Here is a 72,089-nt window from a genome sequence, read left to right on the forward strand (position 1 = left end):
TTTCTCACTAGAATAAATAAAGGTGACTTGACTAGACAGGAGAGCACATGGCACAAGAAAACGTCTCAGGTTACGCATATAACCATGGTTCCTTGAAAATAGGGCAGAAGACGCTGCATACCCTAGTGCAGGGAACGACAACTGGCGGCCCGCGGGCCAAAACTGGCCCGCCAGCGATATTTTCTGGCCTGCCGGAACATTTTGGAAGTCCTAAATGCTGCACAAAACTCTTCCACTACTTGAGAAAAGCCGCAGTCGCGCGGCGATTTCACCAGCCGCATACTGTGTGAAACGCCCATAGGGAATAATGCGGCGCGGGATTACATTTTAAAGTATACCACCGGACGCGAATAGCGCGTCAAATTCGCGCCTGCCGAGTCTAGTTATACGCTTTACCACTTTGTGTTCATTCGCGCGTCAAAAGACGGTAGCGGTCAGAACTCTGGTGTACTTTGGACGGAGCGGGCGGTCTGACTAACAATAGCCAACTCCCGACATATTTTGACAGCGTATCCACACTTCATTCTGACCGCCTGTAGGCTACACCTAGCTCTGATGGTTCTGATAGTTTGGTACTGAAACCATTGTCCGTCAACAACATTCTTTTTTTGCAAGGATGTTTGAAATAGTTCGACAGAAAATAGCCTACTTCATTTGTCAGTAGGGCAATATGATTTTCGTTTATGTTGCTTAGAAATTTGAGTGATAGGCTTTGTCCTATTTAATTTGTTATTTATATTTCAAAAAAAAATTCTGTGGCATTTTTTTTTCTCTGCTGACAGTACAATGTTAAAATAGCCTAATATTTATATTGACACGAACACAATTTAAGCATATAATTATTATAGGCTACTTAATCTCCTTCTTTCCGAGACTTTCTTTTAGAGACATTTGAATGTGAGATTATGGAAACGAGATCTAAATTTTGCGGACCCGTCAGGTCGGGAAATAAAGCGGGTGAACATCGAGTGTATTTTAAGCGGTTGCTGAATAGAACCTTGTGGGAGCGGGACGAAAAAAAAAAAAAAAAAACAGTCCCGCACAAACCTCCTTAAGCCATAGGTGTGTATGTGTGTGTCCCGAATAAATAATAATAATAAAAAAGGAATAAAGTTCAAAAGTCGGACTTTATTAAAATGGCTGTAATCTGTTACCACAATAGTAGCCTACTTGATCTGTTTAAAATGTGTTAAATTAAAAATTAAGAATCAAAAATTAAATCAAAATTAAAATTTGTCTAATCCAGTAATAATTTTTTTCTATTTTTGATCTGAGCACAATCAGAAAATCAGAAAACCCGTCATTATTCGTTTTTTCATTTTAGTTCAGGAATGGAAAAACAATTCGTTTTTCATCTTTTTATTTTTGGTTTTAATTTGAAAAAACGATTGAACGAATGATCCACGGACTGTGACGACCCATCATATTCCGCGATCATAGGCCTATATAAGAGTATTTAATTTGTATCCATAGGCCTACTCTGTGTAGCTGGCCCGCCATCTACTGGCTAAAAAAAATATTGGCCCGCGGCCAAAGTTACTTGCCGACCCCGGCCCTAGGGGCTGCTATTGGGAATGCCTCCGGCATGACAGGTGTCTGAAGCATGAGTCTAAACACGACAATGAACTTGACATTGGCAGGCGGCAGCCTATAATGTCACTAGAGGTAAGACAGAGTGTATAAAAGGGCACCTGTGCAAAATTCATCTACTTCTTTTCTGAAGGAGACGTGTGCAAGAATGCAGAAAGCATGACAAAGGGATGCAGCATCTCGTTCCCTATTCTCAGGGAACCATGGTTACATGCTGATCACTTACAAAGCACTAAATGGTTTAGCTCCCCAGTATCTGAGCGAGCTCTTAACGCATTATAGTCCTTCACGTCTATTGCAATCTCAAAATTCCGGCCAGTTGACAATATCAAAATCGACTGCTGGAGGTAGATCCTTTTCCTATTTAGCACCAAAACTTTGGAACAATCTTCCTAGCATTGTCCGGGAAGCAGACACACTCTGTCAGTTCAAACCTAGACTAAAAACACATCTCTTTGGCCTTGCATACACATAACACATTATAGACTTCTATAATTCAATGTTAGGCTGCATAGTTTAGGTCAGCCGGAACCGGGAACACTCCCCATAAATGCTGATGTACTTGTTACATCATAAGAAGGATGGCGTCTACGCTAATATTAGTCTCTCTGTTTATCCGAGGTTTACCACAGTCCACCGGATCCAGGCCGGATCCAGATCTGATGATGGACCTGTGCCTGGACACGATGACAACGCAGTCCTGAAGTGTCAACCAATCCCTCCCCTGTTTACTGAAGTCAGCCGGATCCTGGCCGTATCAAGATTAGAAGGTGGACCTGCAGCTGGACCCATCCATTACGCATCCCTGAAGTGCCAGCCTCATCAGCCCTGTGAAGGCCTCATCGACACGACAGCCATCAGCACTGATCCACAACAAACTCTTCTCCATACTGGCGTGATGTCTCCGACTTCCAACCAGATGGAACTGGATAAATATTCTGATGTTCTGATCCAGTCTGACTTCTGACCTGTAATGCTGCCTGGATCATAATCATACACTGTTCACTCTTTGGCCAGAGGAGAACTGGCCCCCGACTGAGCCTGGGTTCTACCAAGGTTTTTTTTCTCCATTCTGTCACCTGATGGAATTTTGGTTCCTTGCCACTGTTGCCTTGGCTTTTGGCCTTCTTAGTTGGGGACTTTTAATATTCAACAATATTATTGATCTGCCTTACTTAAGGTGGACAATGACAATTTTCTTCTAGAAACAAACTTTGTTGTATTATTATTAATGTTATCACTGTGAAGCTGCTTTGATGCAATCTGTTTTGTAAAAAGCGCTATATAAATAAAGGTGACTTGAGTTGACTTGGCTAGCAACGCTCTTACCAAAGAGCAGTAGAAAGCTCAGAAGAGCTAAATAACTCATTCTAACTGGCCCGTGATGCACCGCAGAGTAGAGGCCTCAGTATAACGACTCTCACAATGAAAGGAGGCCTAGCAACACTCCACACTAGAGTCAGTAGCCAAGGAGGCTTGAGAGAGCCTTCAAAGTAGCATACTACCCTTCCGCCTAGCCGAGCTCTAGGAGCGGAGGCCTCAGCACGACGACTCTCTAAAACGAGAGGAGACCTAACAACCCCCCACACTCTGGATATCTTGTAAGGAGGCTCAAAGAGAGCCTATAACTCACAAATTGCTATCCTATCTGAGCTCTGGGGAGCAGAGGCCTCAATAAGCTAATTCTCTCAGCGAGAGGTGGTTTAAAATGCTTGCAGTAGCCAAGGAGGCTCACAGAGAGCATACAACTTAGCAAAGTGCCTAGCCGAGCTTGTAAGGAGGCCTCAGCATGATGACTTTCTAAATCGAGAGGAGATCTAATAATGCCCCACTCATGACATATTGCAAGGAGGCTCATAGAGAGCATACAACTCGCAATCGCTATCCTAGTGAAGCCTAGCTGCCTGGTCGATCTCTGAGGACTCAATGTGAGAGGAGGCCTAACTACGTCCAACACCAAAGACAGCTTACAAAGGAGGCTCACAGAGAGCATAGCTACACAATATTGCTATCCAGGCAGAGCTCTGAGGAGTGGAGGCCTCTAAAAGCACCTCTCTATAGCTAGAGGAGGCCTAACAACAATCCATAGTTCTTTTTCAGTCTAAGGAGTCTCACCTGGAGTCTTGCTATTTAGAACTGCTATCCTGGCAGAGCTATTTAAGTGCAGTGACCAAGGAGGCTCACAGAGAGCTTAACAACATGACTGCCTGAGCTCACAGGATGGAGGCTTCAGCCACTCTGCCCTACTCAGTGCTTCATTCAACGCCTGTCAAGGAGGCTGAAAACATGCCTGGCACTTGACATCCGTAAGCGGGCGGAGCTCAGGGGAGCATAGGCCTACAGGAAGGCTCTAAGGGGAGCAGATCCTGACAACACTAACATTCCAGAAGCACAGAGGAGGTCCAAGAGGGGCTGCTACTCCGTTACTACTGGTTTCCGAGCTCTAAGAATGGAAGCCTTAGATGTTAGTTAGCCTCTGAAGCCCTAGAACGCTGCTGAGCACACTTGTTCTGGACCACTTTCCTGATGTTACCATGCCTCCTTCTAGACTCACGCCTCCTCCACGCTCTACCCCCCGAAGTATGGGGATTGCTAGTTGTGAGCGCTCATCCTGTCCGAACACCACGCTCCACACACAAGACAACTCACGCAGACAGAAGAGCTCACACAAGACAAGACGATAGCAGCGTTTGGAGCTCTGTCACCAACCCAAGAAAAAAACAGACCAAATTGACAGAACCCTGATAACACTAAAAACGGGAGTGATGGCTGCTGTTTCAGTTTTCAAATTTCAGCTTTGCCATCACAGGAATACATTTAGCCTACTTTTTTTCTTTACATTTTTAAATAGAATTTTTTTTTAAAGTTGTAATAATCTTTCACAAATTGTAATATTATTATTACCATTTTGACTATTGTTGATACTGTGTTCTTGGTGAATATAATAGACTTCTTTTAAAAACGTACACATTTAGTAGTAGCGTACTGTATATTATCACTTTACAGTTTAGCAGCTCATGGTAGGTTTGAAAGATTTATACGTTGTCAAATGAATGGGATTCTTTCTTGTAGAACCCAGCTGTGGCTCTCGATTGGCTGAAATAACGACTGTTCGTGAGCATTCATATTTCATATTTCATATACTCTATATTTTGCAGACAAATTGTGAACTGAGGCCATCTTGATATCAATAAAACCATTGTACCTGAGTGTGTTTTGGTAGGCTGAGGGGCATTACAGGAAATTACTGTTATCTTCCTGTGATAGCATGACAAAAAAGATGACAAAAAATGGTTTGACCAGTATCATCCTAAAGATGTAATTTCACATTATCCACCATCTTATGTCAGCTTTTCAGCCATTTGTCATGAGCAAATGCACAGGATGCACTCCAACTGTTCTCCATGAGCCATCATTCACATACTGCATGTCTTTACTGTCACTTTTGTTTCTCTTTAATACATCCTTGCTAAAAAAAAAAAACAAAAAAAAAAACTGTGCAGTTGTTACCTAACCTAACCTAAAAGGATATATTGTTTAAAAAGAAAAGAAAAAAATATATTATTCACTCACCCTCATGTCATTTCAAACCTGTATGATTTAATTCTGTGGAACAAATGATGATCAATAATCCTGTTGCAGTGGTTAGCAGCCCACTGGAGTGGAAGATTATCAATGAACAATGATTTAATGAATATTAAATTATTCCTCATAAGACATTTTTTTCTGATCTGAGTCAGGTTCGTTTTGTCACATTAAATAATATTTTTGACTATTAATTTTTTCATTCGTTAAAACACATTTTTATATTATTTTTTATGATATTCTTATACATTGTATTAATTATTACGGTTTGACGTGATGTGATAAGCGATCGTTAATGTAATGAATCAGGGCTGAGACTGATCCATATGCAACAGATTTATTAAACAGAAAAGTCAGACAAAAGGTAACTCAGGATAATAGTAATAGGAGGCAGGCGGATACGTGAGTAGAACCGGGCAGGGGGTCGTGGGCTGGCAGCGAGCATACAGAATCCAGGGACAGGCGTTGGGTCTAGGCAGGCGGCAGAGAATCAGAATCCGGGACGGGCTGGAGGTCGAGAGGCAGGCTGCAGGCAATCAGACAAGGTTATTTCAGCGTGGGTCAGAGATAACAGGTAGACTGAGAAGTAGGAGGAACGCTCGGACATGCACACATAGAGAGGCAATACTTCGCATAGAACGCTCTGTGAATGAGGCAGATAAAGGCTGGGCAATGAGATGTGATTCAGAACAGGTGAAAGTAATCAGAGCGGCAATGATGCATGCTAAGGGGAAAGTATGCAATTCACTAGAACTCAGGAGAGGGCGCTCGTGGCTGAGAAATGATGGAACCAGGGAGACTGGACGCCGTAACAGTTAGATTTAATAAGCGTGATTTACTGCAACGCTTTTTTCCCCCTTAGTTGGTCAGAACAAAAGTGGATGTTACTTACTTGTTCAGATGACATTTTCTGGTGAAAATTCTTATGCTGGTCATACTGTACTTACAAAAAGTAGAATCTGTGATTCCGAATGACAGTATCCACACCGGCGCGGTGACTGACAGCCGCACATTCTCCTCAAAACATTGGATTCATCCGCGCTGTGCCGTGCCGAGGCACAACCCACGTAAAGTTGATAATTCCGCGAATAACTGCAATTGCAGATTTCAAACTGAGATGGCGACAAAGAGGAAAAACTAAGGACTAATATATTATATAAATCAAAATAGCTATTCATAGTAGCAAGCTGAAAAGACTGTGTCTTTCTCTTTAAGAACACGCACTTAGGTGAAAAAAAAAGAAATAAAAAAGAAATAAAAATAGCCCATAGCTCTCCTTCTCTTAACACTACAAAGACAGTTCACCTATCGAAATAAACCACATAACATCTAGAATAAAGGTATATCAATGCGCATTTCGCGCCAGTCCTGTGCAAAATACAACGGCACGCAAGTTTGTTTATTTATTTATTTATTTATTTATTTATTTATCCAACGTTATCGTGAGATGCGGAGCGTAGCACAAGAGAACAACGGAGTCTGAAGTAGCTGCTCACTTAAAAGATCTTGATCGCCTCTCAATCGTCCAATTTCAAAACGGTTTTAACAGGATGAATTTTGAGTTTGTAAGCTTTCGATGATAGCGAATGATAACCTACGATGATTACTAAAATATGAGATATTTAAAAAAGGCAATAAAAAAAGAGCGCCAATCGTTCCGCTAGCAGGATGTGACAATTAATTAAACCTGTTTTTCTCAAAATTCCATTCCTGAAAATCATAGCGGTCAGCCGACTTCAGATAACCATAACTTTACCGACAAATGATTAAAAAAATAAAAACAGATCTGGAAAGGGCTTGAAATCAGCTTTAATATGGTATCAAAATGGAATAGGTAAAATTTCACCATGTGATTGTTTTTCCCAGATCGCATCACATATGTGCTCAGGAGACAGTTTCTCAGAATTTAAACTTGTCACCTAGATGGCTGCTTTTAATCTAGAAAGGTCTAAATGGCAATCGTTGACATCTGGGGAATCACCTGTTGTAAAACCAAGAAATCTCAAACTGCGGAGAGCATGCAATCAAAAAAAAAAGGAAAGCAACAAAACCTGTGCTGAAATGAGAGTAAACATCGCCATGGCGTTTGAGAGGTGGTGACAACTCTGAGATCTAAAGGGATTGAAGACTGATGCAGAGATGTCTTTTTTTTTCTTCTGCTGAACAGATAAGACATTTCAGTGGCTCACTAGGTAGCTAGCTATTGCAATGTGTGATCTGATCTGACTAAGCAATCATTAGAGCAGATATGTTACTTACTTGTACAGATTACCTTTTTTCAAACTATATGATTAGTAGGATGTCTTTAGGATGTTTTTATTGTCATGCCGATGTACAATGTCAAATATGCTCTGATGTGGTGTTTACAGATTTAACTGCGGTGAGGAGCAATGTCGAAGCACAACCCACATAAAAAAATATGGAAGTTACTTGCAATTTTGGCGATAGAGAGGCAAAAGCTTTAAATAATATTGAACTGTATTTAAAGGCAGGGTAGGTAGGATTTTTCTAAAAAAAAATACATTCCAAATTTGTTTAAACTGTCTTTATATACCAATACATAATTAAAATGTAAGTACTCTGAAAAAGAGAGTATAAAAATCGAGTGTCTGTAGACCTCTCACGACTGTTGTAAACACAGCTAATTATTTCCATTCACTCCACCCCCTCCCTTCTGGGCTCCTTCCAAAGCCACGCCCCCAAAACACATGAACGCACGACGCCAAACGCTCAGGCTCAGCTGGAAGACGCATTTATTTACCTGAGACGAGTGGAGAGGAAGGAGCGCAGTGCATGCAGTGACGTCATGTCAGAACCACATGTAATAAAATACCTAACTTTATCACTATAAATATAAACAAATAAGATGGCTTTTTGTAGGCTACTCACTCAAGCTAGCATATCGATACTGGTAAAGTTTAAAATATATTTTGTTTGATTCGGTAACGAGCTATATTTAGGTTATAGGTAACGAGCTATATTTATAAGGCAAAGCTAAAAACAGGTTGCATTGATACACGTTTTCCCATTACCATCAGTTACACTGTGATGAAGGTGAATTTCGTGTAAGATTCATAACATATACGGTGTTTTGCATGTAAGAGTTTCCATGATGAAAACATTGTTGACTCTAATCCACTAAGTACCGCATCGTCGGTTCGAGGACAGGTCCGGGATCGAGGGCGAAGCAGAGGAGGTCTTTCAAGAGTGCGGGCAACCAGGGTCCGAGGAAGTAGTTTTTGCCTTGTTTGCCTTCGCTGACTGCATATGCAGGTGCTTTGAATTTTGAATGCTCTTTCTCTGCCATAATTTTACTCTTCGTAGGTTCCGCGCCTCTCTTGCACTCCTCAAATCAAACGGGTGCGCGCGCATATGGGCAGATCTTGTAGCAACAGTGTTGGTAGCCATGGTTGCGAGAGTGAGTGACAGTCACCCAAACCAATCAATTGTTTTGTCCCGAATGGAAATAATGAGCTGTGTTTATTGCAGATTAAAAGGTCTACAGTCACTCGATTTTTATACTCTCTTTTTCAGAGCACTTACATTTTAATTATGTATTGGTATATAAAGACAGTTTAAACAAATTGGAAAAAAGTTTTTTATAAAAATCCTACCTACCTTACCTTTAATATAAATTCAGCATTGCATGCTCAGACAAGCCAAGAGCTGTGACTGCGTAACGTAAGGCTTGTGTCATAAGATTCATTGCGAGTCAGTGAACAGAGGCCATCCTGAAGCGTAAAATCTGACCCTGAGCTATCTCAGCTCCCTCTTGCCCCCTTTCACCCAGATATGAACATCTGATGAAATTATACAGCACGAAAAACAAATACAACAAAGCATCCAGACCTTGTGTCCCTAGAACCCAAAGGTCATGCTTGAGTGACAGGTGGGTTGTTTACCAGGACCTGTGGGATGAGTGCACAGCTCTGAACTCCTTGTTTTACTCCCTCTCTTTAACATTCGTCCCACTCCTTAACATCATCAGCTGTCTCTGAGAGTCAAACTGAAAGCATTATGATTTCATTAAGAATTCAGCACGGCTTATAGCATGGAAGTGTAAGGTTTCTATAGTTCACCAAAGCCCAAATAGCTCTTGATGTCACCTTAGAATCAGCACTAGATTTGGTTTCCAAGGTGCTCAGCTTTAAGAATGAGACAGCTTTACAAAATGGCTTGCATCAGTGACCTCGCTAGATTGATCATCCAGACTTGCATCTCACATGAGAAGCTGTCAGAGAGAGAGCGAGAGAGAAAAATCGTGTGTGGTTTGTGAAATGAAAGTGAGCATAGGATTTAGGAAGACAATTTGATGTGCACCTACATCTGTGACAGACAAAACAATCTTGCAGGAGGAAAGAGTACATTTAGCAGGTATTGCCCTCACAAAATTGATGTTGCTGTTTTTAAAACATATATTTGTAATGTCATACATTGAAAACCTGTATACATTACCAATCAAATAACTGGAATAATTAAGCATAAAAAAGCATAAAAGGGTGATTGTGAAATATTATTACAATTTGAAAAAACTTTCAGTTTGATTATATTTTACAATCTATTTTATTCATGTGATGGCAAAACTGAATTTTTAGCAGCCGTTACTTCATTTTTATGATCCTTCAGAAATTATTATAACATGCTGACTTGCTGCTCAATTATTATTAATAATGGTTCTTTTTATTATTAATTAGGAAAACGTTTTTTGCTCCTTATTATTTTTGTGGGAACCTTGGTATTTTCTTCAGGATTATTTGAAATGGAGCCTTGGTGAGCATAAGAGAATACTTTTAAAAAACATGCATTTTTATTATTTCAAACTTTTGACCGGTGTATATAATATTTTAAAGGGGCTACACTTTATTTTGATGATCCACTTTAGACATTCTACAATCTATGAGTAGCTTGTCAACTATACTTATCAACTAACTCTCATTAGAGTTTTAGGAGACTGTTAGGTTAGGGTTAGTGTAAGTAGAATAAGTTGACATGTAGTTGCACAATTACTTATAGTCAGTAGAATGTCTGTTGGAGGGACCATCAAAATAAACTATTTTTTTTAACTTATATACAGATATTAAGCAGACAGTGTACTAATACTCTAATTTTGGAACATCATATTCAGCTGTGATTCTATGGAATTTTTTTTGTGCCAATAATAATGAACGTAGCTTTTCAAGAAACTAATGAAAATATAAATTTAAACTAAATAAAATATCTTTGAAACTGAAAAAGAATAAATCGCAGGCAAATTTTTTGACTTCGTTTTTAATACACTGCATGTTTTGCTAACTATTTCTCATATTTCAATCGCTGATCTGAACTTACAAATGCGCTTCCAGAGTTTTCATTTACGCTTCTGAAGTTTTCGTTTACGCTGCCTGAGTTTTCGTTTGCCATTCTGACACATTTCTCTCGTGGGGGTGGGGCTAGTAGCAGTGTGTTCTCATTGGCTACTGAGTTTTTGAGTGACAGCTTCTTGACCTGGAAGTGAAGACGTCAGTGGTGTGTTTATGTGTGGATTTGAGCGCAGGTTTCCAGTTCTTTTTAGTGGTTTTAAGTCATGTTTTTTTTTTATCTTTATTTACTTGCTGCTACTAGTCGACAGAAGCTTTTAGAAGCACAAGAGATCTATTCAGTCTATTCAGGTGTAATTGTAGGCCTACATTAAAGTACATATAATACTTAAAATATTGTAGTGTCCAATGTTTTCGGAGAATATTTGTTTATTCATGATGATTCCTTTGCATCTTAGGCTCTGATTAGGTTGAGCTGTTACAATTTAAAGAGAATACTAGCAAACGTGTGTGATATATTCAGCCGTCAAGAATGTTTCACTTCAGGTAATCAAGGTTGGCAACCATGGCCATCGCACTACTCATTTTTAGCATAATATACATTTACACCATCAAAATTAATGATCACTTAAATAAGAGGAATTTAAACTATATGAAAATTACAATCGTGGCCTGCTGTCAGATGATACATACCTCTAAGGGCATTTCATTACATATGTCACATAAAGAATGTTCTTGTTGCCATTTTTTTTAATTGATAATTGTATTTAGTTATTTCATTTAATTAACACTATCTTCTAACATTTAAAATTGTAAATATATTTTAACAATCATCAACCATTTCAATTGTGAATTATACAACCAGTTAAATGAATGTAATTGAAAATATGAATTCAAATAAATTTACATTCTTTATTGTCACTAAAGCATATACACAAGTATCAGAGTGAAGGTCTTGGATGCAATTATGTTGTGACCGGAATGACCAGAATCCACAAAACATACACAACTGCATACTATACATGTAATGCACAGTATTCTCATGATATACATTGCCATACAAAATGCACAATTACAAATACAGAATACATATTTAAAATTCATATAAATTTTAAATGTTGCAATGATTCTGAGCAGTTCCTGTTGCAGTACAATTAACAAAGCACTGCAGTGACTGGATACAAGCAGTACAAGAATAGTCCACCCAAAACATGAGAATTCTCTCATCATTTACTCACCTTCATGCCATCCCAGATGTATATGACTTTCTTTTTCACATAAACATAGACAAAGATATTTAAGGAAATAATCCATCTCTGTGAGTCCATAATACAAGTGGATTGTAACCCATGTACGTAAGACAGTTGATTTTTAATGGTTAAAACAGTCATATTATTAGTATTTTTCTTATCTAGCCTATTGTTTGACTTCAGAAGGCATTGACTCAACCACTGAGGTCGCATGGATTACCGTCAATCTCACTGTGTGCGGTTTTTAAAGCGTCTTTAGGACTCGCAGAGATGGATTACTTTCCTTACAATCTTAATTCGTGTTTATCTGTAGAAAGAAAGTAAAATGCATCTGGGACAGCATGAGGGTGAGTAAAATAAGTGAGAATTTTATTTTTGGGTAAACTATCCCCTTGACATTCATATGCTGTTGGTATGCTAATCCAAGATCAGCATAGATTAATAAGAATAAAGTGCAACCTCTTGTGTACTTGTGAACTGTGTTTGTTTTAATCTAGAGGAAATTAAAATATTTGCTAGTTTATATTAAAATAAAATAAATCAGGTCTGAAGATCAATATCCCAGTCATTCAAAGGTGATGTGTCTGAACAAAGTAAGATTATTGTCTGACAGGGACAGTGGATCTCTAGTACTATCACTCCATCCTCTGTGTCAGCATCAGAATTTTGTTTATGGAAAAGTTGCTCCACTTCCTGGAAAATGGGGAGGAAATGTATTATAATCTAACAATACAAAATGCTTTGAACTCCCACATACAGTAACAAGTTGCAGACTTAAAATATTATATATATATATATATATATATATATATATATATTTAAGGTACTTTTACAGTACTATATTTTACCTCGGAGTCAAGCAGCATTTATCATCTGTAATATGGTTGTGTAACCAGTAGATGGCTGTATAGCCCTATATATAAACATATATCCATGGCTGTGTATTCCCTAAAGTTGCTGGATGTTTCAGTCATAATTACTTGCCTGTATTAAGTTTTTAATTTGGACATATATTTATTATTAAAGACTATTAAAGATTAAACATTTTTCTCAGAAATGTTCATTTGAAGTGCACTTTTTTTCATTATTATTAGTCAAATATGGACACAGAAAAAGCATTTTGTTACTCATACTAGCTACATATAATAGCTTTATCAGTCATCTTTATCACAAAGTAATCATAATAAATATTGCGACCAGGGCGATACTTCAAAATAATTGAGTGTTTACATGTTATGAACGTGTTCTGTGGTCAAGTCATGTCTCTCCTCTTTCAAAAACTCTGCATCGCAAATTAATCAGCAATTAAGAAATTCAGGTTTAAATAGCTTTATTGGCATGGTAAAAAAAGGCTTTACATTGCCAAAGTTGAATCAGGCAGTGATTGACAGCGCTCTGGTCCAATGGCATCGGTCATTGACTGATCCAGTACTTTTTGTACTGTAGGCTACAGTACATATACTGTACAGTACTCTAGCCCAATGTTGTTTGGGGTGGTTTTGGGGAAATATGATCTAATCGAAGCAAATATGATCTAATCGAAGACTGTAACCGAATGTAGATAAACAAGTCATGTAACGTTAGCGTAATGATTGGGCTAACAGTTAACGTTAAATCAAGACACAGCTGTATAATGTTATGGGCTCTCACTGAGCTCTAAAATGCCTCTTCACCTGAAAAAAGCCAGTCTTCTGTATTATAAATAGTAGCCTATTAGTATAGTATTAAATATAAACCTATTTCTAAAACAAATAATGTGTTTGCTTCATAAGCTTAGTGAATATAATTTTCTGACTTTCTGAAGACTGTGCATATTTGAAAAGACTTCAAAGTGTGTGATATTTGACTACTCACTTTCAGCTTTGACAGAGATCTATAATTACAAAGCAGGTCAGACTGGTTTTAATTAAGGGAGAGTTGATTTTCCCAGCTCATGTAATCCGTGTCTGATTAAGTCGTACGTGAGGGATAGTGAGGGAGTGAGATCCTCACTTGTTATTCGTGCTCAAATTTCTTGTCCTTTTACAAGCCATGACCCTGGAGCAAACGCAGTGGGAGCTTATTAAATGTTTTAAACCTCACCGCCTGGCTTCAGACCCCCACCAACAGACTCTCCCCAAACAAAGTCTTGATGCTCTAAGGATTTTGTTCACATCTTTCAGTCTGGGTTAAGCTGAGCTAAGGTCCAGTTAACCTCAGACTGTGAAACAGTGTTTGCTGTGCTCTTAATGGCAATGTAACATTTCTGCACTATTCTGCCACCCTGACTGCGAGGGCAAGCAGGGTCTAAAGCTGGATAAGTGAATCATGTCCTTACTCTGAGCTCCAGCCATTTTCTTTCCTTCCTCCATATGCATTGTAATTGTACAGCTAGAGCATCTACTGTAGATGGATACTAAATTTGGAAAGCTCAGAGGTCACAAAGCAGGATTCCTTTAGCTGAAGAGTTGCACTCTTATTTTTATAGTAGCTGTTTTGTATGAATGCATGCAGAACTATGTGTGATATGCATAATGATCAAAATGCTGAGTAATTTTTTATCATAGTAAAGATATAAAACACTATTTTTGTGGGAAATTCAACGGAAAAACATGTTGTGTAGGGATGCACCAATATTTTAAATCACCATAAAATCTAAATGGACAATTTTTAAATTTGAATGGGAAATTGCAGAATTTATTATAAATCAACGTGCCCTCGTAATCTTAAATCAAAATAACTAACTCTCTGATGATGTGTTTACTGGCGCAATGGGGGGACAACCTGTCAATTACATTAGATCACAGCAATAGCAAACCTCAACCATCCAAACAATTCCCAATGGACAAAATCAAACCCCACCCTACATTTTTTCTTGTTTGAGAAGCTGTTTCACTCAGATATACGTGACAATAGGGAAGAAAAGACTATCATCTGTCCATCTGTTGTTGATTGGATAGAGTCAGATTGCAATGCAAGTTTGCGATAAATGCTCAAACAGTAGAGCATTGGCGCTTGCAATGCCAAGGTCATGGGTTCGATTCCCAGGGAAAGCAAGAACTGAGAACTGATAAGAATGTAAAAATGTGTACCTTGAAATGCAATTTAAGTTGCTTTGGATAAAAGTGTCTGCCAAATGCATAAATGTAAATATCAATCAACAAACATGCACATATTAATTATTCACAATAAGATCAATAACATATATTTAGTATATTGGCTGAATTTCCATTTCATGCCAAAATTAAATTCTGACTGTTACTGATAGGCTAATAATTATTTATGGCTGATAACCAGTATATGGGCAATATTAATATATTATTTTTATACCCTTATTATAGCTATACAGTATATATATATATATATATATATATATATATATATATATATATATATATATATATATATATATATATATATATATATATATATATATATATAACTAATTACCAAATCAAACAATAATTACCATATACTTATTCATGCTGAGATACAAATAATTATTAAATGTATTATTTATTCATTTTCAATTTATTCATGTGTGCTACATTACAGCAGAGATAATGTAAATGTAAAAATAGAAATGAGCATGCCTAATTAAATATCCAATATTGACTGATACAAGAAAATGTAACTAACTATAATCAATATGGAACAAGCATTAAATATTTCATAACTAATGTATATAGTATTGTCTTTTTTTAAAGCAACACCAGGTAACTTTTCAACTTTCATAATATATTTCCAAGACTCTTATGATGGTACATCGACTTACAATAGGTTGAATGACACGTCTGCCATAGCCTGACGGGGTCTGTATCGTTTTTAATCGTACTTTTAAACTTCAGGGTTCGGGTAGTAACCCGAGCACAAAAAGAACTACAAAATTCGACTGCTTTGAGGCATAGGCTACCTCACTTCCCCCGACACGTCCTCACATGCTGTTGGACTTGTAAGTATATTGCTTATATTGTATATCACTCGGACAAGCTTTCGCTCGTTGGTGTGAGCTAAAAAGCACCTGGCGTTCTTGTTGATGGATTAGTAACTTAGACATATTTGGAGGCTAGCTGTGCTTGTTCGATGTCCGACGATTGTAACGCGTTGTGTTTATTCCCCAATCGAACTCGTGTAACTGTCTGTCACACGTTCTACCGTCCACAGCATTACTTGATAGACAAAAATAGGACAAGAATGAACATCAAACAGAAACAACCCGCTTACACTTACACCCCGTTCAAGGCGCACATACAATACAGACTGCCGACAGTTAAACAGGGCGCGCGCAGCTCTTAAAGGGGACACACCTTATTTCCACTCGTTACAGCTTCCATCCGACTGAACAGGGACCGGTATACAGGGGGGAGGGGATCAGGCCGTGAGTGAAGAGACTGCTCTGCGTGAGTGGTATTTACGACAGTAACGTTAAATACAAGTAGTCCACAGCGACTCTAGGGGTCGTTGTTTGACCAAAACGGAATTCCTGCCTAGTGGGGCTTTAAAGAGCTTTTTGTTGTGAATGTCTTTTTAATCATTACATATCTTGGCAACCATAAACAGTGTACAGTAACACAGTGTTTATACTAGAGGTCACAGGGGAGTGTGGCAACTCATAAAGTTGGATAGTTCCCATTATAATCATCAAAGCTGTCTACATTCATTTACCACAGAGTTTACAGAGATTGTAGTTTCCTGCTTTTTTTTAAGCTCTCCGCAGATAGCAGTAGTATGGAGCCCCAAACATGACATGACATGAAACAGAAAATTGTGCACATGATTTAGTAAATCGAGGGAATGAATTAGTAAATTGTGCGCAAGATTTAGCCTACTATTTGTTTTCCTGCATGTCATGTGCGGGACTCCGTACAATAGAATTATCACACAGCCCAAAAAATGTGAGTGGTATCATTGGTCTTGGTGAAAGCCCCAGAAATATATTGAAAAAGAACAGGTATGGGTCATTTCTACAGAACTATCCTCCAAAATGTCTGTTTAAGTATCTCAAGTATATTAGCAATCAAGGCTTGATATCACCTGCTTGATTTTGAGTGAATCTTGATCTTCTGAATGATTGTTTTGACAAGGCTGCTGAGGAGAATCAGTAAGGCACATGAGTTAGTGAAGGTGGTTAAGAGGGGAAGTGGAGTGGTCATGCTGTGGAAACAGATCAAGTATAAACTGCACATCACCATCTGCCCCACCGCATCTTGAGACTTCTGAAAACCAAAGAAATGCTGCTGGGGATTCTTCTGCCTGCTGCTATCTGATAATACAAGGCCTGTTTCTGCTCCTCCTCCTCCTGCTTTGCTACCTACAACTTAGTACACTCTCAGCATGTTTTTTCCTTGCCCATTTATTTATCCTAGGCCTGATATTTCCGGAGCTTTGCTTCAGATCTACTCTTGTTCCTTTATCCTGCACAACCCAAATGTCGCTCTGGTGTTTTATCTTCTTCATCATCATTCATTTCAGAGGATTCCAAACATTTAGGTTTAAAACGAATGCATAAAACTATCTGCCAAATGCATAAAAAAATAAAAATAAAATAAAAAAATGTATATGACAAATCTATCTACATTTACTCTCCCATTACATTTACTCTGCCATTCTAAACCCATAAGATTTTTTTTTTGTCTTATCCTGTTCTTCATCTTTTTTTAGATGAATGTCTAAGACTTTAATTTGATGAATAGATGAATGTCTAAGACGGTTAATTTTTCACCGTGAACACTGTTTTTTACTGTGAGGCTCCATTATTGACCAAATAATTTAAAGTAGGCTACACTAAAATAGCTATTTTTTTACATCTCATTTACATGATGTTCTGTCTCAACATGTATTGCACCAGGCTTGTAATGTGAAAAGCCATTGGCTTTTTGTCTTGTGCACAATTACAATAAGGTTTAATGTATATTTTTGAATAAGATTTTAGATATTCAGTTTTTTTTTTTATCTTTGGCTGTGTCCGAAACTGCATACTTCCCTACTATATAGTAGGGAAAAAGCAGTATGCGAGCGAATAAGTACAGTATGTCTGAATCCTTAGTATCCATTAAAGAGTAGGCGAGAATTACCTCGGTGACGTACTAATTCTCCTGAGATTCGGACGAGTGTATACTAATAGTGCATCCGAATAATCCTACTTTCTATATAGTAGGAGAAAACGGTACGTGAAAGGAGTATTATGTCTGAAACCTCAGTACTCATAAAAGAGTAGGCGAGAAGTTCCCGGATGGCTTGCTGCTTCTGCCCAGATTCTGAAGAGCTTGTGGATCGATACTTTTCTATCCCAGGAGGAGAGGATACATCATTATCAAACATCGCGGAGATCAGCGACGCGGGTGTTTTCAAATGTGTTAAAATCACATGTGTTGAGCTACTGTAACATGTTGAACTGTTAAAGGTTCATTTACAGCATAGTATAGTTAGCATAGACAGCATCGTATAGTTGTGATTTTGCTGTAAAAACACGTTTTATTATGTATAGCTAACAGGGGAGCTCCAGTAAGTACACGTACGTCTCTAAATTGGATTTACATAAACCATATACAGTACATCTTAAAGAAGCTTATTTTAAATTATGTTTTATTAACAAAGTTCGGGAGGAGCATGTTCAAATAATTGATCCAATTATCACATCATTCCAGCCAGCTGTCAACAATCAGTAATCAACATGTCTATCCAATCAGCATGAGTGGAGACCTATATATACTCATTTGACTCACCAATGTTCCTCGACAGTTTTTCAGCATCCCTCCACCCACCCCGTCTCCTCACACTCGCCGGTTACTTCCTAACCAGCAAAACGGGGGGAGTACTCTGGCTTCGGGCTCAATATCCGAGCTCGGAGCCCTCTCCCCGGACAGCACACCAAATATGCATACCATTTATTCTATCTAACTTATTTGTAAGTGTGAACTTGTGAAATGTCTATTAACATCTGACAGGAAAATCGTAGATAAGTATCGCAGATGAGCATATCACAACATGAAATAGACATCTGAGTGAGTGATGTGTCCTATTGTGTAGGAGATTTACTGTTCTCAACACTGCTTATATTACATGATAAACAAATCTTCATAAAAAACTAAACATACGTTATCTATTTTATTGTCCATTGGTTTTGTGAATACATTGAGGAACATTTATGTTGCATAAAAAGTGAGTTAACACATCAGCATCAACCTCAACACGTAGGCCTAAATGTTTATTGAGCAAATAAATCAGAGGTAACGTGAATCTTGTCTGGATGTTACAGGAACAGATGAACACGTGTGTTTATCTGGTGGAGAGTGGATCATGAAGGCTTTAAATAAGCGTATGAATAAAAAAATCTATTTAAATCTTAAGTTGTAGTTTATTTTAATTATTGTAATTTCACACAGTTATTACTGCACTTTTCTGATTCTTAATTTCTGTGCATTTGCTGCAGAGCTTTTGTGGTGGAGCAGAGGATGCAAGGCAGGGGGAAGGAAAACCTAAAATAAAAATAAAAAGTGAGATCATTTTGTTACTTGTAATACAGAAATCAGATGACATTGTGCTGTTAACATGTCTGTTTTTTATTATGTTTTGTACATATTTGTAGGATTCTGAAATTTCTGCAGAGCTGGTGGAAATGGTGCCATTGATGAGACCCTCCATCACTCCATTGGCCCTTATTGCCTCAGATTGTGAAGCACAGCGCAGCAAGCAACAACAGGCACAAAGGCATTGCTCACCTCTGGCCAAGAAGAAAATAGAGCACCAGCTTGTTTTCAGCATGTTAAATGCTCGCTCTACTATGCTTCGCTCACAGGAGTGTTTGCTGTTAAGTCGAGTCTCACAGGTTCAGTACAGGCGCTCTGTATGAGGTGATGAGGGAGACTGTGCACTCAGGCAAATATAGCCTCGATGTCCCTTTCCCATCCGTGATCAGAGTCTGACTGCAGCAATGAGGGACATGATGGACGGCAGAGACAGGTGGGAATGGTGGTGGTCAGCTGATTCATCAGAATAAAGCTGCAGAATAAGAACCGCTGTGTTGAGATGGCAGTATGTAGGGGTCACCGCCTGTAAATATGTGATTGTTAGAACAATAAGTACAGTATGAATAAAGCTTTGTTTCATGTCATGTTGACATGTGTATATACTGTATATACACACTTTGTACTTTTACTCATTTATTCATGTTTCTTATTGTTGTCAGTAAATAAAATATGTGACCCTGGATCACAAAACCAGTCACAAGTCGCACGGGTATATTTCTGGCAATAGCCAACAATACATTAGTCAAAATTATCGATTTTTCTTTTATTTTAAAAATCATTAGGATATTTATTAAAGATCATGTCCCATGAAGATATTTTGTAAGTTTCCTACCTTAAATATATAAAACTTTTATTTTTGTGAGTGAATGCAGCACAATCGCCAAAATAAATGGACAACTTTAAAGGCGATTTTCTCAATGTTTAGATTTTTTTGCACCCTCAGATTCCAGATTTCCAAATAGTTGTATATCGGCCAAATATTGTCCTATCCTAACAAATCATACATCAATGAAACGTTTATTTATTCAGCTTTCAGATGGTGTATACATCTCAATTTCAGAAAATTGACCCATGTGACTGGTGTTGTGGTCCAGGGTCACATATAATTATTTTTTAATTAAAAAAAAAGATTTTTAATTAAATGTAATTAATAATGCATTAATTAATTGCTTGACTGAAAATTGAGATGTGTTCACTGCAATTATCTAGTGTAGTCATGCATAGCTATGTCATATGACAAAACAAATTACATTTTGCTTGTTTAACTAAAATATATAATTTTCAGTAAAAAATAAAAAAATAAAAAAAAAATAATAATAATATTAAGTATTGGTCAGAATTTATCATTATTATTGTCCATCATTGTTGGGGTGGGCTAGCAATGCAATTCATTTTGGGGTGCTTACATTTTCCCAGAATAAAATCAACAGTTTTCTCCAAAGGCGAGATCTTCGCGCAGCTGCCGTCTCCTTTATACAGACACTACAAACGATGAAGAAAACCATTACATAGGGCTGTCAAGTTACTGATGTTAGTGCACCTGTCACTCATATCATTTTGTTATGGCAGAACTTATAGTTATATAAAGATCAGGGAAAGAGACCATGGTTGTATATTTCAACAATGAACAATCATAATGACAACAACAACAAAAAAAAAAAAAAACAGAAATATCAGGTTTGCGTACATCATAATATAAGAATACACAGGGGAAAAAAAGCACAATTACAAGGTTAAATATCTTTGAATAATTCATCATAATACACAAAGAAAATGCATTTTTTGTTTACTATTTATAAGCCTGAGGAATAAAACAAGAGTTAAATTCAACAAGAAAAAGAGGAAAACAATGGAGATTTAAGCGACTTTTGCTTGTGGGCGAACATTTTTGCATATAAAATGAAGAAATTTGACAACATATTCAAGAGATGACGATTTGGGGGGTTTCTTAATAAAAAATGATATATTTAAGGATAAAACTCTTGGTTAAAAATAGCACTTAAATCAATCAATTTATTGGTTATACTACAAAATAAGTGGGCAGCTGTTTCTTCAACAAGACCACAAAATTAGCAAGTTTCGTCAATATCAAGATATTTACAGATAGATTAATTAAACCTGTCGCTTGCATTTGTGATAACGTCGTATGTCACATGATAACGTCAACATGGCAGATGATGTATGGCTCATACTTAACGAGATCTGGCTATAAAGTACCTCTTTTAGCGCTTGTTAAGTAAGTACTTATTGAAATTAAACCGGTCACATGAACCTTCAGAAATCATTAAATGCTGATTTGGTATTTACTTTTAATAGAGAGCTTTCCTGTTTAACAGCTGAAAATGTCATAATTCAGAGGCGGAAGCAATATGCAAGTAAACTCTTTTATTGAAGGTCAGAAGACACAGCAATAACACACGGGTGGGCTGGTGGCGCAGGGACTTGATGGTCAGCGTGGAGGTGAAGACAGGTGACGGTGAATCCAGTGAAGTGAACATCCAACACGACGAACACCATGAAAACACCAAACAGGACACGAACTGGAACAGGAACTGGAACCGGAAGAGCAGACGACGACAACAACACACTGAGGACACCAAAACCAACGATCTGACAGGGAAAGGAGAGTGCGATGAGTTTATATAGCAGAGATGATTGATGGTAGCTGATGAGGGGAATGAGATCAGGTGGAGTGCTGATCAACTGAACGAGCAGCCACGCCCACTCACACACACTCACACACACAAAACAACAAATACACGAGACACGAAGAAACCAGTGAATTCATGAACCGTGACAGTACCCCCTCTCCTAGGAACGCCTCCTGGCGTCCCCAGACTCCCTTACCTGTCGATTGTAATCATCGATAAGAGAGTGATCCAGGATGTCTCTGGCAGGAACCCAACTCCTCTCCTCCGGACCATAACCCTCCCAGTCCACCAAGTACTGGAATCCGCGTCCCCTCCGCCTTGAGTCCAGAATGCGATTAACCGAATACGTAGGTTCCCCTTCTACGAGACGCGGCGGGGGGGGGGGAACCGGGACGGGCGGATTAAACTGAGAATGAAACACGGGCTTGATTTTGGAAATATGGAAGACGGAATGAATCCTCCTGTACACTGGAGGGAGTTTGAGGCGGACTGCCACCGGGCTAATGATCTTGGTGACAGTGAATGGGCCAATAAATTTGGGAGCTAGCTTATTAGAGACGGAGCGGAGAGGAATGTTCTTAGTAGAAAGCCACACTTTTTGACCAACGACGTATACGGGAGGCTTAGACCGGTGGCGATCGGCTTTAGCCTTGGTGCGCGCTCCCGCTTGGAGTAGAGTCTCGCGGGCTCTAGTCCAAGTGTGGCGACACCTCTGGACAAAGGCGTGAGCGGAGGGGACCGCGACTTCGGATTCCAGACTAGGAAAAATTGGTGGCTGGTAACCTAGACTACATTTAAACGGCGATAGGCCCGTAGATTATACTGGTAACGAATTGTGGGCGTACTCCACCATTGACAGTCGTTGGCTCCATGAGGAAGGATTCTTGGAAACCAAACATCGCAACGTTCTCTCCAAATCCTGGTTGGCTCTCTCAGTTTGGCCATTGCTCTGGGGATGAAACCCTGAGGACAGACTAACAGTCGCACCCAGTAATCTACAAAATTCTTGCCAAAATTTGGACACAAATTGGGGTCCTCTGTCGGAGACCACGTCTGTCGGGAGGCCATGTAGCCGAAAGACGTGGTCAACGACTGTTACCGCTGTCTCCTTGGCTGAGGGTAATTTGGGCAAGGGAATGAAATGGACCGCCTTCGAGAATCGGTCCACCACGGTCAAAACTACCGTGTTACCCTGAGAGGGTGGGAGGGCGGTGATAAAATCTAGAGCGATGTGGGACCAGGGTCTCGAAGGGATCGGCAGCGGTTGAAGGAGCCCATCTGGGGGTCGATTGGAAGTCTTACCAGTGGCACAAACTGAGCAAGCCAAAACAAAACTGTGAACGTCACGAGCCATACGTGGCCACCAAAATCGTTGCTTAACTAAAGACGTGGTACGACTGACTCCTGGATGACAAGCCACATTGGAACAATGACCCCACTGAATGACGTTGGACCGTAATTGCTCTGGCACAAATAACCGGTTCGGTGGACAACCGGGCGGAGGCGTTACCCCTTCTAAGGCCGTTCTGACCTTCGATTCGACCTCCCATGAGAGTGTGGAGATAATTAGGGACTCCGGAAAAATGCACTCGGGAGTAGACGGGCGATCGGAATGGTCAAAAATACGTGACAAAGAATCGGGCTTGATGTTTTTGGAGCCCGGGCGGTACGAGAGAGTAAAGTCAAAACGTCCGAAAAAAAGTGCCCACCGAGCCTGCCTAGAGTTCAATCTTTTAGCGGTTCTAATGTATTCCAGATTCTTATGATCGGTCCATACGATAAAAGGTACCCCCGACCCTTCTAACCAGTGACGCCACTCTTCCAATGCTAACTTGACTGCCAACAACTCTCTGTTACCAATATCATAATTACGTTCGGCAGGGGACAAACGATGAGACAAAAACGCGCACGGATGCATTCTGTCGTCTGTAGGAGAACGTTGGGATAACACTGCACCTACCCCCACCTCTGACGCGTCGACCTCCACCATGAACTGACGTGATGGATCAGGGGTAACTAGGATGGGGGCTGAAACAAAGCGGCCTTTCAGTTTGGCAAACGCAGCCTCGGCTGCGTCTGACCACCTGAACGTAGTTCTGGGGGAGGTCAAGGCGGTCAGAGGTGAGGCTAGTTGGCTGAAATTGCGAATGAACCGCCGGTAAAAATTGGCGAACCCCAGAAACCTCTGTAGGGCCTTACGGGAATCTGGACTTGGCCAATCCACCACAGCCTTAACCTTCTCAGGATCCATACGCATCCCCTCAGACGACACAATGTACCCTAAGAAAGGAACAGACTGTGCATGAAAAGCGCATTTCTCCGCCTTGACAAAAAGACCATTCTCTAACAACCTCTGAAGCACTCGTCTGACGTGCTGAACATGTTCCTGGAGAGACGAAGAAAAAATCAATATGTCATCCAGGTAGACATAAATGAACTGATCGACCATGTCTCTCAGCACGTCATTGACGAGTGCCTGGAAGACTGCTGGACTATTGGACAGCCCGAAAGGCATAACCAAATATTCAAAGTGCCCCCTGGGGGTGTTAAACGCAGTCTTCCATTCATCCCCCTTCCTGATGCGGACCAAATGATAAGCGTTACGTAAGTCCAGTTTTGTGAAGACCGACGCTCCCTGCAACCTCTCGAAGGCTGAAGACATCAACGGCAAAGGATAAGTATTCTTTACCGTGATGTTATTCAGCCCTCGGTAATCAATGCAAGGTCGCAGAGAACCGTCCTTCTTCCCCACAAAAAAGAACCCCGCCCCCGCAGGAGAAGAGGAAGGTCGGATGAATTTGGATGCCAGAGAATCAGAAATATATTTCTCCATGGCCTCCCTCTCGGGAATAGATAGAGAGTAAAGCTTGCCTTTAGGCGGAGACGTACCTGGCAGTAGATCTATTGCACAGTCATAGGGACGATGCGGAGGGAGAGAAGCAGCCCGAGACTTACTGAACACTTCCTTCAGGTCCAGATACTCCGTGGGCACGTTAGATAAATCCACTGCCTCCTCCTGAAAAGCAGAAACAATAACAGACGGACAGGCAGACGCAAGACAGGACTCATGACAAAAACTGCTCCACTCCAACACTGATCTCTGCTGCCAGTCAATTTTGGGGTTATGCTTGATTAGCCAGGGGTGACCGAGAACAACAGGTGCCAGGGGGGAGTCCAGGATGTAAAATGAGGTAGTCTCTGTGTGATTGCCGGATACAGTGAGTGTAATGGGTCCAGTGGTGAATGCGATGGTGGGAAGGGCTTGACCGTTGAGGGCGTGCACAGCAATGGAATGGGTGAGTGGTAACAGGGGAACGTGAATCTTGTGAGCGAATGTGTAGTCCATGAAGTTACCTTCTGCCCCGGAATCCAAAAGTGCAAGACAGTCGTGAGTGTTGGCTGACCATCTAAGTCTTACCGGAAGGAGAGTTGATGTTGATGAGGTCTTCTCAGCGGAGATCCCACCCGACAGTAGCCTCAGATTTACTGCCGGGCTTGCCCTTTTACCGGGCAGTTGTAAGCGAAGTGACCAGCAGTCCCACAGTACAGGCAAAGGCCCTAGGATCTCCGCCTTTCCTTCTCCTCCCGGGAAAGCCGAGCTCGCCCGACCTGCATGGGCTCGTGATCGTAGACGGGGCTGACCGCGTCCCCGCCGCTGGCTTGCGTGGTCTCCACGGTGGTTGAAGCCCGAACCGGTAACTTCATCCGTTCAACACGAGAGAGACGAGAATCCACGCGAAGCGCCAGGTCGATGAGTCCGTTGAGTGTAGCGGGTAAATCCAACGCGTAGATTTCTCTCAGGACGCGGTCAGCCAGCCCATGCAGGAACATGTCCCACTGCGCTTCCTCGTTCCATTGACACTCAGCCGCCAAGGTCCGGAACTCAATGGCATAATCTGATACGGATCTGCTTCCTTGCTTGAGATCCGCCAGGGTTCGTGCTGCTTCTCTTCCCGCGACCGCGCGGTCAAACACCATCTTCATCTCGGCGGCGAGTGTCTGGAACGAGGCACAACACGGATCTTGATTCTCCCACACCGCCGTCCCCCACAGAGCTGCCCTCCCAGTCAGTAGTGTGAGTACGAATGCCACTTTGCTTTGTTCTGTGGCAAATGTTCTGGGTTGCAGAGAGAAATGCATAGTACAGCGTGTTAGAAAAGCTCTGCAAAAATTCGGCTCACCACTGTAGGGTTCAGGGACCGGTAGACGGGGTTCTGACTGGGAGGCGCCTGATGGTGGAATTGGGGGAGTGGCCGGTGTGGGTGGTGGCGCAGTGGGAGCTCGTAGATGTTGAAGCTGCTGGGTGAGCTCGGACACCTGCGCCACGAGAGCTTGAATGGCCCGACCCGACTCCGTAGATGTCCTCTCTTGAGCCTCTATCCGAGAAATGGTTACTCTGATGAAGTCATCAAGCGAAGAGGATCCACTTGCTGCTCCCATCGTTTGGTCAGATCGTTCTGTCATAATTCAGAGGCGGAAGCAATATGCAAGTAAACTCTTTTATTGAAGGTCAGAAGACACAGCAATAACACACGGGTGGGCTGGTGGCGCAGGGACTTGATGGTCAGCGTGGAGGTGAAGACAGGTGACGGTGAATCCAGTGAAGTGAACATCCAACACGACGAACACCATGAAAACACCAAACAGGACACGAACTGGAACAGGAACTGGAACCGGAAGAGCAGACGACGACAACAACACACTGAGAACACCAAAACCAACGATCTGACAGGGAAAGGAGAGTGCGATGAGTTTATATAGCAGAGATGATTGATGGTAGCTGATGAGGGGAATGAGATCAGGTGGAGTGCTGATCAACTGAACGAGCAGCCACGCCCACTCACACACACTCACACACACAAAACAACAAATACACGAGACACGAAGAAACCAGTGAATTCATGAACCGTGACAGAAAATAGTTGTAGCCTACTGCTTAAAGAAACTGCGAAAACCAATACAGTCCCCCCCCCCCCCCCTAGAATTCTTTAACGAACAAAAAGTTAGAAGAGCAGCATTTATTTGAAACATTATAATTTAAAGCATCCTTGCTGAATTAAAGTCATTTTCTTAATAAAAAAATAAAAAAATAAAAAAAAAAAGTGTGAAGGAGTATATATTGCTGTTCAAGCCGCTTCCATATTTTGCACCAACACATGAACTGATGTGAACTTGTTACCAGTGCCCCATTTTGGTGGCACACGGATGAAAGTCTCTACAATGTTTTCCTTAAAAGACAGCCCTGGGAAATTTGGGTCAGCAGAACATAAGTGCATTCGTGGAATGTGTCACAGCACATGTTCTCCCTGTCACTTAATCATGATAAATGTGATATCTTATGCAACCCTAATTATAGCCATAGAGCAGCTATATTCTGCACTGCTCTTTACATTCAGTAAAGTTGCTATTGTTTGTTTAGAGTGCACTTGTGCATGGGATGATGTTGATTGTCATAGTCATTACCCTTAGGTTACACAGACCTTATGTGAACTAGGGTGTCACCAGAATGCAATCCTTTGCTTTTGAAAGAACAGGAGGTGCAGTGGGATTTGCCTCTAATTTAAGCACAATATATGGTACCTTTGATATGGACTTGGACTATGGCAGTGATGACTTGCTTTGTATATGCCAACATTAATTATTATAGTTTCCACGTCAGTTGTTTTTGCCACTGCTTTTTGATGCATAGATGCGAGAATGTGAGAGAAATTTGGAAATGAATTGGCATCGTTGGTTACATTTGATTTCGATATTCCACTTTAGACATTCTACTAATTAAGAATGTGCAGTCTCGTCTGCCCAGCTGTGTTGGTCTTCGGCTCCACCGCGGGGATCTTCAGTACCGTCTGCTCCACCATGGTGGTCTCTAGCTCTGCAAAAATGGTCTTCAGTTCCACCCTGGCCACTTGCACTGCCTGCACCTCTCTGGCCTCCTGCACTACCTCCATCTCCAGTCCTTTCTCCACTCCATGGACCTGGCCCTCCATCCTGCCCTCTGGGTCCATCTCCACTCCACGTCCCTCCTGGACTACTGTGACCCTTTTTAGAGCGTCTGGAATACAGCTCTCTAGTAGGCTACAACATTAAAGTTAAATAGCCTTTAAATAATGGTATGAACCTTCACTTTGCCCTTTTGTCAGGGAACAAATTATAGATTAATGAGACTAAAGATCTCCCGTTAGATATACACAAGACGAATTATATCTCATGTTTAACCACTGGACCAGAGACATCAGAGCCAGCAGCAAACATCGGAAGGACTAGCCGAGGAAAGGCTGTTCTCGGCAGGGTACATGAGCGCTGAAAGCCCAGTGATCGCCTGGATCTCACAACTCTGAAAACGTCAGATAAAATTTTCAAATAGTCTTTCTCTATCTTTATAAATAAACCAAAGATTTATGTTTTAAACAACTATTCTCGCCTGAAAAACTCTTAAAACTACATTTTGTGACACAATAACAGTAGTATTTTTAAATTACGCGGGTTTCTCCTCTGCTATTGACAGTTGCTGGTTAGTGCGACATGCATTCTGGGATACCTGGCTGTCTCAAGTCCACACAAGTCACCTCTCGATGCATCCTTTGTAAAAGGGGCAGATCAAAAACACATCCAGAGATTTGAACTGGACTTGGCTAGATGTGAACTTTGAATTGGAACAGTACTTGGGTAGCAACTGATGACGTTTCACAAGTCCACAAGAACAAACGAACATACGGATTCCACTAAATTGTAAAGCGCAACTTATGCGAGTCTATATTATGATCAATTAGGAGGTTAAGGCTTCAGTAATATCTGTCAAATGTTTTTTTGGTTTGGTCAAAGGAACTTATTAAATGGATTTGAAGGAAAATAATGGTTAATTTTTACACATACAAGAATGGAGTTTCTCGGACCTCAAAAGTAAAGTCACAGTACAGTCAATCTCAACAGAATATGAGGGTCAGTACAGAAAACAGCATGGTTGATAGACAAGTGTGAGTTGTCAGTAAGTGTGTATAACAAAATATGTTTTATAAACCCAGTAGCTTGGCAAAAGATCATTTGGGTCATGAAGCAATGTCACGTTTGTTCGGCCAATGACAATCAGTGCACTTCAGATTGCATCACCAGCATAGTTCAATATGTAATCAATCCCCAGGCTATATATTACCACACCGAATCGGGTTCATGTACCCTGTGAGGACACAACTACTGTACATAACAACAACCCCCTCTAAACATGGTAGAAGAAGGATAAGATGGAAAGAAAACACATTCAAGGCAATGTTTACAAAAATGTGTTCGGACGGGATAAACGGTATCCCTGGCAGTAGATTACAATGCCATTTCCCACGGCTAACTCACTCTATACCTGTTCCTCCCATTTCTACCAACAAACTAATTTACATTTATAAGAAAATATGGTCAGTATGTGTGTATAGGTCAGTGTTAGCAAGTCAGAGTGTTCACACATGTTGTGCATGTGTGTGAAGAGCTGTGTAATGTATGAAAAAAGGCACATATGCGTAACTTTGAGAAGTTAACAGGATTAATGTTTCCTCATTGTTAAATAAAGACAGATGCCTGGCTTTTTCTTTTTATGCTTCATGTTCATTTGGTTTATTGTACATGTCACTTGCCAAGGAACCAATGAACTAATTTATCAATGCCATTGATGAAGGGAATATGAAACCATTATGAAACTATGAACCAAACAGAATGAAGCAAAGCCAGGATGTATTTCTCACAGGAAAGACAAGATATTAGATACTAAGCACAACAAAACCTCAAATATTTACAACAGTGTAATTTTAAAGAAGTTTTATTATACTCTGTTTATATATATATATATATATATATATATATATATATATATATATATATATATATATATATATATATATATAAACAGAGTACATACTGTGTATATATATATGAGAAGCACTGCATTCACACTGTATTAGTGCTATAATATGGACAGTTTCAGTTTCAGATGTAGTCATTTGGTGGGATATGCAGCCTCTAAGTTGGATTTAGTGCAGTGTAACTTTAGACATCTGTTTTTCAAGATAAAAGTTTAATTAAATAAAATATGTACAATACTTAAATGGAAAGGTAAGTGCAGCCTCTGCTCACAGACATTGGCTAGGCTATAACAAAATTTAATTAGGCTTCATCGTTGATACTTTTGGCTTTTGAATAATTGAAGTCCCCATTAGTGCCTCATTTTATAATCTTGCTGAAAACCTCCCCTGTGGCACCAATAAGTTAAAAGAGGAAAGGGAGAAGCTGTATTTAGAACTTTTCAAATGCACAAAACTCCACATATTACATTTACTTCTTTTTTTTTGTAAAATCATAATTAAATAGTTACATTATTCAGGTTGAATAAAACATATCTGTTACTATTGTAACCTCTGTTCCCTGATGGAGGGGACAAGACATGAAGTAGATGACTGACACTAGGTGTTGCACTTGGGAGCCCCAAACACCTCTGATACATTGAGAAAAGGCCAATGAGAATTGGCGAGTGGAATTTTCATGCTACTCTCCCAGACAGACAGGTATAAAAGAGAGTAATGTGCTCCTAGACAGTGTCCTAGTCATTTCAGCGGGCAGTTCGGTGTTGTGGCAGAAGGTGGACAGATATCACATTGACAGATGGACAGATTGGTGGTGCAGATGTTGGCAAGCCCGGCGTGCCGGGTAACAAGCACACTCTCAACATTGTAACCCAATGCCTGCGTAAGCCGCGTAGTCCAATGTACCTCACGGGGACAGAGAGGACAGTAGTTATCATGGGAATAGGTTGCTTAAACTGGACTTTTGACCTTTTTTTATTTTTTTTTATTTTTTATAAAAGTTCACAGCTGTGCAAAACGTTAGCACTCTTTCTCCTAGATATCAAAAATTACACTACGGAGACCACATACTACCCTAAGGGAGGTTAGTATGTGGAGAATACCTCACATAGACTTACCACACTTGGAAAGAGGTCCCTATGCTAGGTCCTATCTGAAAAGGGAGGAACTACTGCAAATGCAGCGACTGGCAGCAGAGACAGAGCTCTGCCTAGGGGAAGACATGGGTTTACCATCAGGGAAACCGTATAGTGGACAATACATCATATGGGATTACCATCAGGGAATCACTATATATGGAGCACCAAGCCAAAGTGTACGGGCTGACCTGAAAAGCACCATGAGTCTCAGACTTGGCGTTGAATTCCTCTACCGAATTCAACTGTCAAGGATGCTGAGGGAAAACTCAAGTCCAGGGTTCACTGGTCCAGTGAACTAACATGGGAAATAAGCTCACGTATTCACCTCTGCTGTGTGCTAACGTGTCCGACCCGAGGAGATCCTCGGTCAGGGAATACCACAGCCGGCAATGGGTGGATTCCTGGGAAGCGAACAGGTCTTCACTAAAGCGACTCCAAATCAGCTGGATCGCCTTGGGATGGAGTCTCCACTCCCCCTGAAGTGTATTTTGCAAGAGTGTGTCTGCTGCGCGATTGAGGAAATGTGGGTGAGTTGCAACATGCATTGGGTTTGACTGTTCTGATGAGCCAGCGTGACAGGTTGGGAAGTGCTAACCAGGCCTCCAAACGGCGCATGAGTGGCACTAGAGGAACAATCGCTTTTACCTACGGTGGAGCAGCGAAGCAGAGCTTTTGCCACCTTGACGGGAAACATGAACATGGAAAGGTGGTAAGTCAGCGTCCATCATATCCGGGCTGCAAACTATGTGACCCAGAAAATGAGGAAGTTGCTTTTTCTTTGAACATTTGGATACTACTGCCACTTCGCCAAGATGCATAATAAAAAGAAAATGAAACCAAATATTCTCCACAAGACCCTCCATCAGGGGAAAGAGCAGCTCCTCTCACCTTTGGGTCGTCCATCTCAGGGACGCTTCAAAGCCTGGGGTTCTTAGCGCTCACCTGACGACCAGGTTGGATCGCCTTTCTGCATCAAACCCGGCTCAGAACTTCCCTTGTGCATTTCTTTTAGAGCTTTGGCCTGATAAACCTGCAGGATGCCCATGGCATGCAGTGTGGAAACGCCCTATCCAGCAGCACTATAAGCCTTTGCCGTTTGAGACAAAGGGAGGTGGCAGCTTTAATTCCCCAAAATTGCATGCTCCACCTGACCTGTGGAACATCCGGATACCCCCTGGCCATCCCACTGTTTAGAAAAGTGAGGCTGAAAGAGCTTGGGAAGCAGGACTGGTCTGTGAAAGGTGCCCTCAACGACTTCATCAGCTCTTCATGCACTTCAGAGAAGAAAGGCATTGGGGCCGGGCGTGGCTGTGAGTCTCGTTCTGAGCCCAGATACCAATCATCCCGTCGCAAATGCTCGGGACGGGGCGGAGGATTCCATTCCAGCCTGATGTTCACAGCGGCCCAGGCAAGCATGGCTGCCAACTCTTCATCAGACTCAGACTGAGCTACCACACCCGAGGGTGAGTCCTCAGCGTCACAAGGCATAAGCCTGCCCTCCGATGCTGCCATCAATAGTTTGTCCTCATCCGGAGCCCCGAATAAGAAACGAGGTGCGGCATGTTATACAGTCATCTGGGAAATCCACTGGGCACAATGTGCAAGATATTTAAATAAATATATTTAAAGCAATATATTGTATAAAGTGCTATAAAAATGAACATGGTGTGACTTGTTTGGAGTGCCAAACTGCAGAGCTGGTGCAAACATATCCACATCACTATGATCACATACTTTCTTAACTGCTGTTTTCTCACAACTATCATTTTTGCTGTGTGTTTATGTTGTTCTTGAGAGGAAAGCACGTAGCACATATTTACATGTCTAAATGTCGCTCCCAGCAGTGTGGGCGGCATCGCAAATTTTTTTTAACAGTATACCCGCTGCAGAGGTATTTTTATTTTTTATTTCAAACTATTTTTTACCCCTAAGCAAAAAACAAAAAAGAACTTTGCTTTGAGTATATCGGGGCTTTACTGCATACAGACATCACAAAACATTGGGCTGGTCTTAGAAATAGAGGTGAATAGCTGAGATCAAAGGAACTCTCAAAGGCCCAAGAAACACTGTTGTTGATGGTCTTTAAAACCATTCCAAGCAATCTGTATTCAATCATGCTGATCGTCCACAAATGGGGAGAGTTCGAAACTGCTCGCAATCTGCAGGTCAGGTCATCTCAGCAACTGTAGCCGAAGCGCTGACTGAAAGTAGCTGCAGGAAGTCTCCCCAGGATAATATCATGACATCAAAAGGATTTACATGCAATGGTTGCCTCTGTGTCATTGAACATGAATTAACAGTAAAGAAATAACTGCATAACTCTGCAATGCAATCAGAAGACGTATCCACTCTCAAAGATTTATTTCTACTTGATCTAAGCCACAAAAATACTTTTGTATTTAAGTTGTATATGGTTGATTTTTGTCAAATTACATTTTATGCTTTAAAATTCATGTTACCACATATGTTACCACATTAAGCACATCTTTTAGGTTACCTGACAAAAATAAACAGTCTAGATGCAAGTCAGCATGAAACGGAAGTTGCCTATTGTGATGAATATCCAAATGAAATGGCTCCTCGAACAAGAAAAATGTAGGGTGGGACTTGATTTTGTCCATCGGGAATTGATTGGATCGTTTTGTTTTGCAATTGCTGTTATCTCATGTGAGTGACAGGTTGTCCTGCCCTTGTGCCAGTAAACACATCATCACAGAAGAGAAGAGATAATGCTGCAGGAGGAAGGGAAAGTGATTTTGATTCAAGATTACGCACATGATAAATCATTTATATAATTGGCTCTTTTCCATAAAAAAAAAAAAAAGAATTGTCCATTTTGATTTCATGGTGACTTTAAGTTCTGGGCTATTGCTGATGTTAGTTTATAATCTTAGTCTTATTTAGGCTGTAATGCAATGCAAGAAATCATGTTAAAATATATGAAGTTTTCATACAAATCGTTATGGATTGTGCGAGCGTAATGATTTGGGTCTGTTTTTCTGCCTCAGGGTCTGCCCTGCCATCATGGAGTCAATCATGAATTTCACATTGTACCACTTGAGGAGAATGTGAGGCAGCTGAGGCTGAATTATAAGTGGATTCTTCAACAACACAGTGCCTGAAAACACTGAAGGACATAATAGGATGGATCAAAACATGCAATGAATCAATGTAGCAGGATAATAAACATTTGGTATACCAAGTCATTTCTGCCGAACAGCTGAAGCATCGGCTGGAATTATTTGTGTAAATTACAGACAGTTTTTATATCACTATTATAAATGATCTATAATTTTAAATGTGCATATATATTGTGACGGATTTACTGTCTCTCCCTAGTAATCAGCGCCACCCCATCCCTTAACTCGCCACCCTTCGCCAAGTTCCCGACTGGAGTGGGTGAGATTGGAGAGGAGGGGCGCTGAAGAGGAGAATTGGCGGCGTGTGATGAGGCACAGCTGACGAGAATGAAGCCTCATCACCGCCACGGCGTGTGATGAGGCACACCTGACGAGAATGAAGCCTCATCACCGCCACTGTTAAATGCTGAGCACGCCTCTCCGGTTGGTGAGTAGCCGGACCCGCAGTCAGGAATGGAGAAACATGCAAGACGCCGCTGACGGGCTAGGATGCCGGGCCCCAATTCCCCTCAGTTGTCGGGGCCTAGAGAGGACAAGCCGGGATGCCGAAGCCGCCACCCCCTCGCGCTTCAGACCAAACGGAGAGAGAAGCGCGTGCGACCGCTGGACACCGCCCCCTTACCTGGACCCATCCCATCTCTTCACTACCCATCCTTCACGATTCCCTAGCACGACGAGGGCACCAGATCCCCTTTTGTTTTAACACTTAATTTCCACCATTTTTGGACATTATGTTTATTTACTTAATAAATACCTCTCCGAGGCCTGACACCACTCCCTCTGTGCCTGTCGTATGATATATATTGCTGCCACAATATATACAGCCCGTTCTCATCCCAAGGCGTCATATACTGACGCTTTTGACATTTCGTCTACATCGAACGCACATGGCACCCTTTAGCGTCAATATGAGACCAGAGGGAGGGCGCCTCCTAGCGGTCTAACCCTAACCCTAACCCTAACCCTACCCCAGACCTAAACCTACCCATAACCGAACAAAGCTCTGTGCGTGTCATATTGACGCTAAAGGGTGCCATGTGCGTTCGATGTAGACGGAATGTCAAAAGCGTCAGTATATGACGCCCTAGGATGAGAATGCGTTGATATATATAGCCTAATACTATCTTTATCCATCAAAATTCATATAATAAATCTATATTATAAATTGTATGCATGAGAAAATAAAGTGTGCCAAAACACACCTTGTGCATTTATTTTCAAATCCCTTTATGTTAATGTTTGTTTCTTACAGTCAAATAAAACCTTTAAAGTGCTAGCTAAAGGAGGACAGTGTTCTCACATTAAAAGAGAAATGAGAAAATCATTGAAAAAGAAAAGTTTAGGGGCCTTGAACATAAAAAGGCTTCTGTTTCTTATTGTCCTTCTCGGGGCTCAGAGTAACTATCTTGTTTCTCACTTTCATGTTTCCCCCAGACAGCTCCAGGATTTTCTGTCTCCAATTAAAAACATCCAGAATAAATAATAGTGTGAACTTACCCAGCCTGATGTTCAAACATTAAAGCAGGAGTGAGGGAAAATTCTGTCAACGGCAGCACAATGGCAATGTAATTATGATTGAATAGTAATAGTAATTAAATTTCTTAGAGACTTTTGATGTTTTAATGAATTTGCGGAAGGAAGTGTCATGGGGAATTCGTATTTAATTTGATAAATAGGCAGAGGATTTCGAGGAGACTTCATTGTTAAAGGTGTGTGTGTGTATGTTTGTATGTATGCGTGTGTGTGTGTGTGTGTGTGTGTGTGTGTGTGTGTGTGTGTGTGTGTGTGTGTGTGTGTGTGTGTGTGTGTTGTATGTGCTTAAAACTTGCAGAAGACACTTTTTGACTAGACCTGGCAACTGCATTGTTGGAGTACTAGTATTTCTGTCTATTTCATATGGATGTATTACTATTGTGCATCATCATACCTATTAACATATTGACTGGATTTGAATAAGAACGTTTCCGTCAGAGCAGAAAATCCCCATACGCTGAGATTATATCTGCAGTGAAAACCACAGATACAGAATCAGTTTACAGTGCAGTGCTGTTCGGTCTAAAGTAATTAACAACAGCTGATGGATCTTGTATTGGGATCAGGCAGCAGATGCTGATGCAGCATGAACGAGGTTACTGGAAAAAACAGATAAATTTAATTGTGCTACATGCTCCCTTCATGGCCAGTGTCATCATGCTTTATATATTCATATTTTCATTTGTATTTCTTTTCTATTCTATTCTATTCTATTCTTTTCTATTCTATTCTATTAGTAGAAGCAGTAGTATTTATAACATCCTATATTTTTCTAAAAACCCTTTCCATCCGTCTGTCAGTCCGTCCATCCATCCATCTATCCTAACTGCTAAAGACTTACAAAAAGTTTATATTTAATAGTTATTTTTCTACTAATCTTCCATCTTCCTGCTTGTGCACTCCCATTAATCTCTTTGGGTAATTTTCCACTTTAGAGAGGTTTAATGCTTGATGGGTTCAGTGTCTTTTCTAAACATTTTCACCTGTGACTTTTACCTTGTTTGGTGTCGGTGCAGTGAAATGATCACTGTGAAATTTCCCTCCATCATGGTCAAAGTGTTTCTTTCCTCTGTGTTCATATGTTTAATTGCCAGCATTTAGGAGCGTGAGCTCTTGAGATTCTCTTGGTGATTTAATATGATCAATAGCGTCAAAGAGGATAAAGGGAAATCCAATGAAACAGTCATTACCTTTATCTCATTATTCATCCCTTCTCGGCCCATCGTTAGTCATTTAAGCTCATGCACAGAGGCGTCCTGACTTAATGAAAGCTGTGAATCTCTTCTTTCTTTTCCACAAGCAAAAAAAAACAAAAAAAAACAAAAAAAAAACATAGTGTTGGGGTTTATTTTCCCATCTGTGCATGTGCTTCATGTTGAAGAGTAATTTAAATGTATCCTTTAGGATATTTCTGTCATGAAGACATTATGTTTATAATACAAAATCAGTAACAGATGGCTGAATATACAATCTATGGAATGCTAATTATTTTTGGAGGGGTCTGTATAATTTGCTTATGGGTTTTTCTTCAACTACTGCTACTACTGTCTCAGGTGTTGGTTATATGTACAGTTGTGGTCAAAATTAATGGCACCCCTGGTAAATATGTTTAAAAATGGATGTAAAAAATAAATCTGCATTGTTAATCCTTTTGATCTTTCATTCAAAAAAAATGCAAAAATCTAACCTTTCATTGAAGTAAAATAATTGAATTTAATTAAAAGGCAGCATTTATTAACCCACTGGAGTTGTAATAATTACTTTTATGATGTATGGATGTGCTTTTTTGAGCTTTAAAAACAGGCACTATTCAGTCCCATTACAGCTGGGAAGAGCCAGGATATTACTTAATATAACATCTGTACATGATCTTATCATTAAACAGAAAGCACATATTCAATAGAAATGGTTCAATATGCCCATCGCAGAGGACCGCGTTGATACTATTCGATTCCTGTCCTCTTATGCTCTGCTGACACTGCTGCTCCTCACAGCACAGTCAATAGCTACCAATAATTTTGTCTAATAGGTACTGATTCGTGGCATCAGACAATCAGATGAGAGGTATCTAGAGCATCATTACATGATGAAATATTCTTTCTGAAGTGACATATGTCAAATGTATATCATACCAACCTGTCTGAGAAACTTTTAAAAACTTTTCCAAAAGTCCAAATGGTAAAGAGTGAAGGTAACTTTCAGATAAACAGTGTTTAAGTGTTTTGTAAGCTACTGTATTGAGTTTGACAAAAGTGCAAACAGTGCTTCTTCTTGTTTTGACAATGTGGTTTTATGTCATTTATGATGCTTTTATCCTACTTAGAAAGCATAAAACATCTATTATCATTTTTAATGCATGCTCTTTTGACGTTATGAGTCCAATTTTGAACGAGCTTCAAAATATTATATATAATTTATAAGCTAAAAACGCAGCCCCAGTAAAAACTCCTCGAACAGCTTGTCCACAGCTCCGTCCAAGCAATCATTCATCGCCTGGATCCATAGTGTCAGATGTTCACACATTGTCTTTCTGTTGCCCAGCACTGTCCTTCAAATCAATGCCTCGCTGACAGTTTAATGGCCCTCTAGCATGTATAGTCTCAGTGGTGTTCTAGTGTTTCAGAACGAGATTTGATTATGCTGACCACAAGTGTAAGCATTAATGCCTTCACCTTCTCATAAGTGCTGGTCACGAGCTGGCCATCCTTTCACCATCCATTAGAGCTTTTTCTGAGAAGACCAGCAGATGCCACGGTGACCGTGTTATTGCACGGTACTGAATAAAAGTCATTTGAAGGGAGCAGGGAATGATTTGTGGGAAATGCAGTACACTTTGCGCACTAATGTGAGTAATTCAGAAGCAGGAATTGATCTGCAATGACAATGCAAATTACTGTGCTTTTTCTTCCCCCCACAGCAGAAGACTTTATCAAAAGGACATCCATCTCAAGCTTTGAAAGTCGGAAAGCATTGTAAAAATTGTGTTAACCTTTACTCAGACAAGCTCTGAATTTTTCAGCATCTGTGTTCAGTTTGAACTGATAAATTTCACGTGAATGTTATTTGAAGTACGGGTTAGGTGAAGAGAATCGCAACTGCATAGCAAACTACTCTGAGAAGAGAAAGAAAAGCAGACTGTAATACTCACGCAGCGATTGGGGGATACTATGCCCCGTGGCTCTGTTTCTATTTCTCAGAAACATTTCTGTGCCTAGAAAGATCTCATTGCTCTGTTTTTCACAACAGAATCGAGACCAGAGATTACTTTTAATGATGGAATTATTCAGCACACTGACAGAATATAAATGATGTTCTGGGATGTTTCGTTTCACCACCCATAAAGAAGAGAGAAAATTAATATACCATCAAAAGACCTGCTGCTAATTCTTTTAGGTTTATCCGTGCTGGAAAATCCAGTTTAAGCTTAACATAGTTCAATTGAGCAACCATTGAAAGCTGTGGGCACTTTTGGCCCTGTGGACTTTCAGAAAATAAACTACCTTAAAACATACTTCACACTCTCAATGGTTTATTTAACTTTTCCACTAGAACCCACTATGCAGATATACATGAATCACTGAAAACATTTTTTTTTTTTCTGAACACATGTCATTCCCACCAGAAATGTGGTAGAAATGACAATGTTACCTTTTGGGTTCCTAGATTCCTGTATCTTGCTAAAGCTATTTTCACAGCTAACTTCTTATGTATTCCAAATAAACCCATTTAAATAATATTTTCACTCATTTGTATAGTTTGACAATAAAGCTTGCTTAGAATTGACCTATTATAGAAATATTCCCTGTCAAAAGCTACTCTCAATGCTGATTCAATGTTGGTGCTGCTCCCACCTCCCTACGTCTCTCAGAATGTATAAGTTCAAGATGCAAACGATCAAGAGGATTGTGTCTCAGATCCAACACAAAGATTGGTTTGACACAATCGTTTTCAAGGACGCATGATTTCATATAGAAATTCTGCCACAAATCGGGAAGTTTGCTTTCGGGGGTGAAGCTTACCAATATCAGGTTTTTCCATTCAGCCTAGCCTGTCACCCCGCACACAGAATGCTTGGATGCAGCTATGGCTGCCAATATGGCCAAGGCGGACTACGTTCGCGCCGTCTGAACAGGCTAGCACAACAGGTTCTGCTTTGGACTAAGGACAAATTTCTGTCCCCCAGGGCGATTTACACCCCTAGGCATTTGAATGTGGGAGCAGACTTTCTGTCAGGCTGCGATTCACGGGGAATGGAAATGCCAATATGACAATATTTCATTCCTGGCCCAAGCTTTGGAAGCTTCATGTTTAGCCCCTGATGTTGTCATACGGACTATTCTGAGTACTAGGGCTCCCTCCACAAGAAGGATATATGCCCTTAAATGGGGTGTCTTTGAAAGGTGGTGTAAGAGAATTTGGGATTTGCAGGCCCTGTCGATTTCGCTTTACTCTTTCAAATTTTGTCATACAGGCAAGTGTTATACATCATTCAAAACTGTTAAATGTCTTCTTTTATTTGGGTACACTAATAATAAAAACAAAATGTTGTGTTTTTCGTAAAATAAAGAAAATAAACATGATGCGTGTTCTGCCGTCTCTCTCAATGTGAAGTTCATTCTAAAACGCGACAGAAACTGATCTATAACTCGGCGAATGCTTGCCACACATACATGACACATGTCTTTACAAAGCTTGAAGTCTCTTTTTTTAAATGATGTAAATCATTATTCTCTAAGTAATCTGTATAAAAGCAACGACATGTACAGTTTCTCCAGCCCGAGCTCATTAACTCTAATGTGACCACACCCAGGCGCACACGAGCGATTGACATGCAAATGGTCCACGTGGAGGAACGCAGATCTGTAAACGCCCATTACCTCAAAAACAAAGAATCAGAGACTTTACATTGTAGCTACTAGTTAAACTGGTGCCAGACTAAAATGTATGGATGTATATATATATATATATATATATATATATATATATATATATATATATATATATATATATATATATATATATATATATATATATACAGTCTGGCACCAGTTTAACTAGTAGCTACAATGTAAAGTTTATGCGACAATAACATGCTTAGTATTATGAGTGGACATGTCTTACCTTAAAAATCTTTCTCACAATCAAATTGTGTTTAAAAGCATTTGCATGAATAGCAGAGTGGTCATATAATGTAACGCTAGCCAAAGGATGACAGAAAAAAAAAGATGCTGCGTTAATTGCAATTGTAGCTACTAGTTAAACTGGTGCTTTTTTTTTTTTTGTCATCCTTTGGCTAGCGTTACATTATATGACCACTCTGCTATTCATGCAAATGCTTTTAAACTATTCAAGCATGACAAATCAAAAGATAATGCGTTAATGTCCTCTTTGTGTGACACACGCAGGACGCACAGAAAGACACATGCCAGTATCGTGCCCCGTACAGATAGCACGCTACAATCGAGTTCTCTTTCACGCTTGAAAGAACAATAACACATTTGAGCCAAACTGTCCATTTGGTCAAGTATCCTCATAAGAGCATCCTTAAACTAGTTAAATAAAGTCTTAAATGAACGAGCTTTGAGAGAATGAGTAGTGTGTGAGATCCGCGTCTCTGTCAGTAGCGGCATATCTTAAAGGAATAGTTCACTTTAAAATGAAAATTCTATCATCATATACTCACCCTCATGTTGTTTCAAACCTGTATGAATTTCTTTCTTCTGCTGAACAGAAAGGAAGATATTTAGAAGAATGTCAGTAACCAGACAGTTTCTGGGTCCCATTGACTTCCATAGTATATATTTTTTTCCTACTATGGAAGTCAATGGGACCCAGAAACTGCCTGGTTACTGACATTCTTCTAAATATCTTCCTTTCTGTTCAGCAGAAGAAAGAAATTCATACAGGTTTGAAACAACATGAGGGTGAGTATATGATGACAGAATTTTCATTTTAAAGTGAACTATCCCTTTAAAGGTACAGCTGCCACTAATACTGTTGTTACACTAGTACTGACTCATTTTCATCTAGACATCAGTAGCTGTATTAGTATCAGTGATACTGACCTTCATTCATAAAAAGATGCAATTAAACATTTAAAAAATACTGTATTTATGTTGTCTCTACATTAATTTGGAGATTACCTGTGAAATTATTACATTATAAAATATATTAAAAAAGTGTTTTTAATTGTGATTAACTGCAAATGTTTCCAACAGTGTTTAAATATAGAGAAATCAGCTATTTTAACCAGGTTACAGATCGTGTCTGTGCCTCGCCTGTCTATGACGTCATATCCACGTTTTCCCTCGATTTCCAGTTTTACTTTCATTGAAACCATTGGATCAAAGACACTTTAATATATTATGTTTTTTATTAGACAGGTGAGCAACTGTTTGGATACATTTATCAACAGAATACATCTCAGGTTACAAACGTAACCTTTGTTCCCTGAGAAGGGGAATGAGACGCTACGTCTTATGATGCTTTGGGGAACACCTCAGCATGGCTGGTGTCTAAATAATTTGTTTAATCAAGCCAATGTTATGGGCCAACACACTCAAACTCATAACTTCCAACACACTCAAATGTATTTAGTATGAATATTTTTATGTTAACCAATTTTATTTTAACAGCGCTGCGTTGCTCCACTTAGGCAATGAAAAGAGTGAATGCGGCTGACTGCAATGCATAATAAAAGCTCTGCTGGCCTCGAAACCGGTGTGTATCGCAAGTGTCTTTCATTAGCATTTGCTTCAGCGGCCCTTGTACAAATTTAATACATTAGCTCATCCATGAACACTATTTCTGCCTAAAGTGGTTGGATTCCTTTCCATCGGCTGTGGAAGTAAAGACGACAACTCCCATGAATCCATGCTCATTAAAGGTACAATATGTAAGATTTTTGCATTAAAATATCTCAAATTCACAAGGCCAGTGTTATATATTTTGTTAAGTTGATTACTTACAATATCCCACATTATTCCAACTATTTTTAAATCGTGAGAAAATTGCGATTTTAACCAAGGAAACAGGCCTGTGAGCAGGGGTGAGCTGGGAGTTGCCAGTCAATGGCGTCATATCCGCGTTACCCTCGGTTTCTGCTTGTGCTGCATGGAGTCCTGGACAAATGCGGAAGTTGTAGTTGTAGCGTCAATCAAGCAACAAGCGTTAGCTTGTTTTGTGCAGTCGTTATGGAACACAATTATTTTTTACTGATTGCAGCTGGTTCTGTCGACAAAGACAAGTCCCATAAACGTAAACGTCAATGTACGGGTATTATTGCTTTAGGTTTGTGTTTAGTTTATTGACATTGTTTATCACGTCTGGTGTTTAAGGCCATGTACATAAATATAGTGTGGCGAGCAGGACGAGGCCGAGGGCTGTGAGAGAGCGTGATTACTGATGAGCGACACCTGCGCGACGCACCGGTCTCATATCTCTCACGGAGGAGCAGAAGCATAAAGGGGGAGTGACGACAGTGAAGAGCGAGAGAGGACAGGCCTGAACTTGTGTTGTGTTTTGTTTTATTGTAACAGCAGTCGTCCGTGAGGGGCTGCTGTCTTTTACTTTCGTTTTGTATTTTTATCATTAAAATGTGTCATGAAAGTTCGCCGGTTCCCGCCTCCTTCTTCCCATAACATCTGAACTTCGTTACGTATAGCATGTGTTATACATAAAGATTAATCAGTATTTTGGCAAATGATGTGGGTATGTTCGAATGTACTTTTATAACAATTGTTTAGAACACGTAAAACTGCGCAGCGTTATCACAACAATGAATTCGACAAATAGAGTAACATCTATGATAACCAATTTAGTATTAAACCTTACTTTTCTTGCAGTTAATTCATTTTAATGAAATAAAAGCTTGTCAACATTTATAAAAATAGAACTTTACCTCATCCATGAACATGATTTTTCGATTCCCATCTGACTGATTTACATCCATGGTGGAGTTAAAAAAAACGACAGTTTCCATCATTCCACGCTCCTTCACATAGTCATCAAGCTACGCCGTTGTTGTTGTTTGAAATGTAGCGCCCTCTTGCGACAGAAAATCTTGCATATTGTACCTTTAACGGCGTCATCAAGATATGCCTTTGTTTTGAATAAGCGACCTCTAGCGGCAAAAATTACATATTGTGCCTTTAAAGCCAAGTTATTGGTGTGTTAGCCACACATACTTCACAACCAGTCAAACAATGATGTTTTCCCATAGAGCTAAATCAGCGCAGCATCTCGTTCCCACTTTTTCAAAGGTCCAGGGTTACAGTCAAGTAACCTGAGACGTTTTATTCATGTTTCTGTCACACATCAGATATTTCACATTGCCTCATATTTATCATTATTTTCTCATATTTCATCTCAAGCTCTTCACTAACTTTAGAAAAAAAAAATCCTAAATCCTAAATGGCTAAATGATTAAATGCCCAATCCTAAATACCAAATTCCCAATCCTAAATCCCTAAATGCCCAATCCTAAATCCTAAATGACAAAATGCCCAATCCTAAATACAAAATGCCCTATCCTAAATACCAAATGACCAATCCTAAATACCAATTGCCCAATCCTAAATACCAAATTAATTTTCAACTTAGACTTTTAGTTTTCAACTTAGACTTTTAGTTTCAAATTTAGACTTTTAGTTTTCGTTTAAGACTTTTAGTTTTAGACTTTTAGTTTTAAATCTGACCCAATAATCCCTCCATATGTAAGTACATAAGGAGTTAATTTAAATAACACTTGCCTGATGGCTAATGTTACCGCTAACCCACACGTCAAGGTCACTTCAGTGATTAGAGAAAAGCACGTAAAAGTCCTGGCAGAAAGCGATGCATAAGGATGTAGTGTAACAACGCCCAGTTCCAGGAATGCACTAATATTTTGTTGGTAGTACCAGTTTGCAACAATTATTATTTAACACTGAATTGTCAACACTTCTGGAGAAAAAAAAATAATAAAAAATGTTGGATATACTGGCTTTCTGCCAGGACTTTTACGTGCTGATGCAAACTTTCCAATGCCTCGTTTTATGAGTACAGAACCTATTTGTACTACTGTAGAAGTTTGGTACCATTCCGGGCATTATTAGTGGGGTAATTTACGAGATACAGCCTAGGATCCATTAGCGCCTGCACTAAGCCATACAGCTGATATCTCTAAATAAGCTCTAACTTTAATAATGTTCGACCAAGGGAAAAAAGGCTTCTGGGGGGGTGTTTGGCTCGAGGTCATGGTGCAAAGGACCCTAGGTTGATTTTACTCAGAACCATCCCTTTAATCAGTGGCATATTGTGTAATTAAACATTTTAATAAATTGACAGCCTCATAAACGTGTGACCAAGTAGAAACATTAGGACTGTTGCTGGAGATTGGATTTTCAACAGAAGAGTGATACAATAATGGTTATTGTTGAAATGTTTCTCGATGTTCAGCTAAAGTATCAATTACCATGGTATTGAAACCAGACTGTTGGCTAAAATGTTTTAAATTTGATTTATCCATTTGGACAAAACGATTTGTTTTGTTGACATCCAAAACCCATTAGCCTTCCTTCAAACAAAAACAAGCAATCACATGGCAAACTTTTCCATTTTTTCTGCCTTTCCAAGCCCAGCATTAAGTGGTGGGTGGATGAGTATGAAGTTTGTTGTGGCACAGTCACTATGTGTTCATTCCCCTCAGACTTTGGGGCGTAGTAAAAAAACGCCCTATTTCAGCTGAAGGTGATTGTCTCCACGTGAATCAGTAATGACAACTGGTGTGTCGCAACTCAAAAATGGGTCACATACAAGGTCATACACACAAGGAAAAACATAATGCAACTTGTTGATTCATTTTTTATTTGTTGTGAATGAGTTTGTCGGTTTTGTATTCTGTTTGAGTTAGCTTATGGGGCCTGGGTTTCAATAAGGAAGTCAAACCAACTCTGAGTTGACTTACCCTGAGATGAGAAGTTTTCGGTTTCAGAACTGCTGAATTGAGTTAGTTCAATCAACTCTGAGTTAAGCACAATGTGTCTATGACTATGAAAATATAGTATATATATATATATTTTTAATAGTTACTATATAGTTAATCCTGTATGAAAATCCATGATCAATGGAGCTTTGAAATTACGATTCACCATGGCAACAGCACCCGACAAAAAGACGTCCGCATACTTCCGAGTCAATACGTAATTTTAATTCTTAATCACTGTTACATTTATCAGAGGTGAAAACTGGCAGAACGGTAAGTTATTGAACTACTATTAATTTTCATGGTATCCCACGGCAAACAAATAAAAATAAAAAAAACACAGAAAGATTGTGGCAGCAGCTAAAAATGAAGTATAAAAACATAATTCAATCAGGTAAAGCTTTAAAATGTTCATGGGTATAGGCTGCATGACTTTACAAACAGTCTAATGCTCTTTTCACATAATTACCTGTTACATTTCTTAATTTGGGTAATGAAATTAAAATTTGACTTCTATTCAGCCATAGCAAGATGGCAGAGGCTCGCAAAATGGGGGAAGGACCTGCACTACCACCACTGAGAGATGAAGGCATGAGGCAAAGTATTGGAAGAATATTAAAATCCAACAGGAAAAAGGATAACTGTTGCTTTTGTATTTGTAGGAAATAAAGATGACCAAATAAATAGTGAATATTTTGTGTTTATTTAACAGCTGTAGTGGTAGCTACGACATATCAGACTACCCTTCCATCTGGCATCCTTCCATTCCATATAGTAATCAGTTTTATTTTCAGAAGGTGCATTTATTTTGATTGCTCTCACGGGTTTGTTCCCTGGAAACAACACAAAAATTCTAAGAAAGAGTGTGAGACCGAGGTACACTTTCCTTACCGCTCTGTATACCATGGCCTAACTAATGTGCTCTGAATCCCTGATGTTATATAGAAAACTACCATTAAAAAATGGTAACACTAAAAAAATAAAACAAATCCTCTCCCGACGTAAATGTAACTCCCTATGAATTAAAGAACCCTCTTCATCTACAATGAAAGGACATGCCATTTTTGTCACTTTGACGGTGTCTGCATGATGAAAATATGCGCAATGAATGAATGTACCTGCACTGCAAAAATGCTTGTCAAAATATCTAAAGATACTTAAATGCTTACGGACATAGCATCTGAGGACTATTTCTCATTTTTCTCATATTATTTTGCTTTATTTTCAGATTCAATCATATGCTCGTTCTTATAGAGCATGTTCGCACATCCGCACTCTTCAAAAACGACGCTTTAAATCTCTTGACAAACTAAAATACATATTTGTATGTATTCAACATAAAAGATATAGATTATACTGAATGTCAGCTTGCTTATTTGGCTTAAGATAAGCCAAAGATAAGATTATTTATTGAGTCCACATGTCATGCAAACAAGAAAATATGCTTCTAACCACAGGTCGAGATCTGTCGCTCCAACCACGCAACTTTGCAATGCTGTTTGCGAATGTTCAGTAGAACTATGCTTTGGGGGAAACACCGACTCTTTGAACTATGCTGACAACGATGGAACTTGCGACCATAGTTGGCTAACGATGCTTTTGGGAAAGACACCCCAGGTTAGGTTCACAGAGTAAGTTACAATGGTAACTGAGTATAAGTTATCTCTCTTTCAGAAACGGGCTTGACTTACCCTGCTTTCTTGGGTTTGAAAAAAAAAAAAAAAAAAAAAAAAAAAAAACATGGGAGACATTTGAGGTTACCTAACAATTTTTTTTCTGCATGTTAACAATTTTGAATATCGTTAGGCTTATTAATAAAAGATTAAGGTATTATTATTATTAAATTGCAATGTTTTGATGTCCAATGTAAAATCTGGGTCCAAACAAAACTGGTTGTTGCACTATTGTAGAAACCCTGTTCTTTACCTATTTTTCTCTCAGTTGTCATCTTTTCTCTCTCGTTCTCACTCTTTCTGCTTCTCTCCCTTTTCTCCTTCTCTTCTCCGATGAGTGGAAAATTACCTCAGATACTTTACGTTCCTCTGTCCCCTCTGTTTGGAGGCTGTGGGGGATGAAAGTGGAAGAGGGAAAAAAAGGTGTGAGATGAGAATTCATATGTTAGATCACAAGATCTGCCTGATAAACGGCAGCAGACACGTCATTTATCACCGGGCCCACTAGGGAATGGAGACTCTCTAACTACTATGGGAAGAAACAGATACTTTTTCCACAAGGGCAGATAAAGAAAAAGAGAAGAGGAAAAAACTGCCAATCAGTTGAGCGAATTAGCTGCAGAAAACGCCTGGCGGAAGTGAAATATAAGTAATGTGATGTTGGTGTTACAATGTCACACTGATTCATTGCCTGGACCTGTAGTCATGAATATTATAGATAGAGTATGTGGAGTTTCCCACTTTCTGATGCAGAGATGACACCTGCAGCCTCTTGGCTTGTGGCCTGTTTGGATTGGGAAATATATTGAAATGGATAGGATAATGAGGAAGAGATATGCACAGAGATGTCTATAGTGCTGATGAGACCGTGGATATTTGTCATGCTTTGTGCTCCACCAAATATATTTTCAGGGTAGTGTATTTTGGAGCAAGTTCGAATCGTTACATGACATATTATTTTCATCAAAATGTAAAAAGTTATACAACACAAAGCAATTTACATAACAACCAAGTTTACACACAAAATGCACCAATGAGCCAAAACATGATCACTACTTGCTTTTTATGCTGTTGGTCCTCCGGGTGCTGCCAAAACAGCGCCGACCCACCGAGGCATGGACTCTACAAGACCCCTGAAGGTATCCTGTGGTATCTGGCATCAAGATGTTAGCAGCTGATCCTTCAAGTTCTGTAGGATGCTGTGGATCGAACTTGTTGGGTCCAGCACATCTCACAGATGCTCAGTTGGATTGAGATCTAGGGAATTTGGAGGCCAGGGAAACACCTTAAACTCTTTATCATGTTCCTCAAACCATTCCTGAACAATGTGTGCAGTGTGGCATACATTGTCCTGCGGCAGCCATACTGCACCAGAACGCACCAAACACCAGCCTATTGTTGGAGAGGAGACAGAGTGATAGAGCCAATCAGTATATATGGGGATGATTAGGAGGCTATGATGGACAGAGGCCAATGAGCAAATTTGGCCAGGATGCCTGGGTTTTTTTTACCTCAGAAATTTAGGACCTCAGTTTAAAGTCTCATCCGAAGGACGGTGCTTTTTTTTTAAACCGTATAGTGTCCCCATCACTATACTGGGGCGTCAGGACCCACACAGACCACAGGGTGAGCACCCCCTACTGTCCACACTAATACCTCTTCCAGCAGCAACCTGGTTTTACCAGGTCTCCCATCCAGGTACTGACCAGGCTCAGCCCAGCTTAGCTTCAGTAGGCAAACAGCATTGGGCTACAGGGTGATATGGCTGCTGACCTTCTGTTGGCTTAGACCAGATGGGAAACCCTTATTGCCTTTGAGCATCGATGAGCCTTGGGTGCCCAACACCCTGCAGCCAGTTTGTTGTTTATCCTCTTCGGACCTCTGTTGGTAAATTTACACCACTGCGGACCGGGAACAACCCACAAGCCATGCCCTTTCAGAGATACTCTGACCCATTTGCATTGCTATAACAATTTGGCCCTGGTCAAATTCCTGCCCTTGTCTCCTGCATCAGCACGTTGATTTTGACAACTGATTGCTTGCCTACCCTCTAATCTACACAGGCCTTAACATGTGGTCTTTTTGGACAATCAACAATATTCATCCCATCTGTGACTGGTCATTGTTTTGGCTCAACAGTATATACATTTAGGTTGAATTCTACCTACCTGACTCTTGTGAATATGCAAGTGTGGTTACTGACATGTAGACCTTAGTGAATAAAAATATTGTGAACATTTCGTGATCTAGGAGATTTATACAGCGCTTGCCATTGTAAAGACTATTCCTCACAGCATAATTTTCATGTTAAATTCAATATGGTGCTATAATGCTTGTGACATCTAGCTCTGGTCTCCTCTGCATTGTAACACTGTGAACCAGATTTCTTTTTCTGTAACCTGCGTTACAAATTATAAAATCTCAAATTCGAACACAATGAAAAATGGCAATTTGTCCTTACTTATGAGTTTCTCATTATATAAACATTAGACGGTGCACTTTCGGAATCTGTTAAGCTGTCAGTTGTGGCCAAGAGATTATAAAGCTTAGCTTGTACTGTGAACATTCAGATCAATGATAGGATCGATGCCTCTTTTGAGCAGAACAGATGCTATGATGTGTAATCATGAAGCTTTTGATATTTCAGTAGTTAAAATCAATAATCCAGTGTTATGGGCTACTTAGAGGGGAAAAAGGCATGATTACTGTAGAAGACAGCCATTAAAGATTTACAAAAAGTAAGTTTCGCATTTGGTTCGCATGAGAGTTTCTTAGTGCAAATTTTACTTTGACTTAATTGTGTTAAATTAAGTTTTGTAAACTAACTAAAAGATTATTGAGGGAAGCATATGATTTAAATATATTGGCTGCATGCATATTGAGTGCACTAAAATATAGATCTTTTCTGTCATAAGCCCTACTTGGACAGGATAAGTTTCAAGGGTAGAAGGAGTAATGTAATTTTACCACCAAGGTTATTTCGTAAATGAAAACTGAAACGAAGACTAAGGCTCAATCCCAATTCACCCCTTGGCCCTACCCCTCCGTTTTGTGTCCCGATTCTTGTTGCGATAGAGGGGTAGGGCGAAGGGGTAGGGCTACATTGCCCTTGAAATGGAGATTTTTCAGAGGCACACTCCGAACGGAGGGCTACGAGAAAGTTCGAGAAAGTTCCCAGAATGCACAGCGAATCACCGGCAAGATGGCTTCACAACCGGCTAAAGAAAGTCACAAATGTATTTTCTTCGTAAAATGTAGGATAACCATGGTTGTAATGCTATGGTCGTACGTTTATGCAACGTAGCCTAATATGGTGATTTTCTTCAAAACAATCATAAAAAAGAGATTGTTAATTCAGCCGCTAGCATGTTGTCTCGGTAGCCAGCGCTACTAAATTTAGTTACCTGGTAACGTTAATGATGCTAGGTTTTTAATTTGTAAATGGTGAGTTGTTAAATAGTTAAATGTGTGATATAAGTTTAATGTAAATGTAAAGTCCTAGGTTTACATCACTGGTATTAGCAGAAAAAATTGTTCTCACTCGTCACAGAAGTCAGTCAAAAATCCGTAAACAAGTGCGAGTTTAATCAAAACATACAATTACAAAAATATACAAAATCCTGATTTTAATTTCACTTGTTACACCTTTAACTTGTGTTACCTTAAACATTTAAACACAAGTTTTATCCTTAAATGACAGACCAAACGGTAAGAAAACTGTTTCTCCTTTTTTCTGTGCACAAACTTTTTCAAGTTCAATATTCCGCACCCCAGTGGGCGTAACCATTAAAGAAACAGAACAGAAATTATACATCAGAAAACACAGGAAATATCAGAATTCAAAGAAAGATACAAATATGAAACCTTCAGTTAGTGCTTGCAAAATCAACACTCCAAACAAACAATACTAATATAAAAATTATTGAAATATTAAATTGGCTCTTACAGAAACCATTATTGTAACAGTATGGAGAAAAGGCAAGCACTGGCAACCGTTATTCTCAACAATGTCTACTTCCAATCATTCCAGGGACTCTACAGGAAACCAGACGGATCATCCTTTTCCGAGCAGAAAATGAGAACCGCTTTCTGAAGTCCAAAAGTTCTGCAAAATAAGTTCTTTGGGAGTAAGTAATTTGATCAGTATGCTTGACTGTATAAAAAATATATATATTATTGTTTTTATTCTGTTAAAATTACTCATTTATGTCATCTTCTGCTACAATATTACACACACTAGGTCCCACCATCTGTACATTGACCTGGTGTTTGTGTGTTGCAGTGTGTTTTTAATATTTTATTAATTTCTCTTTTGTCTAGTGATTCCAGGGAAGCGCTATTTCATTTTACCTGTACTACTGTGGTATGTGTGGTAAATGAAAATAATATCTTATTTGTTATGATACAGGACATTGATCAAAGAACTTGGCCTACAGGGACATGTCACTTCCCAACAGGTCTCCAAGAAGTAGGAAAATCTGAAAAAAATAATAATAATAAGGTAAGCAGAGACCAGTGTGGTTCTAGCTTGGTTTATATGGAGGGATTCCAAACGGTCCAGGAAATCCATAAACATTCAATGTAATCTTGTAAATGTAATGTAGACATTGTTTGTTTATATTGTTTATATGGCAAGGTAACAGCTGCCACATGGCAGTTTTTTGAGGACATGCACGAGGTGTTGGGTGCCAGGCCTTCAATGGACCCCCCTGTTGTGGTTGCATCTTTTGGTCCTGATTCTGATCCGATAACAATTCTTATGGTAAGGTTTTAAGGTTAGCTGTAATTGCATTTGTAATTATTTTAACAACGCTATGTAGCCTGAAGTGTTATTGATTATTGATCACTTGATATGAGAATTGTAATGTTTAGTAAAGTGATATTGTTATTAATGATACACCATTACCTTATTTCTTTGGTAGCACTCTATAATAAGGGTAATGCTGAACTAATGTTATTCACTGCAGGAATTATTATAAAGTGTTTCCTATAATTATATATATATATATATATATATATATATATATATATATATATATATATATATATATATATTTTTTTTTTTTGTTCTCTTAGAAGATTGTCGAGCCAAGCAGTCCAGACACCGCCTCTGTAGCCTCTCCTGTTGCAAGCCCAAACCCCTCACCAAAAAAGAAGAGGAGGAAGTCTATTGTGGAGTTTTTAATAGAGGAAAGTGCTAAGGAGCAAAAGCGGCATGAGGAGAGTGAGGCAAAAATGGATAGGTTCTTAGGCCTGTTTGAAAAACTCATAGATAAAATATAATTAGAATATAATATAAATTAAAATGTAATATAATTCTGTGCTGGTTTTGAAATTGTTTTCCCTTTCATCACACAAGTTCCTCTTAGTGTGACAATGGATGTTTACAATGTGATTGCACTATCATCAATTGTTGTTTTGAAATGTTTTCCCCCCATCCTGTGTTGTATAGTTATTTTCTGTTAGTTAACAATAGACAAATTGAAATTAAATCACTTTTATTTATATACATTGTCAAAGTATACAAAGTATTTATTTTATATATACTTGTTATATATATTTATGTATTTATATATATTTATATTTATATTGTAAGAAAGTGCAAAATTGTCAATAAAAAGATTGTGTGAACAAATAACATGCAAGCTATCTGTGCTATTAGTATAAAAATAATTTGTAAAAACATTGTAAAATCACATATTCACGCCCATGAGATGCTATAAGCAGCATGAGCAACAAAAAATACAATGGCAAATAGACATTTTTCACATAGCTAACAAACTATATACACAGTACAGACATCCTTAAGGGTCTTGCACATGGCCTGAGACCAGGGCAGCCAGTCTGTCCCTTGTAGCATTCCCAGAGCTCTCGTTAACCTCTAGGGGCTCACGGGGTGGTTGGGGTTCAAGGATGTCCAAATCTGCATCTTCATCTGGCTCCAGCAAGTCTTCATTGTCTAGACACACATTGTGTAGAAATGCACAGGACGCAATAACCAGAGGTGCAAATGTGGGTTTAACCTCCAAGGCTCTGAAAAGGGTAGACCTCCATCTGGTTTTCATCATCCCAAAAGCTCTTTCGAATATGCTGCGGGCCCTGGCATGATAATAATTGAAGCGCCCTTGTATTTGCCCATTAACTGGCTCCTTGTAAGGTGTGATTAGGCAGACAGGTGTGTCCAAACATGGATAGCTACCATCACCCAGTGGGAGGATACTGTCTTGCCTTGTAAAAGCCGCTGTTCTTCATGATGCGTGTGTCATGAACTGATCCTGGGTAACCGACAAAGATATCTAGAAACCTACCATTAGAATCACATATTGCTTGCATGTTAAGTGAATAGAATCCTTTGTAATTCAGGTAGTCTAATCTGTACTGTTGAGGAGGTTTAATTCTGACATGGCTGCCATCTATTGCTCCCACAACATTGCTGAATGCAGGGCTACCTGATAGCTGGACAAATCATTGACCCACTGCATGAAGTGCTCCTGCCAGTGGAAAAGAAATGGCTCGCTTTAGGTTGGTGGTCATTATATTTTGTGCAACTCTGTGGATGATGCGATGGACTGTAGACTTGGGCACATTGAAAACCCGGGATACAACTGAGTAGGACAGTTCATGAGCCAGCCAGTAAACACAGAACAGGACTTCCAGTTGGTTACCCCAGCCATGGTCCTGTTCCCTCTGTAGGAGCCTCTACATTAAACAACAAACGCAGGATGGGCATGTTGTTGTTGAGTCTGCAGTATGACCTAGGATGACCAGTCTGAAAAAAAGGAATTAAGTTCACGTCATTAGTTTTAAAATAAGGATCTCTAACTAGTTAAAACTGCAGGAAAATTGTTGAAATTTGGCATCTCCTCATATGAATAACGTTAGTTATATACGTTTATAGCAGCCAACAAAACAGTACATGTTCACGGTCAGGGATGGGCAGTATTTCAGATACATGTATTTAAAACATTGTTTTAAATGTTTTTTTTTAAAGCCTCAACAGAGTTTGAAATTCAGTTTTTGCTGTTGTATCAAAACTGATATTGAGAATTGTGAAACCATGATATATATTGTTACTGTGAAGTAAAATTAAGATTTTGGGTCATATTCTTTGCTAGATAACAGAAAAGGTTTAGCCTGGTTAAAACCAGACCATTCTCAGTAGTAACTGAGTTATGGTCTGGCAAAGCTTCATTAATAACTCATTTCCAAAGGGGCGTCACCAACGGACGTCGCTCAAATGCCTCTAGGCGCAATTGGATAGACCTAAAACCAATCAGAGCGATCGTCAATCGTGTAAAGCCATATGCTGCGTCCCAGTTCGCCTAAGTTACACTACGCCATAAAAGTATGTACACTTTTTGTGAAGAAAAGTTATTTTCTTTTGAATGTGTAGCAAAAAAGTAGGCAAGCTTTGGGACACACTACTTCGTCATCTTTATCGGACGGATCTGTCGCGTGCATCCTGTCACGTAAACTGCCCTGTCAATCATCTTGTCACAGTAAAAATCCTCTATTAAATCTAATTTAATTTCCTACCGTTTCAGAATGAAATGTAGTAGTATGTTCATCTGCCAGTGGGTCTTTCATGGAGACTGTCCTCATGTGTTTGCAATTTGAATATAATAATGCATTTAAAAGTTGGTGTGCTTCACCAACGGACGTCGCTCAAATGTCTCTGGGCGCAATTTAATAGACCTAAAACCAATCAGAGCGATCGTCATTGTGTAAAGCCCGCCTCAACGTTTCTGATTGGTGCCGCGATTTCGACGGATTAGAAATGGGCTTGAATGAGCTCTTTGCCAGACTACTTGCAGAGCAAATCTAAATTTGCCGGAAGTTGTCTGGGTTCCCTTTCGAACGGTCACTTCGTATTGCGTAGCTATACGCAGTGGGGAAACTCCTTTTCCTCGATTTACTGAAGCTTTTATGTAAAACGCATTTGCAGCTGCACAGCTAGCACACCGAGCGTCTGGCTCGCTCATAGGCTGTGCTGCAGCAACTGCTTAAACCAATGGCGCAGGCGCCTCTGACAGGCTACCAATGAGCATCATTGCACGTCAGAGCTCCCAAAGGGGGCGTGGCCTTAGTCTATATCAGAGCCCCGAATTCGCCATTATATCAGATATCACTCCTTCAGCGACAACTTCATGTCTCTGACTGTTTTACTGAGCTTCGCCGTTTGAACAAGCCCTTCAGCCTGAGCGAGCATCTATTCAGCGGACTACGCCCTTTCTGCCGTTTTCCCCTGACGCCGTCTCACCTGTGGCTATCCGGCGACGACGACGATACATATCCTTTTACTAGCAATTAATGTTTCTAATATGCCTGGTTCATCTTGTGCCACGTGCGGAGGTAAGCTGCACGAGGCCGATGGACACGCGAGCTGCATTTCTTGCCTGGGAGTTCTCCACGCAAAATGCACTCTCTGCCGGCGGATGTGTGCCACGTGCGGATGCATCTGCATGAGGCTTATTACATCATGCGCTCGCGGCTAGCTCTCCTTTTGGACGGCAAACCGCCTCTTGCGCTCCCCCCGTTTCTTCCCTCGTCGAGCCTCGACGGAAGAAGCGCGTGGGTAGATGTTCGAGCGGCTAGCTCTCTTTACGACACAAGAGAGCTACCCCGCCCTCGGTTTTGCACGTCACACAGAAGCGCGTTTTCTCTGAAAATGCTCTCATGCGCTTGCCCGCTTCCTTCCCTCATTGAGCAGCGACGGAAGAAGCGCGCGGTCAGATGTGCGGATCGGCTTATTACGTCATGCGCTCGCGGCTAGCTCTCCTTTGGGACGGCAAACCGCCTCTCGCGCCCCCCCCCCCCCCCCCCCCCGTTTCTTCCCTCGTCGAGCCTCGACGGAAGAAGCGCGTGGGTAGATGTTTCGAGCGGCTAGCTCTCTTTACGACACAGGAGAGCTACCCCGCCCTCTGTTTTGCATGTCACACAGAAGCGCGTTTTCTCTGAAAATGCTCTCTCGTGCAGCAGCAACGGAAGAAGCGCGCGGTCAGATGTGCACGCGGCTATCTCTTTTTACGACACGAGAGCTACTGCTCCCTTACATTCTGTTCATCACGCAGAACCTTCTCCGTGATTCAGACACAACAGCGCGTTTTCATGCCTGGAATCAACCACGCTGAAACCGTTCTCTCTCACTGCAAGAACAAGCTGCCATTCTAAGTATTATAAGAGTTTTTCTCTGTCAATCCCCCTCTGTCAGTGGTGGATTCTGAGACTCTCGCGCCTCTCGGCTGGACTAAATCTTTTCACCAAAGCGAACGAGTTCACGTCGGCTCCGCCCCCGCGTGACTCACCCTCGTTGGCAACGTCCGGGAAAGGGGTTGGTCGGGCTCAACGTTGACCCCGCCCCCATCTAAACCCAGCAGTGCAATTGGAAGAAGAATGGCCAGCTAGTCATGTTGAATCACGATTCTAACAAAGCTATAACTGCAGTCTAGGGGCCCGGTAAACCGTGCACTGCTGCAAACTATCGCTGTTCTCACAGCAGCTCAAACAGAGTGAGAAATAAATGTTCCCCCACAGCCCCCGCTCACAGGTAGCTGGGAACGTTCTCAAATCAGTCATTAGGCCCGTTACAAGCGTGCCACTCATGCCGCACACTATCACTGCAGTCAGCGCGCCCGCTATGAAGCGTGCGCCGCCACAGATAGTCACTGCTCAAAATCCCATGACACTTCTCACAGCTCCCTGTCTAATTCAGGTGGCTGGAGATTTTATTATTGTCAACAGGCCCACTGCACTGCGTGCGCCTCTACAAACAAACGCATTTTCACGGCGACCCACGTAAAGCACAAAAAGAGTATGCTTCACAATCACAACACACGGGTTCACGGTCCCCCTTCGCTAGGCGGCCCCCTCCCAGTTGTTACACTGACCTTTCCCCAGACAAAAGCCTGTACAGTCAGTCCAACACTCAGTATGTGCACAAATCACAATGTAAGGGTATCAGGTCCCCCTGTGTTAGGCGGCCCATCCCAAACTGTGTATCAAACCCTAGCCACACGGGCATGGGCCTGGCTAGCCATCCCCGATGTGTTGAGTTGGGTCATAAACATTATAAAGCGAAGCTACTCGCTCCAATTCGCTCACAGACCCCCAAAGTTTCAGGCGGTTGTCGAGTCTTCAGTGAGAAGCAACGTGGGTCACGTGCTTCGCGCCGAAGTACAGAATTTGTTAGCAAAAGGGGCGATAAAATTAATCCCCCCCTCGCAAACACACTCGGGGTTCTACAGCCGTTATTTTCTAATTCTGAAAAAAGACGGCGGTCTCAGACCCATACTAGATTTGAGACATTTGAACAAAGCTCTCATGAGACGGCCTTTCAAAATGTTGACTATCAAACACATCCTAGCGCAAATTCGCCCGGGGGACTGGTTTGTAACAATGGATCTGAAAGACGCATACTTTCATATTCAGATAGACCCTCATCACAGGCCATTCTTGAGATTCGCCTTCGAGGGTCAAGCTTATCAGTACACGGTTCTGCCTTTCGGCCTGTCCCTAGCACCCCGTACATTCACGAAGTGCATGGATGCAGCGCTCTCTCCCCTGAGACATCAGGGAGTGCGCGTGTTGAACTATCTCGACGACTGGCTGGTGCTAGCGCAATCGAGAGCAGAGCTAATAGCTCACAGGGATTTGATTCTTGGCCATTTGAAATGCCTGGGTCTCACAATCAATGTCACCAAGAGCAAACTGACACCCAGCCAGACAGTAGTTTTTCTGGGCACAGTTTTAGACTCAGTGGAGATGACAGCGCGGCTCACACGAGAGCGCGCGTTCTCAGTACAGACGCTAGCAGCCTCGTTCAGAGCGCACGCCCCTGAGAAAATTTCAGAAACTTCTCAGTCTCATGGCAGCAGCATCGTCAGTACTCTGTATGGGATTACTGCGCATGCGCCCGCTGCAGCACTGGCTGAAATGCCGTGTGCCAACCCATGCATGGCAGTCCGGCAGCCTGCGCATCATGGTGAATCACGGTTGTTTAAGAGCCCTGATTCCCTGGTGAGCTCAGGACTGGTACCTCAAGGGTGTGACCATGGGAGTAGTTTCCAGAAGGAAAGTGATGTTTACAGACGCATCCAACCTAGGTTGGGGTGCTCTGCACGAGGGCAAGCCTGTCTCCGGCCTCTAGTCGAGCACGGAGCAGAGCTTACACATCAACTGTCTGGAAATGAAAGTGGTTGGTTTGGCCCTGAAAGCGTTACTAACAAACCTAAAAGGCCACCATGTCCTGGTCCGCACGGACAACATGTCAGTGGTGGCCTATATAAATCGCCAAGGTGGCATCAGGTCAGGCAGCCTGTATGCCCTGGCGAGAGACCTCCTTATATGGGCACAGAACAATCTGCGCTCTTTGAGAGCAATGCATATCCCGGGCGTTCAGAATCTGGGCGCGGATATGCTCTCACGGGGCAACACTCCCCCAGGCGAGTGGTCCCTAAACCCTCAGACGGTTCGTCTGATATGGAGTGTGTTCGGAGAGGCCAAAATAGACCTTTTTGCCTCGAGATCCAACATTCATTGCAAAATGTTCTTCTCGAAGAACAGGGATGCGTTGACCCATCATTGGCCCAATCGCCCCCTCTATGCTTTTCCCCCTGTCTCGATGATTCCACAAGTAAAAAAAAAAGGGTCAGGGAGAGCGGGTGCCCAGTCCTGCTGGTGGCCCCTCTCTGGAGATCCAGACCGTGGTTTCCGGAGCTGATTCAGCTATCAGACACAGTCCCTTGGCCTGTTCCAATGAGGAAAGACCTCCTCTCTCAGGCGAAAGGAACGATATGGCATCCGCGACCCGATTTATGGGCCCTCCATGTGTGGCCCCTAAACGGGTACCCGGGGACCTTCCAGGGAAGGTCCTAAACACTATCTCTGAAGCCAGGGCCCCGTCTACTAGGCGCCTATATGCTTTGAAATGGTCAGTTTTTTCCAGCTGGTGCTCGAAAAACTGTATGGACCCAGAGTCATGTGAGGTAGCTGTGATATTATCCTTCCTGCAGGAGCTGTTGGATGCGGGCCGCTCCCCGTCCACGCTCAGTGTATGTGGCAGCTATTGCAGCGCATCATGCCCTGATAGCTGGCCAGTTGATAGGAAGGGATGATTTGGTGGTGCGTTTTTTGAAGGGTGCTAGGAGGATTAACCCCTCCAGAACCCCTTCTGTGCCCCTCTGGGACCTCTTCAGGGTCCTGGGGGCCTTAAAGGGCCCACCATTTGAACCGCTCCAGCGGTTGATTTGAAACCTCTCTTGCTAAAGACTGCTCTCCTGTTGGCACTGGCATCTATCAAGCGAGTAGGAGATCTGCAGGCGCTCTCGTGAGCCCTTCATGTTTGGAGTTTGGTCCAGGTGACGCTAAGGTCATCCTCAAACTCAGGCATAGTTATGTGCCTAAAGTGCTTTCTACGCCGTTCAAAGCACAGGTCATTACGTTATTAGCCTTCCCCCCCCCCCCCCTCTGCCGAGGACGGGGAGGTTAATCTTCTCTGCCCTGTCAGAGCACTGAGAATCTATCTGGAGTGTTCTGCGTCTTTCAGGCAGTCAGAACAGCTATTTGTCTGCTTTGGTGGCCGATCCAAAGGCGATCCAGTTCACCAAGCAAAGGCTGTCTAGATGGATTGTGGATGCTATATCTATGGCTTACACCTCGATGGGTCAGGTTGCCCCATAGGTATTAAAGCCCATTCGACTAGAGGCATGGCTTCGTCGTGGGCTTGGTCATCTGGTTTTCCTATTCAGGATATTTGTGATGCGGCCGGCTGGTCCTTGCCTTCCACATTTACGAAAATTTATAATATGGAAGTACCTTCTCTACAAGCGAAGGTGTTTTCGGTATGATGAAGGCCCGGTAGTGCCCGGTCTTCTCTACAGTGTACTGTGCATAATCATTCACAACATATAAAACCCGCTTGCTGGTTATTTTTTAATATGCTAAATAGCCCCGACGGTGTCTGGGTTCATTAGTATATTGGGTTGGTATTGTTACTGACACATATATTTTATAAGGCCCGACAGTGTCTGGTCTAATATATATATATATATATATATATATATATATATATATATATATATAATGGTTCGGACTTGTATTGGACTCAGGGGTCCTGAGTTCAGTGGCAACCAGTTACTTTTAGTGCGGCGTTTTGCATGGCGTCCCCACTGCGTATAGCTACGCAATACGAAGTGACCGTTCGAAAGGGAACTACTCGGTTACTATCGTAACCTCAGTTCCCTGAGATAGGGAACGAGTATTGCGTAGCCGGCCGCACTATAGTAACCAGGTGAGTTGTCGCTTCAGTCGTGGAACCTGATATAATGGCGAATTCGGGGCTCTGATATAGACTAAGGCCACGCCCCCTTTGGGAGCTCTGACGTGCAATGATGCTCATTGGTAGCCTGTCAGAGGCGCCTGCGCCATTGGTTTAAGCAGTTGCTGCAGCACAGCCTATGAGCGAGCCAGACGCTCAGTGTGCTAGCTGTGCAGCTGCAAATGCGTTTTACATAAAAGCTTCAGTAAATCGAGGAAAAGGAGTTTGCCCACTGCGTATAGCTACGCAATACTCGTTCCCAATCTCAGGGAACTGAGGTTACGATAGTAACCGAGTAGTTTTCCCAGGCTAGAAAAGGTTCCCTCAGTTTTACATACAGTATGAAATTTTAATAGTTATATTTTATATTTTAATAAATGAATAGTGTTCACCACAAGTAATCGACTACATTGTAGCCTGGTCAGAAATAAATATATAAATGGCTGCTATTTTGCACAAGTTTATTTGTAATGGCCAGCAATAGGCCTATGTAGTTTCTTCATTCACTGTGACCTATACCTGCACTGGATGGCCAATTTCACATGTATTTAGTGTATACAAAATACTGTATTTGTATTTAAATACATTTTTCCACACAGTATTTTGTATTTGTATTTAAATAAATGTCCATGTATTTATGCCCATCTCTGTTCATGGTATTCCATCTTATCAGACCAGCACACATATCACACAGTCTAGCAAGGCTAACTGCAACAAAATGTTAATATGTTTGCTGTCCATCCTACATACCACAGACGTATCCATCAGCATTCGCAGGCATTGAAGACGTCTCCGTTTTCTTGTCTGAGTTGCGGTAGACAAGTGCAGAAAGTGCAGAAAGATGTTTACAGCCCATACGACAGAGACTGTCACAGCGGAGGACGGCATATTGGTATCGTTGTCAGTCGTTGTCATGGAGACATCCTGTAAAAACTCGTCGCTTCCGTAACGTCAGAGCCATCATCGACGACTGATGACGTATCGGGTTCATGAAGGGTTGTTCCATTTCGTAGGGAAATATTTCAACCCCTTGGCCATTGTAACTCTTTTTTAAGGGCCAAGGGGTACACTCGAAAACAAGGGGTAGGGGCAAGGGGTGAATTGGGATTGAGCCTAAGGGTGCTTTCACACGGACAGTTTAGTTCAGAACGGGGCATGGTTCGCATGAAAAAATTGCTAATGTGAACACTGTAAAGTGGACCTGGGTGCGCACTGGGGTACTGAACCCGAGACTACCTGGAGGAGGTGGTCTGAGTTCGGTTGCACTCGAACCGTGCCGCAGTTCGCGTGAATGTGAAAGCAACACGGACTCGGGTGCGCACTTGTTCAGGAAGCAAAGTAGGCCTAACCTGCTCATGCGTTTTAGCTGATTATGATGTATTTAGTTAAATAAAACACATGCAAGGGATGATAGTGTTGATGATTTACCTTGGATACAAGCGAGAGTGAGCCTGCAGTGTATTCTCGCAGCACGAATACAGGTCAACAAATTAATGGAAATCCACGGTCTCCTCAAAAAGTCGGTTTACAAACAGCAGAAAGCCACCTTATGCAACACAAACACAGTAAACCCGTGTTGTTCATTCAGCTGTGCAAAATTACATCGAATTAATAAAAAACACAAAATATTGAACCGCACGTTTGCGATGACGTAAGATGCACGCAAACGCACCAGGGTTCGATAGTTGATTCTATCGAACCCTGGTGCGTTTGCGTGCAATCAAGTGGAGTGTGAAACCAGCCCAATGCTGCGGGGGGCGCCAGTGTTCTGTCGATTTGTCCTACCTTGTTCAGTAGCAAAATTATAGCCATATCTATCGGTTCATCCTACCACATCGTAAAATCCTACTGCGCGTTTCTGCTTCATGTCTGTGACCACATAAAATAATTCAGTGTAATTTTGCCGAAGATTCTTATTAGGCCATTGTAGGGTAATTTTAGAGTGTAAAGTAACGTTACCTAATCAGATTGTCCTACCAGTATGAAATAAACGGGTAGGATGATTTTACAGTGCAAAATATTTAAAAATTATATATATAACAACAAGACCAAACTGGTCAGGTAGGCCAAACTGGCAGCCAAGGGTGAACTGAGATCTCTGTAAATATAAAACCTTGTTCCTCTAAGATTTGCTTTACATCTGATAGGAACTTTATTGCTGGCTCTTCATCTGTTGGGGTTGATTTTACCTCCTCAATGAAGCCATTTGTTTGGTCAAGCATTTTAGGGGCAACTTGAATAACAGAAGGTCTTTGTAATGTTGAATCTTCTTGGAGCTTCTTAGAATCATTTACCTTGGTCACAGAATGCTGAGGGATGAGTGTAGGTGCAACAGTGCCTATTGGAGAATGAGATACTAGAACAGTCATCAGGCACCTTTCCAGTTTAGCTTCTTCTGTATGTATACTTTTTAGGAACACATTTATAACTTATTTGGTGCCTTGAAGCGGAAGATGGGTGAAAATGTCATGGCCTTAACTTTTCCTGACAATAATTGAATACATGTACTGTAATACATGTACATGTACAAAATTCTGTGCAATGGAAAATATAACAACTCATGTAAATCTAAAAATGAAGACACTGAGGCTAAACCTAAATCACTTTAATACTGATCATTTTAAATACATTTACTTCATTTACAAATTCCCTTCCCTGATCTGAGAGAATTCTCTGGGTACAGCCATGTCTATAAATGATGGAACAGAGATGTCTTCCAACTTCAGCTGCAGTCTTGGTTTTTAAAGGAAAAGCCTCAACCCACTTTGAGAAATAGTCTGTGGCTGTGAGGATGTATTTAACCTGCTGGGGTCTGAGGTGTTTTCTGGGCCCTGGAGGTGTTCTGACATGCTCTGACATTTGTGTTTATTTCTGTTACTTGTGACATTTTCTAGCTAAAGTCTGGCTAAAGTCTAAAGCCATCTGCAGTTTCAGGTAATGGTCCAGTTAAATCAATGCCAACAAGCCCTAAAATAACTAATTACTAATAACTAAAATAACTATATAAAAGAAATAACACATACCCAATTTTCAATGTCAACTGACATGCCATGCCAGTAAAATCTGGCACAGATGGCAGCACGTGTTTTACTAATCCCTGTGTGCCCACCAATGGGAGAGGAATGGAATTCTTCAAAGAGCATCCTGGCTTCCTCTAGGGTTTTATTCACTCTTTTACTTCCATAAAAAAGCTCTCCATCTGCATTAAAGAGAAAACATGACTATGAAAGGTCAAGATGGCAACAAATGAATAGTAAAATAAACATAATTGAAATTTAAAGTTAAAATAACTACCCTTTATGTTGAATTTAAGTGCATATCTTTGAATATTCTGCCTTTTGGACTTATCATACCCTGATGGGTACGATCCTACTGACAGAAGATTATACAATGCTTCCCACTTATCTTCAAAAAACACAAAAAGATATATACTGCTGTAAATCAATGAAAAAAAAAAAAAAAACTAGGTTAATCACACATGCACAATTTTAGTTCATCAATTATTACAACCCGTTCTCATACCCAAGGCGTCACTTTCAACCATGCTTCAATATCTGACGCTCAAAGCACCCTTTAGCGTCCATATGAGACGCATAACCCTATCACAGACCTAAACCTACCCAACCGAAGCGTCACATATTGACGCTAAAGGGTGCTTTCAGCGTCAGATATTGACGCTTCCGAAAGCGTCAGTTACATGACGCCTAAACCTACCCATAACCGAAGCGTCACATATGGACGCTAAAGGGTGCTTTGAGCGTCAGATATTGAAGCATGGTTGAAAGTGACAAAAAGTGCGCCTTAGCGTCACATATGGACGCTAAAGGGTGCTTTGAGCGTCAGATATTGAAGCATGGTTGAAAGTGACAAAAAGTGACGCCTTAGGTATGAGAATGTGTTGATTATTATTATGCAGAGTTTAAATGAATAAATATATAAAGGTAATATAAATATGCTTTATAATCAATAGATGAAGCTATAAAATGACTACATGAGTTTAAATGTTCAATTCTCTCTATACCTTTATCAACTGTATAAACTAACTTCACAACTTTTACTTGCACTGATATAGGGAGACTTTTTCCTTTAGTTGTCCTCTTACATAGACAGCTATTTTCTTCTTGCTGTGTAAATTTGTTTAAATTCTTAATATTTGAATACTTTTATTTAATAAGTGAATTGTGCTGTTTCTCTCGCGATAAATGAATCGCAGTTTCACTCTTTCTCAGCATGTGATTGGCTATTCGCTACTGATGTCACACCTAAACTCCTAAACTCAGGATCAAAGCCTGAGTTAACAGAGAAAGTTGATGATAAGCATCATGGTACCAACAAAGCCTGGTTGGATTGGTTTGGTTTTGTCAACTTGAAATTAATCCTGCAACCCTGAGTTTGTTCAACTACCATCATGGTACAGGCCCCTGGACTCACTATTTAAGCAGTCATTCCACAGTTCACATTTGTCTGGTCTTGTTGTTCCTACATGAAATGTTCACCTACCACCTGTTATGATCATCCTCAGTCTTATGTTATGTTCAGTTGCCAATCTGTCAGCACCTGCAAAGATAAAAACCGTTATCCATTGATCAGTGTTTACTGCTTATCATTTGACTCTATCACTCACCTTGCATCGCTTGTTTCCTGCTCATTACCGGCAATAAACAACTTGTTTGGAAGTTACCTGTGTGTGTTCTCTTCTGTTTTGCTAACATATAGCCTGAAGTTGTTGCAACAAGCGGAAATCAATTTTACAGAATATTTTACCATTTTGTTAGTCTAATGCATATATGTTAGTCAAATGTCATTCTGAAAGTCCTCAATGATAAACAGACACAATGGGGTAAAAAAAACCCTATTAGCTTACATATCTCATCATCCTTGATTCAGCTTAGAATATTTTACCTTAGGCTTGCGGATTCATGATGCTCTTTCACAGTGTTTATCTATTATAATAGTGTATCTATTTCTGTGTTAAGAGCATTTATCTGATCACTGAACGCAAAAATGAACTGAACCCGTGAATGTTGTGAAATGAATCTGATTACAGAAAGATCAGTCATTAAACTTCTCCATGCTTTTGGAAAGGTTTTAATAAAGATTCTCTTTTGGCTATATCATCAGTCTGATTGAAACGGAACACTATGATCATTTTAGTAGATGCAAAACTGTCTTTGTGAATGCCAGCATATAAGCAAACATGCAGTGACAGGGATATTTTCCATTATATGCTTATCTAATAATGATCCTTCATCTAAACAGTGGAATGACGGCTGGTGCTCCTGTGCATGACAATAAAATGTCAAAATTATGCACATTCACAGAGAGCTACAAAAAAAAAAAAAAAAATAATAATTCTCTGAATTTGTCTGGTATAGTCTATCCATAGCCAGGTCATATGCCTCTCACATAATGGGGCCTAATTGCAAGCAATTATAGGCTCCATTATAGAAAATAATGGTCACAATTTATCATCTTCACAGACAGACAGGAGTAAAGGGACTTATATTATGGTTAAAATGTTAGATTCCTTTTTTTTTTTTTTTCTTCGATGAAAAGAGATTTTTAGCCATCAATTAATGTGTTCATTTTTGACATGAATTGATTTAGGTGGAATTCACAGTTATATTCACATAACAAAGCTCTGCTTTGTTGAGCTGCTGACACTTACGGCTCAGCTAAATGTGTAAAATTACAAGGGTGGTGAAACAAGTGAAGGATTTAGGCACGGGTGACATGGGCAACGCCCAGGGGTGCGTTCCTAAGGCCCAAATGACCCGCGTTGTTAGCCAACTGTTGTTGCAAGTTCCATAGAGATGTGTTGTTAACTACGGAACGTGTGACCATAGTTTGCTAACGATGCTTTTGGGTCATTTAACCTGGCCGGGACTCGGAGTGTGTGCCTGGAGAAGTTCTCTCACTCAGAAATAAGGAGGAGCGGGGTTGGTTTACGTCACCTCAGGGCTACCATTGGGGAGACCTGAAGTGACATCAGTAGGGAGAACTGGAAAAGTTTTAAAACAAAACAAATTTAAATTATGGATAAGAAAAAAGATCTAAGTTTGTCACTCACTTTATTAATGTTTTTACTGTACAGTTGTGCAGTTTTGGGGGATTTTTTTTTTATTTTATTTTTGTAATTAAAGGTGCTGTATGTAGCTTTTCTACCAAAACGAATCCTTTTTTTATTGCCTGTGTTTGAAGGGGTTGTAATCTCACATTAAAATGATCCACTTTGCGGGTTTTGCTATTACCTCTGAAAACAAGTATTCTTATTTTTATGTGAAGGTCCCGGGTCGGATTTACCGCCAGTGACGTCACCTGCATGCGCGCTCCCGAGCCTCTCGCCTCGTCTAGCCTACTGACTTTGCACTCAACAGCGACGACACTGCAACTTATGACATGGACTTATGACTTATGCAACTTATGACATGTCTGATAACACTAAGAAACGACTTGCGCCCAGCAAAACACAGACTCCAACACAAACTCCACATATTGATAAAAACAACAAAAAAAGTTTTTTCTGCTGAAGCTCGTAAGGCCAGACGTGAATCGGATGAACTTCGGGTAAAAAACACGGATCAACATCGGCAGGGCATTTGAATAATGGAGAAACCTTATCTACAAACCTAGAATGTACATTTCCTGAAGAAAATGTGAAGTGGTGCTTGCAGTGACAGAATTCGGCACGGTTGATAGGGTTCCATACTTATCATGGTACGAGCATGGAGCATTAGTTCAACGTCAAGCTGATAAAAGTAGCCTATTATTGTAACGTTGCAGTGGGAGTTTACCTGCATTTCCAGCATGTTGTGGGATGCTTTGTGTGTTACGTCCGGTTGCATCTCAGTCTGGCCGGTACCCACTGTGCTCGCTCATAAATTCGAGCACGCGTAAGAGCACGCGCTTGTAAACTTATTGGTTGCAATCTGAAACATCACCGCTAGAGGCCGCTAAAAATTACATACAGCACCTTTAAATATACATTTATATAAAATAAACATTTTTGAAAAAGTGCCATGTAGGGTGGAAGATTGCTGCCATCTACTGGAAAACAAACACTTTTAAAATTAAAATAACATGATTTTTTTACTACAGCCACTAGATTGTTTCAGAGAATTACGCTCCTCGTTGTAAGTGGAGTCTTGAGTTTGTGGACGCATCCTCGGTTGGAGTGCAGAGTAAGAATGGGTCATCTGTTCCACGAGAAGAGCTCTTCCGATCTCTAGAACCCGGCGTGATGTGGCATTCGCCCCAGATTTGTGAACCCTTCCTGTTGTAAAGCACCTTTAGGAGTGCTGAAGTCTGGAGATTCTAGTCTGAAGACAGCAGTTCTAGAGGTTTGCCTTGAATAGCGAAGTCTCCATGTACCCCTTTTCCACCCAGGCAGTTTGAGTGCTGGTTTAGAGCCAGAGCCTAGTTTCAAATCAGTTTTTTGTTTTTCGACACCCAAAGCACCAGCTCTGAACCAGGAAAATGGTTCTTAAGTAGCACCAAAACATCGCTGGTCTAGAAGTAAGAACCGCTTGCGTTAGGGGCTGGGGGTAGGGTTATCGTGACCAACAAGACGAACAGAAACTTGTGACCGCCATTTTTTAAATAGCAGCTAATCGAGCTAATAGCAGCTCGATTGTAATCTCCGTCTATGCAAGTTTCGGCGAGCTGCACAAACGCGTTGGATTCGCCGTGTTTGGATGCCGATGTAGGTTCACAAAGCCATGAGCATCAATAGTAACACAACGACCGCCATTGTTGATCGAAGGCTTGTTCGAGATGCATCGGAGCATACGACTCCTTGTGCTTTTGGATCGCTTTCGTAGTGCTTTGATGTCATGCGCCGATTGGTCTGCGAGAAGCCGAACCATCTCGAACAAGCCTGGTGTGTTTGTGTTTGGTGCTGCCGGGCTAGCGTTGCTGGGCAACATGAGATGTAAACAGTGCAAGGGCGAAATTGTCAATCACACATTGGGGGGGACAGCTGTGGGACTTTTTGTGTTGGCGCATGCACACATTTTTTAAATCAAAATAAAATAAAAGTCAGAGTCCAAATGTTTGTAATTGTATAACACAACAAGGAATTTGATTACATCTGATCGTCAAACCAACGTATACTCACCCTGTAATGATTACAGCATCAGCATACAGGCTATTAAGTCACAAAGCTGAATTTAAAGGATAGTTCACCCAAAAATGAAAATTCTGTCATCATTTACTCACCCTCAAGTTGTTTAAAACCTGTAAGAATTTCTTTCTTCTGCTGAACACAAAAGAAGATATTTTGAAAAATGTCTGTAACCAAACAGTTGATGGACCCCATTGACTTCCATAGTAGGGAAAAAAAAATACTATGGAAGTCAATGGGGTCCATCAACTGTTTGGTTACAGACATTTTTCAAAATATCTTCTTTTGTGTTCAGCAGAAGAAAGAAATTCTTACAGGTTTTAAACAACTTGAGGGTGAGTAAATGATGACAGAATTTTCATTTTTGGGTGAACTATCCCTTTAAATATTCATATGAAATGAACCAGTGCATACTTTGTAACATGCCACCCTTAACACTTTTATTAAAATGATCCAAACACATTCTTGCGGATGTCACTCATGGCTATTAAGCTTTTGCAGACTTGTTTTCTATCAATTCTGTCCAACCTATCTCTGTGCACATGGCACACAGCTACATGGTTCAACCTCTTTTGCGTCATATTGGTTCTCAGCCAGGTTTTTAGCCTTCTCAAAGCACTGAAGCTTCGTTCAGCCTGTGATGAAGAAGCAGCAACTACAAGCAAAAGTCTCAGGAGTGTCTCTACTTGTTTAAAAAGACTCCTGACCTCAGGCACCATGGTCTTTAGCAGGTCCACCACATCCCCACAGTTGCTGTACTGATAGGTGGACTTCAGCATCGACAACTGCACCTACAAGACGAAATTAAAAATGAATCAATAAAAATAATTGTATGACTTTTTATACTAAACATAACTGTGACCATATATTTACTGTCTGTACTATACAAATAATACATTCTTTGGACACTATGCATTTGCAACCTTACCTTTAGAGCTACTTGGTCCAACTCTGGGTAGCTCTTGATGATATCATCCATCTCTCCGCTGATAAGGACCTTCTCCAAACTTCTGAGTGTATGAATACCCGGCTCATCAAAGCGCTGTGTAAACTGCCGAGCAGCTGTGTCAAGCATGTTGAAATACTGGCTTCTGTAGAATGACTCTGCAGAGGGGTGAATATGTGGCTCAGCTGGTCCAGATAATCGTTTTGGAGGGCAGCGGATATGGGCATCTTGATGGGCACCAGGTCTAATGATGAGGCAATGTCTTGGGCTTGCACATACAATCCTTCGAAATGCTCTTCTGTTCTTCTGTTCTCCAAATGTCTTTTGACATGCTCCACAGCCAGCATCATACCAGAGATTGTCTGCCGTTTACTCTGAAGGGAGGTATTCAGGGTTTCTAGGGCTGACATGACATCTGCAACCATCTTAAGCCCCAAGACTGTGTTTCCTTTGAGGAACACCTCATGAAGTCCATTAGCCCTGGATGCAGTCTCCCTCATACTACAGTTCACCATCTCTTCAAGTGATGTGAGCACACTGTCGTACTGACTGAGCACAGACTGGATGGCTGGTGTGCGTACGGTCCATCTAGTGGGACATAATGGCTTCAGGGAGGTAGACCTTACACTATTAGATTTAGCTATTTCACTGAAAATTGATTTAAATTTTCCAGACTGGTTAGAAAAGCTTCCTAATTCATTGACCGCGTCGAGCGAGTTCCTGACAACCGATGAAGCTGAAATAGTCATTTGTGCTACAAGGTTTATGCAGTGTGGACCACAGTGGATATATGGAGCCAGAGGTTGCTCCCTTCTCAAGAGAGCCTGTACTCCCTGTACCTTACCGGACATGTTGGCTGCACCATCGTATGTCTGCCCTCTCAACTGTGAGATGGGCAAGTTCAGTCGGAGCATGACGTCAGTGGCAACTTTAGCAATGCTCTCTCCAGTTGTGGAGTTAGTTTCATACAGCCCTACAAACTCTTCTCTAGGATCTAGATCTTCACCTACATACCTTATACATATGCACTCTTGCTCTATCCCAGCAATATCTTGAGTTCCATCAATGATCAAAGAATATTGCACTACAGGCAAATGTTGTACTTCCTGTGCTATTTCTTTGATAATAGAGTTACTTATTATCTGAAGTATTTCGTTTTGGATCATTGGACTTGTAAAATTCTGTTTCCCTGCAAGCCAGGAGGCCAGCTTGGGATCATCCTCTGCCTTGTACTGAAGTAGCTGTTTAAAGTTTCCTTCATTCTGCTCATGACCTCTGAAAGCATTGCCCTGCCTCGCCAAATACTGTATGCCACCAACTATCTTCAAAAGGTTTTCCCTGGCTTGTTCTTGTTGTTTCTTTTGTGCACAAGATAATGTTGCAGTGATTGGTTGGGCTTCATGTATGTACGTGGTCACTGCATGTTTATGGCTCTGGTTTTTCCCATGATTTTCAAATTTTTCAACAGCCTTCCTCCAATTCTTGAATCCAACATTAATAAATGCAGAGTCAGCCTTTGTAGCAATTTTTGGCTTCTTGCCTCTGAATGCCCTACAGCAGTAAAAGCACAGAACTGCCTTGCGCATTGGGCAGTAATGTAGCCAGGGATTTTCACGGAACCACCTCTCCTGGAAAGACAGAGTTTTGTCAGCAAGAACTTGTGTTGGGATGGTCTTGACATTTGGCTGGTTCGGGGTATGTCCTAGCTCCTCTGCTGATGCCTGTTCATCTAGCCTGTTCTCATCTACTCTTTTCTGGACATCTGTCTCATTTGGGGTATTTCCAAGCTCTTCTGTTGCTACCTGTTCTTCCTGCCTGCTGTCACCTACACTGAAGTCACTCTGCACTACCTGTAATTCAAAATGAGTAACATCAAAACTTTCTGATATCTGATAATAATCTGGTATTTTTACATTTTGTGCATTTTACATTCAGATTATCTGAATGATGCAAACATATACAGTACAGGCCAAAAGTTTGGACACACCTTCTCATTCAATGCGTTTTCTTTATTTTCATGACTATTTACATCGTAGATTCTCACTGTGGGTATCAAAACCATGAATGAACACATATGGAATTATGTACTTAACAAAAAAGTGTGAAACAACCCACAGTCACCGGACCTGAAACCAATCAAGTTGGTTTGGGGTGAGCTGGACCGCAGAGTGAAGGCAAAAGGGCCAACAAGTGCTAAGCATCTCTAGGAACTCCTTCAAGACTGTTGGAAAACCATTTCAGGTGACTACCTCTTGAAGCTCATCAAGAGAATGCCAAGAGTGTGCAAAGCAGTAATCAGAGCAAAGGGTGGCTACTTTGAAGAAACTAGGATATAAGACATGTTTTCAGTTATTTCACACTTTTTTGTTAAGTAGTACATAATTCCACGTGTTCATTCCTAGTATTGATGCCTTCAGTGAGAATCTACAATGTAAATAGTCATGACAATACAGGAAACGCATTGAATGAGAAGGTGTCCAAACTTTTGGCCTGTATTGTACTATTAGACAGTAGGCTACACAATAGATCACCTAA

This window comes from Scardinius erythrophthalmus (assembly GCF_964197995.2).
Source record: "Scardinius erythrophthalmus genome assembly, chromosome: 20".
NCBI classification, from domain to species: Eukaryota; Metazoa; Chordata; class Actinopteri; order Cypriniformes; family Leuciscidae; genus Scardinius; species Scardinius erythrophthalmus.